Source organism: Nomascus leucogenys, chromosome 11 (assembly GCF_006542625.1).
Source record: "Nomascus leucogenys isolate Asia chromosome 11, Asia_NLE_v1, whole genome shotgun sequence".
Classification (NCBI taxonomy): domain Eukaryota; kingdom Metazoa; phylum Chordata; class Mammalia; order Primates; family Hylobatidae; genus Nomascus; species Nomascus leucogenys.
Window position 1 is genome coordinate 56014739 of NC_044391.1, and position 72089 is coordinate 56086827.

The window sequence follows — 72089 nt, forward strand, 5'->3', positions numbered from 1 at the left end:
TGAGAACTAAACAGCCACAATGAGCCAGGACTAGAATCTAGATGTGCTGATCGCATTTCAAAGCCCTGTCACAGATTACTTCACACACCTGTTTTGGACAGAGAGAATTTCTTTCTTGTTTGTAAAACTGAGCTGTCTCTCACCACCATTTGTGCTGATTTCTGTTTGTTCTTCTGGTGGAGATGGTAAATGTTTGATAAGACCATGTCTGAAAATTTTAAAATATCTCTAACCAGGATACAATTTCTGCTGTTTCCTGAATGACATGATATTCAGCAATAACATGGTTCAGAGAGAAGGAAGGAAATGTGGGTAGTTAAGGTGATCTAAAAGTTTTAAGAAAACCTAGAAATTTATATTTGTGATTTGGAAATTATGGCATGCAAACCCCTGCTTCTATGAAGGTAATTCTCCAGTTTTGCTTCAATATTCTTTCTTTCCTATTTTACCTAAAGACCAAAGAATCATTGCTAAGTTGACTTTTGTCCTTTAGTCCTGTGGCCAGGACAGCAGAAGCACAATCTAAAATATAGTGCATTCCAGCCCCGGTTTCCCCAACTACTTCTATGAGTTTTTCAGACAAGTAACCACTCTGTCTTTGTTTTCTCCAACATAAAAGCAAATTAAATACTACTGACTCTCATTGGAAAAGAATATGAATATGTGTGAGTTTTTCCATGAAAAAGCTCCTTGGAAAATGTAGTAAGTGACTTCAACCTATAAGACTGTTTTTGGTTTAGATACTCTGAAGAAGGATTTTCTGAGGAAGCAGGACAGTTTATCTACAATGGTGAGTATAGGTTCTGTCCATCTATTTTTCTTCTACCTGGAGAGTGATATACCTGTGCGTGTGTGTATGTGAGTGTTTATGCACATGTACATGCATAGGCATGCAAAAGAGTCCCTGAGTGTTCTTAAACTGGCTGCAAAACACTGTTCATGGTCACAAGGCTTCAGGAAATCCAGAAGAAAGTGCTGGCTCAGAGCTCACAGGCTTACTGACAGTCACAGGCTATCTTCTGCTAGTGATTGCTCAGATAACAACCACTGCTATAGGAAAATAACTTTATAAAATATGTGTTTATATGGGTGTGAGTGCACACCCCCGTGTGTTTGCTGTTTGGGAGGGGATTGTGTACATAACTATGTGACATAGGGGAAAGGTTATAGGTGAATGCATGTATGATTCTTTCTGAATCAAAAATGAATATGACTTCTGAGGTGATATATGTACAATTTGTGGTAATTTGACAAACGTGGGTATCTAGTATGATTATCTGGTTGTGCAAGTCTAAGGGCATGTGAAGATGTTCGTGTATGCAGGGGTGTGCGTGTGCATGTGTATATGTTCCATCCTGGTTTTCTGTGACCCTCACCTGATTATTGGACAGGCTTCTGCAGCCATGGAACCAGCTTTGAAGATGACTTGACCCTGGGAGCAGAGGGTAAGTGGCACAGTTCTCTGAGGTTGGGATGAGAAAACAGGATATACATTGGATGAATTCAGGATAGTATGGAAGTGCAAAACTTCAAAAAGAAACAGCCCATCCCTGGGGTCTTATCTACAGGGAAAGGGCAGTCTCATTATCATCTAATGTAAAATACAGAAGGCATCACATGCCCAGAGACACCTCCTCATCAGCCTGCCATGACTCCTACTGGTTCATCACTGGAACTTTCCTTTGGCCCCTGGGATGATAACATATAAAATTACTATAACATTTGCTGCCCAGGTAGCTTTAAGACTGTTTTCTGTACAGAAACTCCAAACAAGTCTGTGAATTGGGTATAAAATAGAGACTATACTGCAGGAGGAGAAGGACATCAGTAAAGAATGAAAGCACAGCAACCTACCAGCGTCTCTTGGGACCTGTAAAGATTTGTGTAGGGGGACAGGAACACTAGCCAGGAAGGCCAAATGACTCTATCCTTTTTAGGACAGAGGGGCTCTTGCCTAGACATCAGTCATGGGTCAGAAGTTCAGAGGCTTAAGGCCAGTTACTCTCTGGCATATCTGTCCCTATTCCAGAACTGTGTTAGGTAATCTTGAGGCCCCAAGAAGTGCAGAATTCATGGGGTCCAGCTAGCCTGTCATAGTCACAAAAGGAAACAGAGGGGATTGAGTTTTAAGTTCAGAGGGGCAACACAGGTGATTTTCATTTTCCCTTCTAATTTGCTCTTTGCTTCTCTGTTTCTTGTCCAGCCACACTACTGGCCGCCAATGGCAAACTCTTCTCCAGGTAAGTGTTAGGTTCAGCCAGGGTGAATGATGTCTCCTTTAAGAATCAGTGAATTGGGGTAGGTCAAAGAGATTAAAATAAAGAGCTAAAGATTCACATTAGAGAGTGAGACTTTCCAACGAACAACCATTGCATAGACTAAAAGGTACCCTTCAGGGGATGAATAAGCCCAGCAGGGATTCCTTGAAGCCAGGGTGCAGACTGGAAACAAGATTTGTATGACATCAGCTTTGATCTCTGCAGGACTTTCCTCGAGACAGCCAGGCCTTGCCAGCTACTTGATCTTGGCTGTAGTTTGGCTTCCAGCAGCATGACTGGGGGGACCAACAAGACGAGTTCAAGGTAGGTACTGAAGTTTGGCAGGGTGGAAGTGTGGAGAAGATGAGGAGCATAGGAGAATGGAACCAAGAGCCATTGCCTGTTTTTTCTGGGATATCTTACTGGAGCTTTTATGCACTTTTACTGCATACTTGAAAAATGTGACCATATTTGTTTCAAGAATTGTGAAAGATGCAGAGGAGTCTTCTCAGAGCTGAATACTATGTGTAAAATACAGGTGTCTCCTCCCACTGAAACTTGTACCCGAGGAGGTATAGTACTGGTACCATCACAGTTCCAAGACTCAGAGTAGGTGCTCAGTAAACAATGTATTGATTAATTGACTAATTTGTTGATTGAATGAAGCAATACAATATTAATTCATTCGGACAGGCAGGCCAGGCAATGACTATGGAATTTGAAAAAGATGAAGCAGTACTATTCACAATAGCAAAGACATGGAATCAACCCAAATGCCCATCAGTGATAGACTGGATAAAGAAAATGTGGTTCATATACACGAATACTAGGCAGCCATAAAAAGGAACGCGTTCGTGTCCTTTGCAGGGACATGGATAGAGCTGGAAGCCGTTATCCTCAGCAAACTAACACAGGGACAGAAAACCAAACACCACACGTTTTCACGTCTAAGTGGGAGCCGAACAGTGAGAACACATGGACACAGGGAGGGGAACGACACACACTGGGACCTGTCAGGGGATGGAGTGAGAGGAGGGAGACCATTAGGAAAAATAGCTAATGCATGCTGGGCTTAATACCTAGGTGATGGGTTGATAGGTGCAGCAAACCACCCTAGCACACGTTTACCTATGTAACAAACCTGCACTTCCTGCTCATGTACCCTAGAACTTAAAATAAAAACAAAAATAAAAACAGAAAAGATGAAGCAGACGAATAGCTTGATCCCAGGAGCTGAATGATTTAATAGGGTGGACAAAATATACACACAAATAACTCTTTAAAAAACATGAAAAGTCGGGAAAACTAGTATGGTATAATGAAAAGTATCTGAAATTTGAAGTCAAAATTTGAATTTGAGACCAGGTTCTGAGGCTTAAATTTTGTCACATGACCAAGTTTGGTAATTTATCCTCACTGAGCCTTAGTCCTAGTTCATACCCTAGTTCAATTTAATCAGAATGTCTGGAGATGGGATTCAAATATATGCATTTTTAAAGCCTGCAAAGGTGACCCTAACATGTAGCCATGGTTGAGAAACACTGATCCACTTTTATGCCCACAATTCACAGATAGGGAAACTTAGGACCATGAAGATAAAAGCTGGCAAGCACAAGAGTAGATCCAGGGATTCCGACTGTCCAGCTATTAGCTAAACAAGATGGTCCCTATTTGATCAAAAAGCCCAGCATACTTTCTGAAGAGAGTGATAGTGATTATTCAAAGCCTCAAATAATAATAGCTTCCCTTAGCCTCACTCTCTGAAACACAATTACTAAACTCTAGTGTCACCCAGGTTGGCGGAACTCCGATTTAGACATAAATCCAGGTTGATAGCTTAAAGAGAGAGCACGTGCACGCGATCTTCTGTGACACAGGACTTCTGTACTGAAAATAGTGCTAGAAAGGAGCATACTTCTCAAAATCAGGTTTTGGATGTACTTATTGATTACTTTTTGCCCTAAGATCAAGAATAAAAGTGTTTACCTTCAGGGGTTCTATGTTACATGTTCTATGTACATGTTCATTGCTTAGTTGTCCCACGCAACAACCACTGGGGCAAGTCGGATGGCAAATTTGGGAACTGAGCACTTAATGATGCAACTGTGAAATTTATTTGTATCTATACTCCTCTTATTTTTCAAAATCCTTTCATATTTACTTAAATTTTTATTCATCTGCAATAAGTTGTTCAAAGTACTGTACCAAAATTTTATTCAGTTTTTATAACTAGGGTTGGATTGTAGTTTCCATGTTTCCGACAGACAACTTAGGTTCAGAGAAGTGAAAGCTTTTCTCAAAGTCACAGTGAAAAGTAGAGAAATGGACAGAAAAGAATTTCAGTCTTCTGACACTTTTATTAGATATTCTGATATTCTGAATTACCACATGTCTCAAAGTTGTCCCTTATTTACCCAAACTCCCTCATTTCAGCATCTCAGAAATTCTGGACAAAGTGCAAGAAGATGCAGAAGATGTCCTCTTCAGTCTGGGCTTTGGCCAAGAGGATCACAAAGACACTTCTCGGATACCTGCCCGATTTTTCACCACCCCGTCCCAGGCCAAGGGCATTGATTTCCAGCTCTTCCTGAAGTCCCAGGTGCGGAGGATTGAAATGGAAGACCCCTGCCTCATGCTGGCCAGTGAGTGTCCCTCCCAGGCACCTGCTCTACTTCCCTTTTCCTTTAGATTTTCATAGCAGGGCTCAGTGGCTTCAAATCCCGCTTTCTCTTGGTTATCTTTAACCCTTTGCCTACTGTGTCTATTTCCTCTTATGTTGTCTTCAATGAAGATGGAGAACTCTGTCTGATTCTTTCTCTTAAAAAAATAGCCTTCAAGAGACTTTAGGCCACTACTGCTTCCTTTAGGCCTTCTTGCCTTTCAGTCAATCATATCAGCATGATGTCTATAAATCTTTCCCTCTTTTTTATTTCCCAGTTGGAATATCTACATGGGATGGGGTGTCAAGAAGTCACGAAATTCCAGAAAAAGAGTGTTAGAAATCTAAAAAGGAGAAACACTAGTAGGAAAATTGGAAGCTTCTCCCTGAATTTTGAGCTTTGGGGAGTCTTCTGAAGGGAGAGATTTTAGAACATTTGCTGATGAACCCCAGACTCACCATCTTTAATTCTTGTACCCAGGCAGGTTTAAGCAGGTGCAAACACTGGCTGTCACTGCTGATGCCTTCTTCTGTCTCTACTCCTATGTGTCTAAGACACCTGTCCAAAAGTTCACACCATCCCACATGTTCTGGAATTGCAACCATCCAACTGATGTGCCATCCATCAGGATTCTGTCCCGAGAGCCTGAACCCCACTCACCCAGAGACCGCCTTCGGAAAGCCATCTCCAAGATGTGTCTGTACACATGCCCCCGAGATCGGCCACCACTACCCCACAACACCCCCAAAAGGAACAGTTTGGACCAAGTTGTGTTGGAAGTGATGGACAAAGTGAAAGAAGAGAAGCAGTTCCTCCAGCAAGACTCTGATTTGGGGCAATTCTCACAGGAAGATCCTGTGCCCCCTGTTGAGGGTAAAAAGTTGCCCACTTCTCCCTATCCATGTGTCCTCTGCTGCAAAGCGGAAACACAGCAGGGGATGTCCACAGTGCTGGCACCATCACAAACTCTGGATTCAAACCCCAAGTTACCCTGTTGCACACATTCTCTGCCCATAGAAGATCCACAGTGGAGCACAGACCCAGCTCAGATAAGGAGAGAGCTGTGTAGTCTACCAGCCACCAATACCGAAACCCATCCAGCCAAGGATGAGACTTTCTGGAAAAGAAATAGCAGAGCAAGAAAGAGCCTGTTCCAGAAGAATCTCATGGGCAGAAAGGTTAAGTCCTTGGACCTGTCCATCACCCAGCAGAAATGGAAGCAGAGTGTAGACAGACCAGAACTGCGTCGGTCTTTAAGCCAGCAGCCACAGGACACTTTTGACTTGGAGGAGGTAAGTGGGTTGGAGGTGAGGGAGAGACTGGCAGAGAAAGGCTGTAGATTCTTTCCCAGAAGATGAAGGGTTAGGACCCTTGGGGGAAAAAAAATCCAGGCTTCCTGTCCTAGCCCGATATACCACTTTCTGATTTGAATTCAGGGTTAATATACAGGGAGAAAGAGAAAGAGGCCTGGTTTCCTAAGAGCAGCCGAGTTTTCAGAGCCCCTTTTGTAATACTTACCTGATCTGATTGCCATTTAATATTCTCATTAAGTACACCTGTCATTACCATTTGTTGTGGTCCTCATGAGATTACAAATGGAGAGCAGTTTTACACAAAGCTAACCACTCTTAAATAAAATAAATTATCCCTTACCTTGACAAATATCTAACCATAAAGACCTAGAAGTCCAGATTTCAATCTAGGATTCTCAGACTCTTAGGACTTCTGTGCTAGAATGTGACAGTGTGAGCAGAACCACTCCCCAGCTCCTGACCTGTTCCCTTCTCTTCCCATGCCCAGACCTGTCCTATACCATAAGGGACCTTGCATGTCCATGTTTGGTCACCCGAGCCTGCACATCCAAATGCCACAAGCTCCCACCTACACAAACAGCCATTGGTCATCATTTGGGCCTAGGCTGCATACACTACTGGAGAGGTCAGCCCTTGAGAGAACAGTCATCAGGCAAAACCAGCGCACATTCCTGCAACCGGCTTGGGGCCATTTGACCAGCAAACTTTGTGATTCTGGGTAACCAAAGAACGTTCTAGAAGGAATAGTGCAGGACTAGGTGGGCACATTCTCTAAGTCCACCAACTCTTCTGGCCCTCTAAGACTCAGAACTCCTCTTGCCTGGGTCTATGGAAGGTACTTCCATGAAGTGTTGGGATCTCTTTAAAAAGCTTTTAAATCCTTGCCACAAAAAGAAGCCGTGATTATTTGAAATATCATGTGCATGTATGTCACCTCTCCTTCAATGTAGAGCTACACTTCTGCTCCTGCCTTCCTCGTTACTGTGTCCCTGACACCACAGAAGAGGCTGTCTCTCAAGTACACTCAGCCTCCTCCCCCTACAGCTACCTGCCACCTGCACCTTTCCTTACCCCCTTTCCCCCTTGGCGCTGGCTGAGTTCTGTGGGATCTTGGTTACAGGTGCAAAGCAACAGTGAAGAGGAGCAGAGTCAGAGTCGCTGGCCCAGCAGACCCAGGCACCCCCCTCACCACCAGACTTTTGCTGGCAAAGACTCGTGAAGTAAGTGGGCCTCTCTCAGGCATTTCTCAAACCTGGCTGCACGTTGTAATCAAATGAGGAAGGTTTTTTTTTTTTAAACCCATAATAAAGGGTCCCACATCCTGTAATTCTGATTTAATTGGAAACCAATGACTAATTATTTTAAGCTTCCGGGTAATTCTATTATGGCCGGAAAATACCTCTCTAGATCAATGATGCTCAGGCTTTGGCAGGCATCACAATCACCTGGAGGGCTTGTTAAAATACAAATGACCAGATCCCAACTCCCAGAGTGTCTGATTGATTTGGCCTGGATAGAACCAAAGAATTTGCATTTCTAAGAAGTTCTCAGGTATTAGTTCTCAGCTATTGCTGCTGGTCTGGTAATCACAGTCTGAGAACTGCTGTTCCAGGAGACATTGTGTAGAATTTTAATATTCAAACCGCAGTCTACAGATACAAGGAGCATCAGCATCCCCTGGGATTTTGTTAGAAATGTGGACTGTCAGCCCCCACCCCAGACCTAATGAATCACAGTTTTACCAAGATCTTTAGGTTAGATAATTGATTGCATATTGAAGTTTGAAACTCATTGTGGCAGAAGTTTTGTAACGGGTGAGGACCAGCCATGGAAATCAATATCCCAACACCTGCTTTCAGCTATGTTCTAATCAGCCCACATCATTGGACTCAGAGCAGACTCCTCAATGTACCTCACAGCTATGCTCATTTAGGGTCTCAGCTCCCTTCTGCAACTATGGTCTGATGAAGGTAGCTCTCCCTCCCTTTCTCAAAGCAGGAAATGAATTTCACATTGTTATTTATTGCGGCTAAAATTTCTTTCCTCCAGATATGAATTTTTCAGTATTAATTTTTTCAGAGATATCTCATATACCTTTAAATAGTTTGGCCAGTAATTTATTATTTAAACTAATGAAAATTAGTCTTTCTGTAGTTTTAACCACCTATCTATTGCAACCACAAAGAAAATGGCATAAGGGATAATGGTATTTTCCCCAGATAGCATAAATTAAAATCTTTATTGAATTAAGTAAATAAATCTTGCTTAGAGATTCCTTTATTTTGGATATCTTTGTACCATTTTCTGCATTTTCTAGTCTAATTGTTTTCTTGGTTAATACTCCAAAATTTCAGCGGTACTTGCTCAGACACACAAAGATATTTACAATTCTAACTGTTTTAATTCTAATTCTCTGTGGTTTTAGGAATCTAATCACTCTTGTTTCTCTCTTACCTACTACCTACATCTCAGGGTATATGAATCATATGTATATATTTAGTCACTCACAAAAGAGGTAAATAGAAGAAGCATCAATACGTCATATGCACTTCAAGAAGTTTCAGATGGTTTCAGTTGCTGGTCTGGCACGTTAGGAGCTAGACGCGGCCACTCCACCCAAACAAGTAAAAAGCTGAACAGACTGAAAAATTAGTAACCGTTCTGGACCCATCAGAGAAGTGGGTCACAGGGCAAACCACTTCTCCTCAAATTAGAGAAACAGGCAAATGCAAAGATTTATGACTTGTTAGAGCAAAAACCCCAAAGCATAAACTCCCCCAGGAATCAGAACCACAGCAGAGAACCCGGACAATAACTGACGAATTACTGGATGCTCAGCATGGACCAGTCTGAGAAATAAAAACTCCAGGGAGACCCAGTCACTGCGAGGCCCCTGATTTCTGGGAGTCTTACTTCTAGGAGCTCAGCCAGGTTCTCACAGGAAATACTGGAGAAAAATCCCCTCGTGTTTCCCGCAGGGGACGGGAGAAAGGAACCATTTTGAAATGCAGCAGAGCATTCTATTCCTCTTAACAAAGTCTTCCCTCGGGGGAAACTAGATACCGAAAACCTAACTGGATGAGGTTTTATCAGAGACTAACCGACCTGAAGGAAGGGAAACACCCAACTCCAGCCTGCTCTAGCCATCCCATCCCATTAAAGGGGACAGAGAGGATGAGAAGCACAGGTGAGAGTCACAGTCCAGAGGCACGGGCTCACTGGAAGACTGAGACCCAACCATAAGACCATGGACACTTCCCTTCTCCCTAAACCTTACCGCCACATTACTAAAAGCCTATTTACATCAATTTCTTTTACTCAGTACATCGCGTCCAGTTATAAAAAAAAGACACAGTAAGAGGCAAAAACAGGTGGAAGAAAGAGAGAAAACATTAAAACCAGTCTCAGATATGACAGGGATGTTGGGATTATCAAACTGGAAATTTAAAACAACTAAAATGATAAGGGCTCTAATGGATTAAGTAGTCTGTGTGCAAGAACAGATGAGCAGAGAGATGGAAATCCTTAGAATAAAAATAAATGCTAGAGATAAAAAATGGTGTCACAGAAATGAAGAATGCCTTTGATGGGCTTATTGGTGGACTGGAAATGGCTGAGGAAAGAATCTCTGAGCTTGAGACCATAGCTATAAAAACCACCAAAACTTAAAAGCTAAGAGAAGACTGAAAAAAATGGAATATCCAAGAAATGTGGGACAGTTACAAAAGGTGTAACATATGCATAATGGAAATTCCAGAAGGAGAAGAAAGAGAGAAAGAAATAAAAGAAATATCTGAAACAATAATAACTGAGAATTTCCCCCAAATGAATGTCAGATACCAAACCACACATCCAGAAAGCTCAGAGAACACCGAAAAGAATAAGCGCCAAAAAAACCACAAAAATCTACACCTAAGCATATAATTTTTAAACTACAGAAAATCAAAAGTAAAGGGAAAAATCATAAAAGAAGCCAGAAGGAAAAAAACCTTACCTATAAAAGAACAAAGATAAGAATTACATGCAACTTCTTCTCAGAAAATGTGTAGTATATACTCCACAAGTAGGTTCTTGCCAAGAATTGAATTTACTCTAAAATGCAACGCATTGCTTAAGGTTGTTTGTCCAGCAGATGTCAGCCTTGTACAAGAAAAAAAATGCCAAGCTGCTCCACAAAGCAGGCTGTGTGCAGGATTTATATGGTTACACATTTCTGGGCAATCTATGCAACGCCCAGAACACAAGTTCCTCTCACAAACCTGTCCCAACTTTGTCTAAAGGTCAAATTTTAAAATATCAGAATTGAATTGCTAGGGAGAAAGTATTGCTAGGAGTCATACATTTCAAGTACCTAACTAGATTCCATTTTCTGCCAGTGATGGGGCTTCATTACAGCAGGAGAGGTAATGGTTTAAAATGCTGTATTTTATTGATTCTAAGGCACACATTTTTCCACATTTTAACATCTCTGAAATTAGGTTGTGCCTTAAAATTCATAGTGTCAGCCAATTTAGTTGTCTTTTTTTGCCTCCTTAAGTGGAATGTAAAATAATTGAGTCTTACAAAAAATGGTTTATCATAATTGATGAAATAGAATAGCTTTATAAATTAAATGCACTTTTTCTCTCAAGTAAATTAGGAAAATATTTTGTGATTTTTTTTCTATGATTACCTAGAAGAATAAGAGATCTCTTCTTTCCTGACACAGTCTTTGGCTGAGGAAGGGTTCACAGTAGTTCCCAAATTTTTCCAATGTCCTGTGCATTTGTTTAACCATCTTTTCACAAAGCTATAACCTATTTCTCTCAATCCACTCCTCTATTACCCTTTAAGAAATCTCAAGAAGCGGAGAGAGCTATAGCAACAGCTCAGTACTGCCAATATTAAAGCTTGTGTGATAAATATGGAAGGGGGAAGTTCACTCACCACGGTCGAAGGCAGAGCTAAGTGGGATAATTTTTTTCAGTTCTGCTGGGAAATAGTCCCACTTCTCCCTTTTTCAGAGTCTGTAATTATTTCCTGGAGATTAATGATCTTCCATTGTAATGTCATTTCAAGTCCCAGGTATTAACTACCACTTGTTAGTAGTGGATAGGAAGTGGTAGCAGCACTCAGCCAGCCACCGTGTAGCGTTGTGCAGCCCACGCATTGCCCAGAGACACCCAGCTGAGTAGGCAAATGGGAATTAGAATCCAGCCCTACTGAGCTTGCCATCCAAAAACTCTAGGGCTTTCATCTTCTAAGAGTGAGCTCCATTTTTTTCTAATTCATTCACATAAGGTGAGTGCCTTTCTGTAATTAGCACAAGGGCACTGCTGTGGTTTGAATGAGTCTCGCAAAGTTGGTATATTGGAACCTTAATCCCCAATGCAGTGCTGAGAGGTCAAACCTTTGAGAGGTGATTAGGTCATGAGGGCTGTGTCCTCGTAAATGGATTAATGTCACTATTGTGGGAGAGGATTCCTTACCTCAAGTGAGCTTGTTATAAAACCAAGTTTGGCTGTGTCTTGCTTTCTTGCTCTCTCACGCTGTCTTCCCCCTCCATCTTCCGCCACGGGATGATGCTACAAGGAGGCCCTCACCAGATGCGGGCTTTTGACCTTGGATTTGCCAGCCTCCAGAATTGTAAGAAATAAATTTCCTTTCTTTAAAAATTGCCGTTATCTGTGGTATTGTTATGGCAACACGAAATGAAGTCAAACAGGCACCTTTTATATTAAAAGAGGACCTTGACCCCCAGCCAACAGCTTTCTTCACTTGCCACCTTCTCATTTAGTCTCTGCTGGGAAAGAGGTTTTAATCTTCCTCCAAGTTCCTGAGAAAGGATGACCCACATCTTTCCTCATAATTTCCACCATGCTCAAAAATGTCAAATTCACAGCCCTTTCTATTGGTTTCCTGTGTTGACATTTAAACCACTTGACCTTTATCACACTTGTAAGAGGCAGAGCCAAGGAGAAAGTTTTTATTTTTTGTTGTTCTTTTTGTTTCTTTCAACAGATCTGAGGTAGCACAGGTCAATATTTATTCTCCTTGTGAAGTGACCATATCTAGAGGTGGAAGTTTTCATTTTTATGGTCAACCCTGCTGGTGGCGGCAGAAGAGACAGGAGGGACTAGGTGGGAATGCTCGCTCAGAGCACAAGACAAAGAAGAAAACTAGCTTGAGATACCCCCAAATGGTGGGTAACTCAAAGCACTATCTGTTTTATACTTGGTGGAACCTGTGTAAGTTGGGTAGCTACAGTCTTCTCTTTGATGTAAGATTGTCCTGCATGATAATATTACCAATAACAATATATATAGGGATTACTACCAGATACTACCAGACAGTATCTTTAGCACTTATGGATATTAAATCATTTCATCCTATGATATAAGGTCTTTCATTATTCCCCATTTTATAGATGATGATACTGGACACAGTTATTTTTATATCAAAATAAATTCTGAAGAGGGACTGTCAGATGTGAAGTGTAGGAAGAGATTAGACAAGGGGGAGGGATAGCAGGAGAACATCATGAAAATGTGAATATTTTTCCACCTCATTTACAATTCTTACCAAGGTTGTTTTGCCTCTGTTGGGAAAATATAATTAAAAACAAAATCTCCTCCCACCCCAGGAAATTGCTCCACAAAGGTGTAAAAGAAAGAAAGTTTTATTTTTGAATACCATTGAAGCAGACTATGATATGCATTACAGAACATCCACTAAACAGATTGCAAAGACAGAAGGAAATCTTACCCTTGTACATAGCCAAGCAGATACAACCCATTACTTGGCTGTTGTCAAATAAACAATACTTTGTCCTCAAGTAAGAAGACTTAACAGAATCATTTGTCACTCACAGTTCACCCTGGACTTACCTGGTAATTGAGTGGCCATCTGTGTCAGTCAATTGGCTTTATGCAAAGAAAAAATACACTTCTCATATTTTTAAGACAGGAAGTGGTTTTGCAAGTTAAAACAAAGTGCTTAAGTTAGATGCCCACCTGCCCATGGAGACCGGAAGAGAGAGGTGCTACCTTCCTTGATAATTACCTCTCAAAGGGATGGCTGTCAACCTTTGCCCATTTTTTTAATTGGATGATCTATTTGTTCGTTTTGTTATTAAGTTGAATAAGTTTCTTATCTATTTTGGAATTATCATTTATTGAAAGAAGACATACAAGTGCCCAACAGGTATATCAAAAGATTCTCAATATCACTAATCGTCAAGAAAATGCAAATCAAAATCACAATGAAATATTACCTTAAACCTGTTAGGATGGCTATTAGTGAAAAGAAAGATACGTGTTCGTAAGGATGTAGAGTAACTGGAACTACCGTACAGTGTTGGTAAGAATGTAACATGGTGCAACGGCTATGGAAAAGAGTACTAAGTTTTCTCAAAAAATAAAAAGTGGAACTACCATATGATGTAGCAATCCTATTTCTGGGTATTCATCCAAAAGAATTGAAATCAGGATCTTGAAGAGACATTAGCACTCCTATTTTCACTGCAGCGCTATTCCCAATCACTAAGATGTGGAAACAAACTTAATGTCCATCAGTGGATGAATGGATAAAGAAAATGTGACATATATATACGGTGAAATATTATTCAGCCTTTAAAAGAAAGGAAGCCGTGCAGTATGTGATGGCATGGATGAATCTTTTGGACATCTCTCTATATAAGACTTATATGAGACAATATTTCTGAAAATGCTATACAGTATAATTACTAGAGGCTCTTTCTACCAAAAGGACTGTGTAAAGTGGTGTAGATGAAGCCAGGACCTCCTCTTCTCTGCACATCCTCAAAAGCAATTCTTACATTGCTTTCTATGTGAGTGTTGACACATGATGTTGTGTGCCTTGGCAGCCTTGGAAGTAATCTTGGTGATCCATCTGAACTACAACTTAGAAAATGGGGATTATGCAATGCAGATAGAGATTATCTTTCTGCCTTCCACAGCCAAAGAAAGAATGGGACAGTATAGATCAAGGGAAGACTGAGGAAGAGAAAAGAAGATACAGCAGTGTTCTTTTGTCTGTGGTTTTGCATTTTGTGATTTCATTTACCTGAAATCCATTTTATACTTGAATGGGCACAAGAAAAGGACTTAGCAAGATCATGCAACTAGTTAGTATCAGAGCCAGAACTAGGGCCCAGGTCTCCTGAGATCCAAGCCAAGGCCGTTTCCATCAGAGCATATGGCCCTGATTGAGCAGAAGTTTAGGCTGTTACTGTGGATCACGGCAAGCCTCACTACCTGTACTTGGATCTGACCTTCATTTACTGTGTACCTTGACCCTTTAAGCTAAGTACCAATACTCTCATTACCTTTGTCACCACTGAAATTTACTTGCCTTCTTATAAAGTCACCAGCAAGAGGAGCATTATACAGAATAAGCAGAAATGTTCACAGGATGCTTTGAGCTCATAGTTCAGTGAAAAACATGACAAGAAAATCAGTAATTATTAATAATTTTCATTAAATGCCATAGGGACCAGAAATTAACCTTTCAGAAGATGACATTACTTTTTTTAACGATGTATGTTGGCAAAGATGTAGAGAAGGTAGGCCGGGCACGGTGGCTCACGCCTGTGATCCCAGCACTTTGGGAGGCTGAGACGGGCGGATCACGAGGTCAGGAGATCAAGACCATCCTGGCTAACACGGTGAAACCCCATCTCTACTAAAAATACAAAAAAAATTAGCCGGGCGTAGTGGCGGGCACCTGTAGTCCCAGCTACTCGGGAGGCTGAGGCAGGAGAATGGCATGAACCTGGGAGGCGGAGCTTGCAGTGAGCTGTGATCGCACCACTGCACTCCAGCCTGGGCAACAGAGCAAGACTCCGTCTCAAAACAACAACAACAACAACAAAAAAAACAGTAAATAAAAAAAAGTTGTAGAGAAGGTAAGTCTGGACAGATGTGTCCAACATTGAACAGCGAGAAGGTAGCTGAGGAGAGTAGAAAAAGGAAAAGCAGAATATTGATATTCTAGGCAGAGAGAAAGATAAGTTCAAAGACAGATGAATGGAATACCACAATATCTTATGAAACTACACCTTATGCCTAGTGGGAGAAAGGGGATGTGCTGGAGAAAGATCAAAACTGAAAATAAGAAAGACAAATAGAAAGGAAGTTATAAAACAAAGTCTCCTATGTTATTTTAAGTGTTTTAGTCTAAGATAGGAACCCACTGAAAAATTTACAAAGGAAGAGATGTGATTAGATTTGTCCTTTAGAAAGATTATTCTGGCAGAAGTATGGGAGATGGACTGGGTAGGAAGCCGGTGGAGTAAGGAAAATAAGTTAAGAATCTACTGCAGAAACCTAGGGAGAAATGTGATGATCAGAAACAAGCTGAAGGCAGTGGGAATGGAGGGGAGGACGAGTGAGATTTTGAGATATTTAGGAGGGGAAATGTCTAAGCCAGGACCGATTAGACTTGTGTTTGGGGAAGAAAAATGGAATAAGGAACAGAAAGATAGGGCATACAGGTATCCTCTTGGGCAACTAAATGGATGTAAATATCATTTTATTAAGAATGAAGTAAAATAGGAATAACAATTTGGAAAGCAAATATATTAAAGTATAATTTTCAAAAAGGTAAAAAAATGACTCTCATGCAAATGTAGATAAACATGTTCAAAGACTTTACTCATTAATTACTGAAGGCACCAGCAATATGCTTGACCTGGTCCAAAGACCATTTGAGAAGTCAATTTGTACAGAGAGATAATTTAATAGATTGCCATATTAGATACAAAACTGGTTAATATCCAATAACAGCATAAATTTTATCTCTGGGATTACTTGTTCCACTGGATGGAAATTATTTGCATCTCTACCCAACATAAATCACTAAGGTAATCTCTGCCCTTGCAAAATTATAAAATAGCAGTGTAAATAGAAAGTCAAGATTAACACTGTACTGAAAGAATATCTAGTCATCTTGTTTCACTATTTAGAAAAAGCTAAAGAGTTCATATCTGAACATGGTAAGTGTAAGGTACTTCTAAAATACTGTGATAAAGAGGTCCATGTCTTCGTTGGTTTCTGTTGCTATAACAGAACATTGCAAACTAGGTATTTTACTTTATAAAAGAAATTTATTTACTACAGTTCTGGGAGCTGGAAAGTCCAAGGTTGAGGGACCACATCTGGTGAGGGCCTTCTTCCTGCATCATAACATGGCAGAAGATATCACACGGTAAAAAAGCAAGAGCACGCCATCTCAGGTCTCCCTTCCTCTTCTTATATAGCCAAGATTCCCATCATGGGGCCTCACCCTGGTGAGTTTATCTAATCCTAATTTTTTCCCTAAGAACTCACCTCTTGATACTATCATGATGGCAATTAAATTCCAGCATGAATTTTGGAGGGCAAACTCAAACAACAGTCCATAAGGCAGTTGGATAAAGGAATCTAGGAATTGAGCTGTTTGGAGTTCAAGGCTTACTTATAGTAGGTGACAGCATGAGGAAAGATAGCTCACCCAAGAAAGTATGCAGAATCAGAATCTGAAGTAAAAAAAAAAAAGAAACTTAGAAATATTAATATTTAAAGTTTTATCAAGGAACAATGTATACAAAGGAGCAATATTGATTAGAAAAAGAAGGTTGCAAATAGAAACCAAGTGATGTTTCTCTCAAGAAGGAGGGTGTAGTCTTCAGTAACATTTACCATAAAATATCCAATAGGAAGGAAAATGCAAAGATACCATTGTATTTGTGACTGGATAACAATTACTAACCTTGATGAGAATATTTTTATTTGGGTGACAAGGCTTTAAAATATTAATATGAAAAGTGAATAAGAAATGATGAAAAGAAAGTAGGTAAATAATTTTTTTCTAGGATGCTGAAAATTTAAGCATACAGTAAATATTTCCCTGGAAGGAAAGAATCGATAGAATGGGAAAGGCTATGGTTTAGGAGGGAAGGGATTGTATTAGTCTGTTCTCACATTGCTATAAGGACCTACCTGAGAGTGGGTAAAGAAAAGAGGTTTAATTGGCTCATGGTTCCACAGGCTGTGCAGGAGGCATGGCTAGGGAGACCCCAGGAACTTTCATTCATGGCAGAAGGGGAAGGGGAAGCAAGCACATATTCATCTGGCCAGCAGGAGAGAGAGAGAGAAGGGGGAAGTGCTACACACTTTTAAACAACCAGATCTCATGATAATTCACTCGCTGTCATGAGAACAGCAAGGGGGAAATCTGCTCCTGTGATCCAATCACCTCCCATGAGGCCCCACCTCCAATACTCAGGATCACAATTCAACATGATATTTGGGTGGGGACACAGAGCCAAACCATATCAGGGATGTTGATGGTGTGAAGTCACTGAGAACTGGGATGAGATGAGATCCAAGGCACTTTTGGAGGGTGTAGCTAGCCATAAAATAGTGTGACAGATATTTCTCTGAGATTAAAGGAAAGAAAAAATGGAAAAAAATTTTAAGTGTCAATATAGTTATATTGGTCATCTGGGGAGGAAGTCAAGAAAAATTCTGCCTATTTCTTTCTCTCTTTTTCCTGTGGGGTCATTACTAAAAAGTGTGAGTCAGGAAAAGAATGGTAAAAATTTGAGAATTCTACTATGTAGAAAAAACAAGAGAAATAATTATTAATAGAAAATGCATTGCTAGTTGAATAGGTGAATAATGTTAGGCTCATTTCAAGGTGCAGAACATGAATTGATAGTGGTTTAGTGATATTCTCCAACAGTGCTCAGCAATCTATACAAAAAAAGGTAAAAATATATGCTTTTATAAGTATTAAACAGTAAGAGGTAAACTCTTGCAGGAATCTCATCTCATGATGAAAAGAGCAGAAACCCTAAGTCACATGACTCTTTGCTGCTGCTGCTGCTAATAACTTTAAATATCGCTTATAATACTGAGAAACATTTCCACAGCTGAGGTATGAAAGTTCCTACCAACCTCAGTACCCGAAGTTGTTTCAAAAATGCATGATATGTATCTTTTTTATTCCCATTGCAGGCTTTATCCACCACCACAACAGCATGTGGTCTGACAGAAGTGGCTTCATAGAAGAACCTAAAAGCCACCTCTTGCAGGAAACTGCACTGCCCTCAACATCCAGCCCCTACTCCTTGGTCCTCCAAACCCCCAAACTCTGCAGGAGAAAGGCAGCATCGTACATGGAGAGGAAGACCAGACTGAGCGATTTGGAATCCACATCCTAATGCTGCCACAAGCTGCATGCAAAAAGACCTTAGGCACATCACTTCATTTCTCTGTACACTGGTTTCTCTACTATGTGTGTATTAAAATATATAATGTGGACAATAGTAAACTGAACAAAGCCTTAATTTTCTCCCAAGCTTTGACATTGCCAAGGGCAGTTAGGAGACTTCAGGATCAAGGTTAGGGGACAAGTTTTTTTCTAATACTTTCAAAAGGCCCAAGTGAAGAGAGGAAGGACACCTCACTTTCTGGCTCTAAAAGCATGGTGCATCTCACAGTAAGATTCCCTCTGCACCTCTGTTCATCCCTGTGTTCCTAACTAAATTCCAGAAAATCTTCCACAACACCGGAGTCCTATTTTTCTTCTTGAGACCTCCTTTGAAGAAATCAACTTGGAGGCTCCTCCTTAAATCCAGTTTCTTTCTCTACCTAAAATTTTGCATCTTTACAGAAAAAGAGATAAGTGGGATTCAGAGTCTCTTCTCCTAGCCATTGTGGGGGAAAAAAACGCTATTTCTGCTGGCAGAAAACAATACAAATAATTTTTTAAAATCATGAGATGTTTTTAAAGTTAATTAAACAACTTTAATTTTTCTTTTAAAGTTAATTAACAGTTGTAGTTGGAAGTTAAATGTTTTGTCAATAAACAGGGCTTGAGCACATGCAGTGCTCTCTTAGGCAGTATGTGGTTTCAGAGCATCTTGGACACATTTCTCCCCTGAGAAAATATTAGTATTAATAGAATGGGAGAAGTAAGATACACGCATTTCCAGAAGTGTATTATTTGGCTGCCTAATAAATTGTGAGACAAAAAAAAAAAGACAGGAAGAGAGGGACTTGAGGGAATTTGAGAGAAATCATAACCAAAAGTTTAAAGGAAAAAATTACACCAGACATGATAAACAGAAGTTGATTTTGTTCTGATGCTATTGCCAGCATTAGGGGAGAAGGCACAAACTAAGTCTGATACCTAGTGAGGCAGAGACAAAGGGCTAGGGTGGAAAAAATTTTAAACCATCTGTGTTTACTAATTCACCATACCAAAAGAAAAAAATGAACTTTCTCCGTATTTCATGATAAAAGATAGTTTTACAATTTGGAAAAATCCCCCCACTCCAAGTTTCCTACCCTTCCCACCCACAGAAACCAGGAGACAGGGGAACTATCTTCCTTGATGTTTATATTTCAAAGAGGTGGTTCTCAGGTCCTAGAGAAAGATATTCCTGAGTTGTAAAACTGGGAAGAGGCTGGGAGAAGATTTACATCTCAAGAAATAGAAAGAACTACAGTAAATTTTCTAAAGCAAATATTCTTAAGGGAGGTCAGGGGCCTGAAGTCAGGAAGAAACCTATTTGGTCAAGCTGAGGGGAAAGTTAAGGCTATCTTGGTCACAAGAGAACAGAAATATCTGACAATATTTCATTTAAAGAACTGTATTAGTCCATTCTCACACTGCTATAAATAAATACCTGAGACTGGGTAATTTATACAGAAAAGAGGTTTAACTGGCTCACAGTTCTGCAGGCTGTACAGGCAGCATAGCAACATCAGCTTCTGGGGAGGCCTCAGGGAGCTGTAACTCATGGTGGAAGGCAAAGTGGAAGCAGACATCTTACATGGTGTGAGCAGGAGGAACAAAGAAAAGGAGAGGTGCCAGCACTTTTAAATGACCAGATCTTGTGAGAACTCACTATACAATACCAAGGGGAGATGGTGCTAAACCATTAATGAAAACTCTACCCAGTAATCCAATCACCACCCACCAGGCCCCACCTCCAACAATGGGGATTACAGTTTGACATGAGATTTGGGTGAGGACACAGATCCAAGCTATCAGGCCTCTGAGCCCAAGCTAAGCCATCGTATCCCCTGTGACCTGCATGTATACATCCAGATGACCTGAAGCAAGTGAAGCATCACAAAAGAAGTGAAAATGGGCAGTTCCTGCCTTAACTGATGGCATTATCTTGTGAAATTCCTTCTCCTGGCTCAGAAGCTCCCCTACTGAGCACCTTGTGACCCCCACCCATGCCCACCAGATAACAACCCCCTTTGACTGTAATTTTCCACTACCTACCCAAATCCTATAAAACAGCCCCACCCCTATCTCCCTTTGCTGACTCTCTTTTCAGACTCAGCTTGCCTGCACCCAGGTGATTGAAAAGCTTTATTGCTCACACAAAGCCTGTTTGGTTGTCTCTTCACATGGACGCCCGTGACATTTGGTGCCATGACCCAGATTGGGGGACATCCCTGGGGAGATCAATCCCCTGTCCTCCTGCTCTTTGCTCCATAAGAAAGATCCACCTACGACCTCTGGTCCTCAGACCAACCAGCCCAAGGAACATCTCACCAATTTTAAATTGGGTAAGTGGCCTCTATTTACTGTCTTCTCCAACCTCTCTCACTATCCCTCAACCTCTTTCTCCTTTCAATCTTGGCACCATCCTTCATTCTCTCCCTTCTCTTAATTTCAGTTCCTTTCCTTTTCTGGTAGAGACAGAGGAGACGCGTTTTATCCGTGAACCCAAAACTCCGGTGCTGGTCACAGACTCAGGAAGACAGTCTTCCCTTGGCGTTTAATCACTGCGGGGATGCCTGCTTGATTATTCAGCCACATTTCAGAGGTGTCTGATCACCACGGGGATGCCTGCCTTGTTCCTTTACCCTTAGTGACAAACACCACTTTCCTGGGGCACAAGCACCCCCCACCCCTTCTCTCCGTGTCTCTACCCTCTCTTTTCTCTGGCCTTGCCTCCTTCACTATAGGCAACCTTCCACCCTCCATTCCTCCTTCTTCTCCCTTAGCCTGTGTCCTCAAGAACGTAAAACCTCTTCAATTTGCACCTGACCTAAAACCTAAATGCCTTATTTTCTTCTGCAATGCTGCTTAACCCCAATACAAACTCGACAATGGTTCCAAATAGCCAGAAAAAGGCACTTTCAATTTTTCCATCCTACAAGATCTAGATAATTCTTGTCGTAAAATGGGCAAATGGTCTGAGGTGCCTGACGTCCAGGCATTCTTTTACACATGGGTCCCTCCCTAGTCTCTTTTCCCAATGTGACTCATCCCAAATCCTCCTTCTTTCCCTCCCACCTTTCCCCTCATCCCCAACCCCAAGCATCACTGAGTCTTTTCAATCTTCCTTTTCTACAGACCCATCTGACCTCTCCCCTCATCCCCAGACTTCTCCTCCTCAGGTCGCTCCCCACCAGGCTGAATCAGGCTCCAATTCTTCCTCAGGCTCTGCTCCCTGACCCTATAATCTTTCTATCACCTCCCCTCCTCATACCCAGTCTGACTTACAGTTTCATTCCGTGACTAGCCCTCCCTCACCTGCCCAGCAATTTCCTCTTAAATAGGTGGCTGGAGCTAAAGGCATAGTCAAGGTTAATGCTCCTTTTTCTTTTTCTGACCCCTCCCAAATCAGTTAGCATTTAGGCTCTTTTTCATCAAATATGAAAACCCACCCCAGTTCATGACTCATTTGGCAGCAACCCTGAGATGCTTCACAGCCCTAGACCCTGAAAGATCAGAAGGCTATCTTATTCTCAATATGCATTTTATTACCCAATCTACTCCCAACATTAAATAAAGCTCCAAAAATTAGATTTTGGCCCTCAAACCCCCCAACAGGTCTTAATTAACCTCACCTTCAAGGTGTATGATAATACAGAAGAGTTGCAATTACTTGCCTCTGCTGTGAGAGAAACTCCAGCCACATCTCCAGCACACAAGAACTTCAAAACACCTAAGCCATAGCAGTCAGGCATTCCTTCAAGACTTCCTCCCCCAGGATCTTGTTTCAAGTGCTGGAAATCTGGCCACTAGGCCAAGGAATGCCCACAGCCTGGGATTCCTCCTAAGCTGTGTCCAATCTGTGCGGGACCCCACTGGAAATCGGACTATCCAACTCACCTGGCAGCCACTCCCAGAGCCCCTGGAACTCTGGCCCTAGGCTCTCTGACTGACTCCTTCTCAGATCTTCTTGGCTCAGTGGCTGAAGACTGACACTGCCCAATCATCTCATAAGCCTCCTGGACCATCACAGATGCTTTAGGTAATTCTTACAGTGGAGGGTAAGTCCTTCCTCTTCTTAATCAATACGGAGACTACCCACTCCACATTACCTTCTTTTAAAGGGCCTGTTTCCTTTGCCTCCATAACTGTTGTGCGTATTGACAGCCAGGCTTCTAAACCTCTTAAAACTCCCCAACTCTGGTGCCAACTTGGACAATATTCTTTCATGCACTCCTTTTTAGTTATCTCCATCTGCCCAGCTCCCTTATTAGGCCAAGACATTTTAACTAGATTACCTGCTTCCCTGACTCTTCCTAGGCTACAGCCACACCTCGTTGCTGCCCTTTTCCCCAGTTCAAAGCCTCCTTCACATCCTCCCCTTGTATCTTCCCACCATAATCCACAGGCATGGGACACCTCTACTCCCTCCCTGGCAACTGGTCACATGCCCATTACTATCCCATTAAAACCTAATCACTCTTACCCCACTCAACACCAATATCCCATCCCACAGCATACTTTAAAAGGATTAAAGCCTGTTTTCACTAACCTGTTACAGCATGGCCTTTTAAAGCCTATAAACCCTCCTTACAATTCCCCCATTTTACCTGTCCCAAAACTGGACAAGCCTTACAGGTTAGGTCAGAATCTGCACCTTATCAACCAAATTGTTTTGCCTATCCATGCTGTGGTGTCAAACCCATATACTCTCCTATCCTCAATACCTCCCTCCACAACCCACTATTCTGTTCTAGGTAAACCTAGCTGACCCCATAGATCTTAAATCCTTTCCCCACTCCCCTTTCCATTCCTTAAAAAACAGCTCCCACACTAGCTCTCCCTAACTCATCACTCCCTTTCCATTACACAGAGCCGAAGTGCAGGGCTGTGCGGTCAGAGTTCTTACACAAGAGCCAGGACCACACTCTGTAGCCTTTCTGTCCAAACAACTTGACCTTACTGTTTTAGCCTAGCCCTCATGTCTGTGTGCAGCAGCTGCCACTGCTTTAATACTTTTAGAGGCCCTCAAAATCACAAACTATGTTCAACTCACTCTCTACAGTTCTCATAACTTCCAAAACCTATTTTCTCCCTCACATCTGATGCATATACTTTCTGCCCCCCTCCACTACCTCTCAGCAAGCTGAACTCATTGCCTTAACTTGAACCCTCACTCTTGCAAAAGGACTACATGTCAATATTTATACTGACTCTAAATATGCCTTCCATATCCTGCACCACCATGCTGTTATATGGGCAAAAAGAGGTTTCTTCACTACACAAGGGTCCTCCATCATTAATCCCTCTTTAGTAAATACTCTTCTCAAGGCTGCTTTACTTCCAAAGGAAGCTGGAGTCATTCACTGCAAGGGCCATCAAAAGGCATCAGATCCCATCACTCAGGGCAACACTTATGCTGATAAGGTAGCTAAAGAAGCAGCTAGCGTTCCAATTTCTGTCCCTCACTGCCAGTTTTTCTCCTTCTCATCAGTCACTCCCACCTACTCCACCACTGAAACTTCCACCTATCAATCTCTTCCCACACAAGGAAAATGGTTCTTAGACCAAGGAAAATATCTCCTTTCAGCCTCACAGGCCCATTCTATTCTTTTGTCATTTCATAGCCTCTTCCATGTAGGTTACAAACCGCTAGCCCATCTCTTAGAACCTCTCATTTCCTTTCCATCATGGAAATCTATCCTCAAGGAAATCACTTCTTTTTTTTTTGAGACGGAGTCTTGCTCTGTCGCCCAGGCTGGAGTGCAGTGGCGCAATCTCGGCTCACTGCAAGCTCCGCCTCCCAGGTTCACGCCATTCTCCTGCCTCAGCCTCTCCGAGTAGCTGGGACTACAGGTGCCCGCCACCACGCCCGGCTAATTCTTTGTATTTTTAGTAGAGACGGGGTTTCACCATGGTCTCGATCTCCTGACCTCATGATCCGCCCGCCTCGGCCTCCCTCCCAAAGTGCTGGGATTACAAGCGTGAGCCACCGCACCCGGCCAGAAATCACTTCTTAATGTTCCATCTGCTATTCTACTACTCCTCAGGGATTGTTCAGGCCCCCTCCCTTCCCTACACATCAAGCTCGGGGATTTGCCCCTGCCCAGGATTGGCAAATTAATGTTACTCACATGCCCCAAGTCAGGAAACTAAATTACCGCTTGGTCTGGGTAGACACTTTCACTGGATGGGTAGAGGCCTTTCCCACAGGGTCTGAGAAGGACACTGCAGTCATTTCTTCCCTTCTGTCAGACATAATTCCACAGTTTGGCCTTCCCACCTCTATACAGTCCAATAACGAACAGGCCTTTACTAGTCAAATCACCCAAGCAGTTTCTCAAGCTCTTGGTATTCAGTGGAAACGTCATACCCCTTAACGTCCTCGATCTTCAGGAAAAGTAAAACAGACTAATGGTCTTTTAAAGAAACACTTGACCAAGCTCAGCCTCCAACTTAAAAAGACTGGACAGTACTTTTACAACTTGCCCTTCTCAGAATTTGGGCCTGTTCTTGGAATGCTACAGGGTACAGCCCATTTGAGCTCCTGTATGAATGCTCGTTTTTATTAGGCCCCAGTCTCATTCCAGACACCAGCCCAACTTGGACTGTGCCCCAAAAACTTGTCATCCCTACTATCTTCTGTCTAGCCATTCTCCTATTCACCATTCTCAACTACTCATAAATGCCCTGCTCTTGTTTACACTGCCGGTTTACACTGTTCCTCCAAGCCATCACAGCTGATACCTCCTGGTGCTACCCCCAAACAACCACTCTTAACTCCCTCTTAAAGTGAATGAATAGTGTTTGCTGGCAGGGCTCCCTCCAATACTTTCACCCTGATGAAGTCCTATTCTTTACCTTAAACTCACTCTGATTCTCATTTTTGTTCTTATGCAACCCTCTACCTCTCCCCAGCTATCTCCACCACACTATCAATTTCACTCACTCTCTCCTAGCCATTTCTAATCCTTCTTCAACAAACAATCACTGGCTTTGCATTTCTCTTTCCTCCAAAATTGCCGAGGCCTCGACTTACTGCTAAAAAGGGGACTGTATATTTTTAAATGAAAAGCGTTGTTTTTACCTGAATCAATCTGGCCTAGTATATGACAACATAAAAACTCAAGGATAGAGCCTAAAAACTTGCCAACCAAGCAAGTAATTACGCTGGACCCCCTTGGGCACTCTCTAATTGGATGTCCTGAGTCCTCCCATTCTTAGTCCTTTAATACCTGTTTTTCTCCTTCTCTTATCTGGGCCTTGTGTCTTCTGTTTAGTTTCTCAATTCATCCAAAACCATATCCAGGCCATCACCAATCATTCTATACGACAAATGCTCCAATAACCCCACAATATCACCCCTTAACATAAAATCTTCCTTCAGCTTAATCTCTCCCACTCTAGGTTCCCATGCCACCCCTAATCCCGCTAGAAGCAGCCCTGAGAAACATCACCCATTATCTCTCCATACCACCTCCCCAAAATTTTCACTGCCCCAACACTTCAACACTATTTTATGTTATTTTTCTTATTAATATAAGAAGATAGGAATGTCAGGCCTCTGAGCCCAAGCTAAGCCATCATGTCCCCTGTGACCTGCACGTATACATCCAGATGGCCTGAAGCAAGTGAAGAATCACAAAAGAAGTGAAAATGGCCAGTTCCTGCCTTAACTGATGACGTTACCTTGTGAAATTCCTTCTCCTGGCTCAGAAGCTCCCCTACTGAGCACCTTGTGACCCCCGCCCCTACCCACCAGAGAACAACCCCCTTTGACTGTAATTTCCACTACCTACCCAAATCCTATAAAACAGCCCCACCCCTATCTCCCTTTTCTGACTCTCTTTTTGGACTCAGCCTGCCTGTACCCAGGTGATTGAAAAGTTTATTGCTCACACAAAGCCTATTTGGTGGTCTCTTCACTTGGAAGCACGTGACACAAACTATGTTAAGAACCTAAGAGACTAACAGCATCCTTGATCCCATCTCCATGAGGAAATGGGTTGGCACTGCAGAATGAGGCAATCCCCACATTCAGTTTTGCCAGACACTACTCCTCAACAACTGAAAGTGGACAACTGAAAGGCATCTAGAGTGTGTGTCTATCAGAGATCTCATTTTGGAGGTGGGGGGCTTATGGTCAAGATAATCTCCTCTGTTCCCTAGGGGCTTCCTCAGTCTCTAGTCTCAGGCCACACAGACCATGAGGGGTGACAAATGGATCTGCATGGGAAATACCAGGGAGGGAGAAAGAAACAATGCATGCTCCCCTGCTGCCCTACCCTCTCCACCCTCCTCAAAGATTCTGAAAGAATTGAGTTGGTGAGTGTGAATATTTTGCAGCAAGTTTTATTATTAGCCCTGAGAACAAAGGCTTCCCTTGCTCCCCTGCTGCCTTAGCTCTTTCCAGAATCTGCCTGGCTCCACCTTCTCCCATTGGCTACCAGGGAGGGCCAGGCTTCTCTGCCAGCCTCCACAGCCACAAACTGTCCTTAAGTGAAGGAGCAATGGGGCGATGGGACGAGGGAGTCCTCACTCCAGGGGAACTGGCTGGTTGCTGCCGAACAACTGCTCATTGTTTCTAGGCCACTCTGCAGTTCCCTCTTCTCTCCCATGTGAGTGACAGAAGCTGGGTGGATGGCAGAGCTGCTGCATTGTTTAGGAAAAATGGATTCGACACATGGCAATTCAGTGGTTTCTTAAGCAGAGCGCAGCACTGCAGTCTCGATAAGGTTTTAGGCTTGTTTACAAGCTGTAAACCAAATTGTTACACTGTGAACCTAGCAAAGCAGGGGCTAATGTTTCCATTCCCAATGGGTAAATTGAGGCTGGAAATTGCAGACTATCACAATTCAAAAGGACTAGCCCAGTTGTCTGGTAGTAAAGAAACAAAAAAGGACCAGAGAGAGCAAAGGAAGGTGATCAAGATCGCAGGCTGGCATCCAGGGCTAGAGCTCTGGTCCTATGGCCATGAGCAGAAGTGCTTTTTTTTCTGTTACGTGCATTCTCCATGTTGTCCAAGCCTTTCCCCCAATTCTTCACTGTCCCCTTTCAGTGCTGACTTTTCTCAGCCGTGACTTTCTCCTACCTCGCATTTCTATCCTGCATTATCTGAAAGCTCTGTAGAAGGAAGAGAGGCCAATCTGGGAGATAGGCTCCCTCAGGAAACAGGCTGGAGCTCATAAGTGCTGCCCAAAAAACAAAAAGTGACAAGCGTATGTATGCAAATTGGAGTTCCTAAGTGAATTCTAAGGGGAGGCCAGGGAAAGCCAAGGTCATTACAGGGAGCTGATTCCAAGGAAAGCGACATGGGTGGACAAGCCTTTAGGAGATCACTTTCCTGAGCTACAGAGAGGCCTCTGAGGCTACTGGGTGGAATACGGCAGTGGGGACTGCTGGGATGGGAAGTGAGGGAGAGGAAGCATTCATCTGGCTTGGAGAGGATACAGACCGTTAAATTTTAAATGTAGGAGGCTGTTAGCCTGAGGCTGTGACTGCACTTTGAGTTGCTTTCTAACAAACTGCAACCTAATTTAAGAGCACAGGACTACCTCATCCGAATTCTCAGATATTGCATATTCAGTTCCAGACCACTGCAATAAAGCAAATATCACAGTAAAGTGAGTCATATGAATTTTTAGTTTCCCAGTGCATATAAAAGTTATGTTTACACTACACTGCCATCTATTAAGTGTGTGATTTCATTATGTCTAAAAATAGTATACATCTTAATATTAAAATATTCTATTAATTACTAAAAAATGCCAATGATCATCTGACCCTTCAGCAAGCCGTAACCTTGTTGCTGGTAGAGGGTCTTGCTTCCATGTTGATAGCTGATGACTGATCAGGGTAGTGGTTGCTAATGGTTGGTGTGGCTGTAGCAATTTCTTAAAACAAAACAATAAAGTTTGTGCAATGATTGACTCTTTCATGAAAGATTTATCTGTAGCTTTCAATGCTGCTTGATAGCATTTTACCCACAGCAGAACTTCTTTCAAAATTTGAGTTAATCCTCTCGATCCCTACTGCCACTTTATCAATTAAGTTTATGTAATAGTCTAAATCTTTGGTTGTCATTTCTACAATGTTTACAACCTCTTCACCAGGAGTACATTGCATCCCAGGAAACCAATTTCTTTGCTAATCCATAAGAAATAACTGCTCATTTTTTTTTTTTTTTTAAGACGGGGTTTTGCTCTTGTTACCCAGGCTGGAGTGCTATGGTGCAATCTGGGCTCACTGCAGCCTCCACCTCCTGGGTTCAAGCGATTCTCCTGCCTAAGCCTCCCCAGTAGCTGGGATTACAGGTGCACTCCACCTGGCTATTTTTTATATTTCTAGCAGAGACAGTGTTTCACCATCTTGGCCAAGCTGGTCTCAAACTCCTGACCTCAGGTGACACACCTGCCTCAGCCTCCTAAAGTGCTGGTATTATAGGCGTGAGCCACCGCACTCGGCCTCATTTGTTAGTTTTATCACAAACAGCAATTCCATGACATCTTCAGGCTTCACTTCTAATTCTAGTTCTCTTGCTATTTCCACCACATCTGCAGTTACTTCCTCTACTGAAGTCTTGAACCCTTCAAAGTCATCCATGAGGGTTGGAATCAACAACTTCCAAATTCCTGTTAATGTTGATATTTTGACTTCACCCGTGAATCACAAATGTTCTTAATGACATCTAGAATGGTGAATTCTTTCCCGAAGGTTTTTTATTTACTTTGCCCAGATCCATCCATTTTGTAAAGCCTTACGAAATGTATTTCTTTAACAATACAACTTATAAGTTGAAGTTACTCCTTGATGAGCTGCAGAACAAATGTTTTGTTAGCAGACATGAAAAAAATTAATTGTCTTTTACATCTCCATCAGAGCTCTTGAGTGGCCAGGTGCATTGTCAATGAACAGTAATATTTTGAAAAATAGTTTTTTTTTCTGAGCAGTAGATTTCAACAGTGAACTTAACATATTCAGTAAACCATGCTATAAAAAGATGTGCTGTCATCTCTCCAGGCTTTTTTCCATCTATACATCATAAGCAGAATAGTTTTAGTATAAATCTCAAGGGCGCTAGGATTTTTGGAATGGTCAATGAGGATTGTCTTCAACTTAAACCTCCAACTGCATTAGACACTAACAAGAGTCAGGCTGTCCTTTGAAGCTTGAAGCCATGTATTGATGTCTCCTCTCTATTTATGAGAGTCCTAGATCGGATCTTCTTCCAATAGAAGGTTGTTTTACTTACACTGAAAATTCGTTGTTTAGTGTAGCCACCTCCATCAATTACCCTAGCTAGATTTTCTGGATAATTTGCTGGAGCTTTTACATCAGCACTTTGCTGCTTCACCTTGCACTTCTATGCAACAGAGATAATGTATTTCCTTAAGCCTCATGAACCAACTTCTGCTAGTTTCAAACTTTTTTCCTGCAGTTTCCTCACCTCTCTCAGCCTTCACAGAGCTAAGAGTTTTATGAAGTTCATAGAAGAGAGAATCTTTGTCTGGATTAGGCTTTGGCTTAAGGGAATGTTGTGTCTTATGTGATCTATCCAGATCACTGAAACTTTCTTCATATCAGCAATAAGGCTGTTTCAGTTTCTTATCAATTGTGTGTTCACTAGAGTAGCAAGTTTAATTTCTTTTAAGAATTTTTCCTCTGCATTCACCACTTGGCTGTTTGGTGCAAGAGGCCTAGCTGTTGGACTATCTCAGCTTTTGATATGGCTTCTTCACTAAGCCTAATCATTTTTAGCTTTTGATTTGAAGTGAGAGATATGCGACTCTTCCTTTGGCTTAAACACTTAGAAGCCATTGCAGGGTTGTTAATTGGCCTAATTTCAATATTGTTGTGTTTCAAGAAATAGGGAGGCTGGAGGAAAGGGAGGAAGATGAGGTGGGGGGACAGCCAATCGATGGAGCAGTCAGAAAACACACACAACCTTTATCAATTAACTTTGCCATCACGTTTGGGCAGTTTGCGATGTCCCAGAACAAGTACAATAGTAACATTAAGGATCACTGATCACAGATCACCATAGCATGAAAAAGTTTGAAGTATTACGAGAATATCAACAATGTGACACAGAGCACATTGAAGGAGCACATGTTATTGGGAAAATGGTGCTAATAGACTTGCTCCATGCAAGGTTGCCACAAATCTTTGATTTGTAATAAGTTCAATATCTGCAAAGTACAATAAAACACAACAAAATGAGTATGCCTGGAACTTTTTTTGTAACAAAAGCCAATTACAAATAGTTAAACTTCAACCAATCACAGGCAGCCAACTCATCACATCATGCCCAAAAAAGGCAAATGCTTCATCACACCATATCCAAATAAGGCAGATTCCTAGCTATCAGATGATGTCTCTACTTAGCTTCTGTGTGTAGCCTGTAAAATCTCACTGCTCACACTGCTTGGCTGAGCTTTCTGAACTTTGTCTGGTTCTGTGTAGTATTAGTCAACAGAGTTCACATTAGTCAACATTAGTTCTCCAGAGGGAAATTACTAATGGGATATATGTATATATGAAAGGAGTTGAGTAGGGAGAACTGGCTCGCACGATCTCAAGGCAGAGTCCCACAATAGGCCCCCTGTAAACTGAGGAAGAAAAGAGCCAATAGTCCAAAAGGCTCAAAAGCAGGGAAGCCGACAGTGCAGCCTTCAGTCTGTCACCAAAGGCCCGAGAGCCCCCGGCAAACACTGGTGTAAGTCCAAGTGTTCAGAGGCCAAAGAACCTGGAGGCTGATGTCCAAAGGCAGGAGGAAAGGGAGGAAACATCTGGCATGGGAGGAGGATGAAAGCCAGAAGACTCAGTAAGCCAGCTTATCCCACATTTTCCCACCTTCTTTGTTCTAGCTGAGTTAGCAACCAACTGAATGGTGCCCACACACATTGAGGGTGGGCTTTCCTCTCCCAGTCTACTAACTCAAATGTCAGTCTCCTCTGGAAACTGCCTCGCAGACACACCCAGAAACAATACTTTACCCCCATCTAAGCATCCTTCAATCCAACCAAGTTGACACCTAATGTTAACCATCACATTAATGCTGACTGATTCATGAATCATTCTTTGCTCAAATAAATTCTTTTAAATCTAATTTGTGTGAATTTTTAACAAGGTCTCCAGAGTTGCTGAAATCTAGGGATTGGGTATTTATTTCATGTTAGCTCTGCTCAGGTATTTGGCTCTAGTTAGATTCAGAGACAGCTCAAGAGCACCCTGAGAGTTTCCTCATTGTTTAAAATGGGGATAATAATATAAAGGTTGCTTTCCTCTCAAGTTATTGTTGTGAAGATCAGACAAAAGAATAAGAGAGTGCTTTCTAAACCAAGTCAAATATATACCAGGGAATTATATTTTTTTTACAAGTTGCAGTTATGGCACAGCTACTTCTTTTTCATATTCCACCGCTCCCTAAACTTACCAGTTATTGTACCAACATTTTAAGAAAAAAATACATTGTTCTGCATTTTAACCTGTTGACTTTCAACAGGGTGAGTCAGGATGCAGTGACCTGTGTAAGAGTGCCTTCTGATCTTGGCACATGCAGGAGGAATAGAGAAATCTACAGAGGACTCAGAGTAAAGAAACCTTGATTCTTGTCTCATCATGGCTCCAACCTGCTTCCTGACCCTGGACAAGTCTCTCTCCATCTTTCAGCCTCAGTGTTCTCATCCACTTCCAATTCCACCTGCAGCAACCCACATCTTCTATCTACCCCTTTCCGGCCATAATTTGTCTCCATAGAACTTACCCTATTTCACATTTTATGTTTACTTATTTAACGTGTTCATTGTCTCTTTCTCTTTAGTAGAATGTAAGCTCATGAGGGAAGGTATCTTTGTCCTTTTTATCCACTAGTATATCCTCAAGGGCTAGAATAGTGCTTTATGCCTGAGTCGCTCTGTGACTAAATACATGAACGAATGAAGACTAAAGATATTAAACTAGATTACCTCAGATTTACCAATGTTAATTGTTTGAATCTTTGATTTAATCATGAGGTATTTTTCCATGTGGTTTCTTTCTACCTTGCATTATCTTCCCCCAAATGAATTATAAGAAATACTTCCACATTCAGTGAGCTTAAAAACAGCCAGAATGATTCAAGTTAGATCTAAAGGCTTTCTTATACATTGAAATGAATTCTACGTCAGTTCCTACAACAGAAATAGATCTCAATTTTTCCATTTGAATACAACATGTTTCTCAATGTATATCACTACTAGAATGCAGGCACTGGGCCCTTCTATTCAGACATATGCCCAAAGAAACAAGGTAAGCAATTTGAAGGTAGAGCCTTAGAAGCTACCCGATGGAACAGTATGAGGGAAGCCTGGGCCCATTTCCTGTCCTTGAGGAGTCTAGTTCTTCAGAAGGAACTGATCCTGCCCAGTTGCAAAGAGATGGTTGAGATTATTTTTTTGCCAAGTTTATCTGTTACTAAAAATGCCTTTAAAATGCATTGGGCTGTGCTATAGATTTGAGTTTGTTCCCTCTGAAACTCATGTTGGAATTGTATCCCGAGTGTGGCAGTGTTGGGAGGTGGGGCCTAGTTGGAGGCTTTTGGGTTATAAGGGAAGACCCCCTCCTAAATAGATTAATGTTCTCTTGTGTGGGCGAGTTCTTCTTCTCTCTTGTTCTCATAGGAATAGATTAGTTCATGGGAGAGTGGTTTGTTAAAAAAAGCCTGGCTTCCTTGGTTTCTCTCTCTTGCTTCCTGTCTCACCATGTGATATGTTTGCACGACCTGCCTTTCTATTTTCCACCATGATTGGAAGCAGCCTGAGGCCCTCACCAGATACAGCTGCCCAATCTCAAACTTTCTAGCCATCAGCATTGTGAGGTAAAAAAACCTCTGTCCTTTATAAAAATTACTCAGCCTCACATATTCTATTATAGCAACACAAAAAAGACTAAAAGACTATTTCAGTTTGTCCAGTGGGTGTCAGGATGACTCAGCTGAAGAAAGAGCAGACTGAGTAGGAACTGAGTCATTGCTTACATGTCTAAGCCATGCTGTTACCTGCAAAGAACGCAGAACGGATGTTCTTCCTGCCAGAGAATGGGAGGAGAGAAAGAGCTAAGATTTCAGTATAACAAAGTTAAGACAGGACCCAAAAGGGAACTAACTGTCACTAATAATAAGGAAGCACATGACGATTACTGAGCAAGTGCTAAAAACTTCTGCTTTGGAAATCCTTGCAAACAAAAATTTTCCACAGAATTCAAAAGGCTGGGAGTTCAGAAAAACCTTTAAGAATTCATGGCAATTAAGAAATGTGGGCCGGGCGTGGTGGCTCATTCCTGTAATCCCAGCATTTCGGGAGGCCGAGACAGGTGGATCACCTGAGGTCAGGAGTTCCAGACCAGCCTGGCCAACATAGTGAAACCACGTCTCTACTAAAAATACAAAAAATTAGCCGGGTGTGGTGGTGGGTACCTGTAATCCCAGCTACTCGGGAGGCTGAGGCAGGAGAATCACTTGAACCTGGGAGGTGGAGGTTGCAGGGGGCTGAGATTTGTGCCATTGCACTCCAGCGTGGGCAACAAGAACAAAACTCTGTCTTAAAAAAAAAATGTGATTAAAAATCAAATATGCATGTAGAAAGTTAGAAGTATTGGGAGTAGAAAGGGATGATTAATTCCTGATGATCAATTTTTGAGGTCCTACCCAAGAGTCTATTATACTTTCTTCTTAGAAGAAAAATGGTTGAAACCTCTTCATCCTCAATGTGTCTGTACCCCTGTGAAAGGGAAATAAAATCTCAGGACCCCAACTCACTATACCAAAGGGAAAAATAAAGCTTTGAAACTGAGTCATGTAAAATGCTAACTTTACTTTTGTTCCTAAACAAATAGTTATGAGACAGGAGGACATACATCTACTCAAGGGGCCTCCCTCACCCTGACAATGTAAATTAACAGCTTATCTTTACAGGTATGGAACAAAAGGAAACTAAAAATTGTCCCCCTGTCCACCCTGAGATGAATGCATATTTGACTTCTGCTTTTTGTTTACTTTACCTTAAGCAAAGTACAGATTTATGAAGTGCAAGACAAATATATAATTGGCTATTCCTCTATCTTTTCCTTTTCACATGTAACAGGTAGATTCAGTGATGGCTAACCCAAGCCACACAAGAATGTGATCATAGTCTCCCTTTTTTTTTCCTTCCTCCTTTCCCCACCCACCCACTTTTTCCACTTTAAATATTGAAGCCCTCAAAATGCTCTTTGGAAAAATTGTGGGCCACAGATCCTACCGTGGCTTGTGTCTCTTCTTCCTAGGGACAACCTCAACCTTGACAGAATGAACCTTTAAATTAATAGAGACACTGATTTTGGTTTACAAATTGGCAACCATGATGAAATTCTGAATGGAGGTGGCCCTTGACCTGTGGCAAATCTCCTAACAGTGCCTGATACCAACTTGGGCTATTTTTATTGCTCGAACCAATAGGACAACTTGCTGAGGTCTGGGAGTTTCATCCTCTCCAGTGAAGCCTTGATCCCCCAAAACTGGAGTGAGATCTAAGGTTTATTTTCCTATTACAGTTCCATTCTGGAGTTCTGCTTGCTTCTGGAAAGGAAGGTGACTTTTCCTGCTTTTGCAATGGTAGAGAGCAGTTTTAGCCTGAGCCTCATTCCTGGATAACAGCTAAGTTGAGATTTTGTCTTAAAAATTCTCTTTAATGACTAAGTTAGTGCCAGAGGTATTCAAACCAGAGTGACTCCATCTTGAATAGGGGATGGGTAAAATTACGCTGAGACCTGCTGGGCTACATTCTTAGTCACACGATGAGAAAGAAGGTTGGCACAAGATAAAGGTCACAAAGATCCCACTGATAAAACAGGATGCAGTAAAGAAGCCAGCCAAAACCCAACAAATCCAAGATAGCAATGAAGGTGACCTCTAGTCATTCTCATTGCTCATTATACACTAATTATAATGCATTATCATGCTAAAAGACACTCCTAACAGCACCATGACAGTTTAGAATGCCATGGCAATGTCAGGAAGTTGCCCTGTATGGCCTAAAATGGGGAGGAACCATCAGTTCCAGGAATTGCCTTCCCCTTTACTGGAAAACTTATAAATAATCCACCCCTTGCCTAGCATATAATCAAGAAATAACAATAAAAATAGCCAAACAACATCCCTTAGGGCTGCTCTGTCTTTGGAGTAACCACCCTTTTATGTTTTTACTTTCTTGATAAACTTGCTTTCACTCTACTGTGTGGACTCTGTGGACTCACCCCTAATTTTTCTTTCATGAGATCTAAGAACCCTCTTTCCACTAACATAAAGATTGACAACCAGCTATTCTTAACTTCTCCTTACAATCAGAGTCCTCAGTAATCATATAAATTGTATGTGCCCTTCCATAGTTAAGTCATAACCTTATTAATAACCTTATTAATGCTTATTGGCTTCATTGGGGAGGTTACCCTTTGTAAAGGTGCTCAAAAGCCAGAAATATCAGCTATTTGCCTCAGCTAAAATCTGGTAATAATGAGACAGCCAGGTGGGAAGGGCTCCCTGGCAAAACTCCAGCTGGCCTGCACACTGGGAGGAGTGCACTCTGGGGTGGAGGCACAGAAGTTCATGCCATTTGCAGTGGGGAGGAGCCTGGCATCTCCTCTTCCTGGGTGGAATCTGGGATTCAGTCTGCAAGGCAGAAACACACTCTCTCACTTCACCAAGAGTCTCTGTTTTTCCATTTTTCCCCCCTTTTCACCCAATAAAATCTTTACTTGTCAGGCCTCTGAGATTTTGTGCCACTCCAACACTTCACTACTTCGTTTTATTTTTCTTATTAATACAAGAAGACAGGAATGTCAGGCCTCTGAGCACAAGCTAAGCCATCATGTCCCCTGTGACCTGCATGTATACACCCAGATGGCCTGAAGCAACTAAAGATCCACAAAAGAAGTGAAAATAGCCCTCATCTTTACCCACCTGAGGAAATTCTCTACTTTCTAGACAGATTTGGTGAGAACTCCCCAGACATTTCACACCAACAAGCTGCCACACTTCTCTGCATCTACTTACAGCACCTTTCTCCTTATGTCAATTGCACCCCCCCACCCCATATTTGGACCCCTAACCACAAAAACAACTATCCTATCCCTGTTGCCACTCCTTTGTGCATCTCCCAACAACAGCCTACTGGAATCCCTTTAGGCAACCTTCCACTGTCCACTTGTTCCTTTACTCTTTATCTCCAGAACCCAGCCACACACATTATCAAACAGATGGTAGCATTCCCGCTTCACATTACTGATAAGACCTCTATCATTACTGACAAACTAAAAAACATTGGCAGTGACTATTGTTTAGGAAGACACCTACCCTGCATCTCACTCCATCCTTGGGTACCCTCCGCCTGCTCATCTGAATCTCCTGCTAGTCCCTCCTCTTGCTTGCTTATACCCAGCCCCATGAATAGCAGTGAAAGGTTACTTGTAGACACTATGTGCTTTCTCATACACCATGAAAACTGAACCCCTCCCTCTACACAGTGGCACCACCAATCCCCATTACAGCCTCTAACAGCTGCTGCCTTTGCTGGATCTCTAGGATTTTGGGTGCAGGATTCCTCTTTCAGTACACCCTCTCACCTTTTCACTTTAAATTTCCAGTTCTGCCTGGCAAAAGGTCTCTACTTTTTATGTGGCTCTTTCACCTACATGTGCCTACCTGCCAACTGGACGGGCACATGTACTCTAGTCTTCCTTACCCCCAAAATCCAGTTTGCAGATGGGAACGAACAACTGCCTGTCCCCCTCATGACATCAACATGACGAAAAAGAGTCACCCCACTAATCCCTTTACTTGTGGGTCTAGGACTTTCTGCCTCCACTGTTGCACTTGGAACTGGAATAGCAGGCATCTCAACCACTGCCACGACATTCTGTACCCTCTCTAATGACTTCTCTGCTAACATTACAGATACATCACAAACTTTATCTGTTCTCCAAGCCCAGGTTGACTCTTTAGCTGCAGTTGTCCTCCAGAACTGCCAAGGCCTTGATTTACTCACTGCTGAAAAAGGAGGACTTTGTATATTTTTAAATGAAGAGTGTTGTTTTTACCTAAATCAATCTGGCCTGGTATATGACAACATAAAAAAACTCAAGCATAGAGCCCAAAAAGTCACAACCAAGCAAACAATAATGTTGAACTCCCTTGGACACTCTCTAGTTGGATGTCCTGGGTCCTCCCAATTCTTAGTCCTTTAATACCTATTTTTTTCCTTCTTTTATTTGGACCTTGTGTCTTTCATTTAGTTTCTCAATTCATACAAAACTGCATCCAGGCCATCACCGGTAATTCTATATGACAAATGCTCCTTCTAACAACCCCACGATATTAATCCCTTACCCCAAAATCTTTCTTCAGTTGAATCTCTCCCACTGTAGGTTCCCATGCTGCCCCTAATCCCACTCAAAGCAGCCCTGAGAAACATTTCCCATTATCTCTCCATACCACCCCCAAAACTTTTTGCTGCCCCAACACTTTACCACTATTTTGTTTTATTTTTCTTATTAATGGCCTGAAGCAACTGAAGATCCACAAAAGAAGTGAAAATAGCCTTAACTGATGACATTCCACAATTGTGATTTGTTTCTGCCCCACCCTAACTGATCAATGTACTTTGTAATCTCTCCCACGCTTAGGAAGGTTTTTTGTAATTCTCCCCCCCCGGAGAATGTAGTTTGTGAGATCCACCCCCTGCCTGCAAAACATTGCTCCTAACTCCACTGCCTACCCCAAAACCTGTAAGTGTAGCAGGACAAGCAGCAGACAAAACTCCTCAGACACCGGGTTAAAGAAGGAAGTGGTTTATTCGGCCAGGAGCATCAGCAAGACTCCTGTCTCAAGAGCTGAGCTCCCCGAGTGAGCAATTCCTGTCCCATTTAAGGGCTCACAACTCTAAGGGTGTGTGTGTGAGAGGATCATGATTGATTGAGCAAGCAAGGAGTATGTGACTGGGGGCTGCACACACCGGTAATCAGAATGAAACAGAACAGGACAGGGATTTTTACAATGCCTTTCCATACAATGTCTGGAATCTATAGATAACATAACCGGTTAGGTCAGGGATTGATCTTTAATTACCAGGCTTAGGTCAGGCAGGCCCAGGCCTGGTTTTGGGTCTGGTTCCTTGGTTTCAGGTCTGGTTCCTAGGCACCGGCTACCTGCCTTTAGTTTCGCTTCTTGTTCTTTTTCTGAGTATAAAACAATATGAGAGGGTCTGTCTCTCTTCTCTCATTTCCCCCCTTTGAGACTCTCACTTTTTATTAGTGGAAGTTCTCACTCTTATTTTCACTACTTATGTCTTCCTGTGCAGTAGATTGATAATGATTCATATAGTACACTTCCTTCTTAGATGAGTAGCCATTCATCTTCAGTCCGTACCCCTCTCGAATGCATCCTGAAATCCTGGGACTCCCTTTAAAAGCAGCTTTTTTCCTTGCTCCTCCATTGTTCTCTCTTCACGGATAATTGTGTCTCCATACAATGGGATACTCCCCTCAGATGCATTCTCCAAACTGGAAAGAGTTGATTTCCCAAACCCTAAACTGGTTGGCTTAGGATTGGGCTCAGGGGAAGGGAACCCAAAAGCCTGACATGCCCACCTAAGGGTAAAATTTTTACTGGTCGGGCTTTTGGCCTCGCTGTCCTCTTGCCATCTTGGATGCCCACGTGAGAGGACCCAAAATAATTTTCAACAGCCTGGGGTTCCTTTGGGAGAAACAGAAAAGTCACTACAAACTCCATTTTAGGATGAACCTCTGTTTTCCTCATGGAAACCTCAGAGTTGTAAGCAGAGAGATTCTTAAATCTAAAACTTCTCTTTATTGTCATAAGTCATGCCTCCATTTAAAGTGCTTTTCCTGGCTTTCTTAACGAAAATGTACTTACACCATTTCTTTTTTTATTTCGTTGGTTTGAGCATATAATGATCTTTTAGGCCCAACTTCTTAGCGCTGTACCTTGAGATGTAAATTCTCTGATTTCACCTAAGAGTTGTTGCTTTAGAATGTAAATTTAGAGCTGTCTAGCTGACAATTGCCTAGGGCAATGAGACAGGCTCTCAAAAAAATTGCAAGTCTACAATGGGGCAGAGAAATTTTGAAAACTGACAAAATAATAATCTTATAAATCTATAAGATCCACTTTGGTCTGCTACTATATGTCTATATATGTCAGGGGTATATAACGTTTTACTACTGAAATATATAAAAGAGCTGTAATTGGCTTAAAGATAAAAGTACTTAAATCAAATATTTTATCAGAAAAATTAAAACTTTAACTCAAATACTTTCACTTCACATGACTTTAGTAATCTTTGGTAAAGATCGTTTTTTAAATCTTTGGTAAAATAAAATAGAAACATCTTCAAATTAATTTAACAGACCAGATACTATCTCTGCTAAATGTTTTAAGATATAAAAATTTGCTTACAGATCTATTTAATGTGCATACACACCAGAGAATTTCAAGGGAATGATTATCCAATAACCCAACGACGTCCAGATGCTTATATACCCTTCTTCATAGAAGAAGGTGAGATGGGGAGTGGGTATAGGAGTAATTGATTTTCAGGGAGAATGTGCTCTAGGGGAGGTGGCAGGAAGGGGAAGAGTAGAATTTCACAGTAAACAAAAGTTGTTTCATTATGTAGATAAACTTTCCCATGTAACCCCTCTGAGTTACCCTCAGAAGAATAAATGAAAAGCCTGTCTGGATGTGATGACTCCCAGTCTTTTCTCTGGTAGTTAATATTTCCTGGTTATTTGATGAGATTACGAGGGAGAAAATCTTAAAACAATTGTATTTCTTTTGTAAAGAAGCTCCCCTACTCACAAGAGGAAATTTCTCAGTACTTGGAAAAGAAAGAAGATCAGAAAGGCAGGGGAAAGTCAGAGAGATACCTTGGTTCTGAGGGTTTTTATTTCCTTTAATTCAAGCACTCAGCATACCAAAACACCATATTTTGGAGCATATCTTCTAAGCCCCAAAATGGCATGCTACGGTACGCAAATTTTGAAATAGTTAAAACACCTAGGAATCCAACTTATAAGGCATCTGATGATCCAATCACTCGTCAAAGTCATTCTCCGATATCATGTTTGTTGTGTTAAGTGTAGAGTTGTGGCAAAATTTTGGTCAGATCAAGTCTAAGTTCTTGGTGTGTTTTTAATACTCTGATATATATATATATATATATGCAGGAGTGATTCAGAGGCATTTCTGATATACATTCTAGACATTTCTTCAAAGGGTTCCAATGGGACTGAGTGACATCACCTACATTAACATTCAGCTGAATAACTCACATCTTACTGTCTTTTTTGCGTTGCTACATTATCCCTATTCCCTCATTTCCTCACTCTCTCTTGCTCCCAAATAATCTTTTATACCCAAATCCTTGTGGTATAAAATGCACAAGCTTTTATACTTTGCTTTTAGGAAAACCCAAAACAAGAGAGAGGTTGATTTGAAGAAACGAGAAAAAACGTAATCAGTTTTTTGCACCCATGTTGTAGATTTAAACAGGATAGTCGAGTCCTTTCTTCATTAATAAATAGGTGTGTGAATACATGGGAATAAATCTAATGAAATATTTTAAGATATGTTTACTGAAAAATGCAAGCATTATGAAAAAGAAATTTTAAAAACACCTATAAAATAGAAATTCAAGGATATGCTATGTTTATGGATTGGAAAACTTAATATTTTGAAAATTGCAATCTTAGAAATTGATCTATAGATTGAATACAATCTCATTTTTAAAACTAGGAAGGTTTTCTGGTAGAAGTTGATGAGAATCTTCTAAAATTTATATGAAAATGAGAAGGGCCAAAAATAGTAATGGCACTCTTGAAGATAAAAGGCAAGGCTGAAGAACTTATCAAAAATTAGCAATTATAAAGGTACAGTAATTCTGAGGTGCAGTAATTGTTGCAAGCACAGATAAGTAGACCAAAGGGCTGATGAGAGTACAGAAGCCCACCAAGGCACATGCAATCACCTGGTTTATAACAAAAGCATCAATTGCAATACAGAGAATAAAGTTATTTGTTTTCAGTAAGTGATACTGGAACAATGAGAGTAGTATTAAACAAAAAAAAATGGATCCAACAAAAAATTCATCATGACTCTTACTTTATACAATATGCAAAACTTAATTCCAGATTGATTACATATCTCAATGTGAAAGACAAAATAATAAAGATTTTGAAAAATATTTAGGAAAATATCATCATGATTTTGGTGTATTCCTTAATACACCAAAATTAATACACCAAAGATTTCTTAAGATGCAAAAAAGTGCTAACAACAAAGAAAAGCTCTGCGGACTAGTGACCTGCAAGTATTGGGAGATCCACAGCTAAGATGTCAGGACTCCCTGGAAGCCTCGAAAGGACAGAGTCTCCAGGCTGGAGTGCAGCAGTGCAATCTCCGCTCACTGCAACCTCTGCCTCCCGGCTTCAATCGATTCTCCTGCCTCAGCATCCTGAGTAGCTGGGATTACAGACCTACGGCCAGAGCAGGGCATAAAAGATTCTTTCCAAAAAGTAATACTGAGAAGATATGGAAAATATGGACATGACAATTTACAATTAAGAAAAGGCTGTGAAAGTGTAGATGAGTGTAAGATGCACCAATGGGGTTATGATCAACTTAACCAACGTTTGACAACCACCCCGAGCACAATATTTCAGTGTGATAAATATGTGAAAGTCTTTCATAAATTTTCAAGGTCAAATAGCCATAAGATAAGACATACTGGAAATAATTCTTTCAAATGTAAAGAATGTGGCAAATTATTTAGCATGCTTTCACACCTAACTCAACACGAAAGACATCATACTAGTGTGAATTGTTACAAATGTGAAGAATGTGGCAAAGCCTGCAATTGGTCCTCAGCCCCTACTCGACATAAGAGAATTCATACCAGAGAGAAACCCTACAAATGTGAAGAATGTGGCAACGCCTTTACTGTGTCCTCAAGCCTTATTCAGCATAAGAGAATTCATACTGGAGAAAAACCCTACAAATGTAAAGAATGTGGCAAAGCCTTTAAGCAGTCCTCACACTTTGCTACACATAAGAGAGTTCATACTGGAGAGAAACCCTACAACTGTGAAGAATGTGGCAAAGCCTTCAGCCAGTCCTCACACCTCATTAGACATAAGGTAATTCACACTGGAGAGAAAACCTACAAATGTGAAGAATGTGACAAAGCTTTTAACCTCTCTGGACACCTTACTATACATAAGAGAATTCATACTGGAGAGAAACCCTACAAATGTGAAGAATGTGGCAAAGCCATTAACCAGTCCTCAGCTCTTAATACACATAAGATAATTCATACTGGAGAAAGACCTTACAAATGTAAACAATGTGGAAAGGATTTAACCAACCCTCAACCCTTACTAAACATGATAATTCATACTAAAAGGAAACCCTACAAATATGAAGAATGTGGCAAAGCTTTTAACTAGTATTCAACCCTTAGTAAACATAATTCATACTAGAGAAAAACCCTACAAATGTGAAGAATGTGGCAAAGCATTTAACAAGTCCTTAATTTTTAACGGACATAAGATAATTCATACTAAAGAGATACCATAAAGCTTAAAGATGTGACAATGCTTTTTACCAAATGTCAAACTTTTCTAAACATAATGCTGGTGAGAACTCCTAGAAATATGTTGTCTCACATGATTGTAGGTAACATACTTTATACTGGAGACAACTCCTGCAAGTGTGAAGAATGAGTCAAAACTTTTGACACATTCTTAATGCTCACACCTAAAGCGTGATAAGCAAACTCTCTGGTTTGCTAAATGCTCACACTTTTGCTCACATCCTAATGCACAGGAAATAATTTATATTTGAGACAAATTGTACAAATATAAAGAATGTGACAAAGCTATTAATATCTGCTCACATCTTAACATCGGAGTTAATACAAGCATTAAAGGTGCAACTGCTGTCAAAAGATCTTTCAGAAAATATAAGCCTTTAAAGTGTATTAAATTTATTGCTGTAAATTCTTATGGCTTACAGTTCAGAATCTCTTCATGCAAATCCTGTTTTTACTTTTCTGGTACTCAGATGCATGATTTTTCTTGATTCTTATTTCCTTTTGTTTTATAGGTTATAAAGTATTTGTTATGTTAGCTGTTCAGTTATCAGAATTATTTTTATGAAGTTTAGTAGTACACACAAAATAATTTTCAAATGTAATTCCATTAGTGTATTAAGTTTTATTTAGTTAGAACATTCCATTTTGTTCTTTTAAGTGCAGAAACTTACATAAGCCTACTTTTTTTTTTTTTTTTTGGAGGTGGAGTTTCACTATTGTCAGCCAGGCTAGAGTGCAGTGGCACGGTCGTGGCTTACTGCAACCTCCGCCTCCTGGGTTTGAGTGATTCTCCTGCTTCAGCCTCCTGAGTGGATGGGATTGCGGGCATCTGCTACCATGCCCAGCTAATTTTTGTAATTTTAGTAGAGATAAGGTTTCGCCATGTTGGCCAGGTGGGTCTCGAACCTCTGGCCTTAGGTAATCCGTCTACCTTGGCCTCCCAAAGTTCTGAGATTACAGATGTGAGTCACCGCATCCAGTGAAGCCTACTTTTATTTAGTTATTGTGTTTTTTAAAATTTTTATAATTGACATAAGTAAATTTATTTATTGAGTCATTTTGTTCCGGTAAGTGCTAGGGAAGTTTCATAAGTCATGGGGATGTTTTTATATATGAATATATCAACCATGGCAGTGCTTGCTGTGTAACAGATGCTCCATAGTAAGGCAGAAATATTTGTGCTGAAGTTAGGTCATAACTTTGAGTCAGATATACAAAATTTCAGCTGAGTGTAGTGGCTCACACCTGTGATCCCAACATTTTGGGAGGCTGAGGTGGGTGGATTGCCTGAGGTCGGGGGTTCGGGGCCAGCCCGGCCAACATGGTGAAACCCCAGCTCTGCAATAATGCAAAAGTCGGCCAGGCGTGATGGCCGGGTGCCTGTGATTCCAGCTACTTGAGAGGCTGAGACACAGGAATTGCTTGAATGCACGAGGCGGAGGTTGCAGTGAGCTGAGATGGCGCCATTGCATTGTAGCCTGGGTGACAATGAGACTCTGTCTAAAAAAAAAAAAAAAATCAATGATGAAGATATAACATTGATTTTTCATGTGGAAAGGACACTTTTTTCCAGGCTGTAAAGCTGAATCTTGCTGAATTTAAAGATAAATTCTGCTGCTTTAATTTCCTAATTATTTTCCTTTTTTCTTTCCCCACTTTTTATGTTTATTCTAACTATGTATGCATCACAGCCCTTTTTCTTCTTGTTCTGTTATGGCTACAGGTTTCTCACTGTTGTCTATATGCCATGTCATTTCACATGTTACATTGCAGGTTCTGATGAGAAAGTTGATACTTCTTAATGCACTGAAAAATTGGTTTTAACCAGAGAATTTGCTTATCAATATAACTTTTAAATAAGTTAATTAAAATAAAAGATTTACACTTTCCAGAAGTGAGAAGAATATATCAGTTAGCATGGTTTTATTTGTTTATAAAAGAAAAACCGCCCAGGCTCGTTGGCTCAAGCCTGTAATCTTGGCAATTTGGGAGGCCGAGGCAGGTGGATCACGAGGTCAGGAGAGCAAGACCATCCTGGCCGGCGTGGTGAAACCTTGTCTCTACTGAAATACAAAACATTAGCCCTGTGTGGTGGCGCATGCCTGTAGTCCCAGCTGCTTGGGAGTCTGAGGCAGGGGAATCATTTGAACCCAGGAGGCAGAGATTGCAGTGACCCCAGATCGTGCCGCTGTACTCCAGCCTAACGACAGAACAAGACTTCATCTAATAAATAAATAAATAACCTTATTAGATTCTCACACAAAGTGTGAAAAATATAGTGTGCTAAAAATATGTATCTTAGAAATTTAATTTTTAAGAGTTGATTGTAAGTGAACAATTTCAAATTTTCTTATCATATAGCACACTACTTCTGTTTCCTATGCAGAATTTTCAGTTTTTAAGTGTGAATGTTAAAGTTGGCAAAATAATAAAATGGCATCTGTGGATTTGATGTTTGAAGTAATATTTTTTGTTTTCATGTTGATATTACAATTTGGAGGAATTTCTCGTTTTTTCTAGTCTACAATTTTTATTCTTAGTCACCTAACTGTAGTCAACTTCTTGGTCATTTTCTCTGGAAAACTTTTGGAGAACACAGCTGCTTTTGGGTTAAACTATTTCCCGTTACTTTGCATAAAAACTAGTTTATTGTGTTCACAGAGTGGCCATTCATGGGACCATAAGCAACAGCTTCACCTTTTAGTGTTTTTCATACTATTACTATCAACAACAGTAACTCCAGGTACCCCATGCTCAAAGTAAAAGCCCTAATATACATTGGCTCTTCCCATACACTCTGCTGGGTCCAGAAAATGCGGTTAAATATCAGAGTTCTTAAGCCGGGCACGGTGGCTCATGCCTGTAATCCCAGCACTTTGGAAGGCTAGGGCGGGTAGATCACCTGAGGTTGGGAGTTTGAGAGACCAGCCTGGCCACCGTGGTGAAGCCCTGTCTCTACCAAGGATACCAAAATTGGCTGGGTGTGGTGGTGGGCGCCTGTGGTCCCAGCTGCTCGGGAGGTTGTAGCAGGAAGGTTGCTCGAATCCGGGAGGTGGAGGTTGTAGTGAGCCAGGATTTTGCCATTGCACTCCAGCCTGGGTGACAAGCGCAAAACTCCATCTGAAAAAAAAATGAAATAACTAAATAAGTATGAGAGTTCCTATGTTCATGGCTGACAAATTAAATGACAAAAACAGCACAAAAACTATATATTTTTGATACTATTCAGCTCTTTATGACAAAGACACAGTATTTGAAACATTGTTACTCATATGTAATATATATAATTATATATAATATGTATATTCTCTATAATATATAATTATATATATACATATAATTTTTGGACAAGAGTCTTGCTCTGTCACCCAGGCTGAAGTGCAGTGGCACAGTCTCAGCTCACTAAAACTTCTGCATTTCAGTGTCAGGCTATTCTCATGCCTCAAATTCTCGAGTAGCTGTGATTACAGGTGTGAGCCACTGCATACAGTTAATTTTGTATATATATATATATATATGTTTATTTATTTATTTTTATTTTATTTTATTTTATTTTATTTTTTCGAGACAGTCTTCCTCTGTACCCCAGGCTGGAGTGCAATGCGGCCTCCACCCTCTGGGTTTAGGTGATTCTCCTGCCTCGGGCTTCTGAGCGGCTGGGACTGCAGGCATGCACCACCACTCCTGGCTAGTTGTTGTGTTTTTGGTGGAGACATGGTTTCGCCATGTTGGCCAGGCTGCTCTTGAACTCCTGACCTCAGGTGATCTGCCCACCTTTGCCTCTCAGGGCACTGAGATTACAGGCATGAGTCACCATGCCAAGCTAAAAAGATATTTTTCAAGTTGACAGATAAAATGTGTATTCTGCAAAAACAATATTTTGAAGTATGTATACATTGTCAAGTGCTTAATTCTAGGTAATTAATGCTTTACTGCACATAGTTAACATTTTTGTTGAGAGGTCACATGGCATTATCTTAACATTTTTCAAAAATAGAAATACATTATAATGAACTATAGTCACTGTGCTGTATGACAAATCTTTTGGACATACTCCTCCTATTCAACTATAATTTTATATTCTTTTTTTTCCAACACCTCCTTCCTTCTAAATACCTTGGCATCTGGCATTCACCATTTTATTCTCTACAGCAATAAGATTGTTTTTTAGAATTTATGTGTAAGTGATTTCATAAGATGTTATTAATTATGTGCCTGGCTTATTTAAATTAATATAATGTTCTCCAAGTTAATCCATGTTATTGAAAGTAGCAGAATTTTCTTTTGTAAAAGATGAATAGTATTGTGTATGTATACCATATTGTCTTTATTTGCTCATTAGATGTCAGACTACTGACTCTGTATTTTGGCTATTGTGAGGAGTGCTGCAAACAATATGGAAGTTCAAATGTTTCTTCATCCTGATTTTATGTGTTGTGGATATATGTCCAGTATTGGAATTCTTGTATTATGTAATAGTTTCGATTTTATGGTTTTTTTTTTTGAGATCTCTTGTTTTTCATAATGGCTGTCCTCATTTACATTAAAACCAACAGTGTGGAAGCACTCCCTCTTCTTCACATCTATGCCAACGCTGTCTTTTGTTTTTAATAAAAATCATTCTAACAATTAAAAAAAAACAAAGAAAAAAAGACTAAATGGAACTAAATTAAAATCAAGAACCTCTGCTCATGAAAAAATACCAGTGTTAGTGGAAATACAAGTGACAAAAATGGAAGAAGATAATTATGCTCCATACTATATGTCTGACAAAGAACTAACATTCAGACTATATAAGCAACTTCTATAGCTCCACCAACAATGGAGACAACCCAGTAGAAAAGTTGGCAAAATATATGAGCAAGCACATCACAAGATAGGATATGCAAAGTGACAGTAAACATATGAAAGGGCATTCAACTTCAACCGTCACAAAGAACATGCAGATTAAAACTACAAGGTGAATATCATTACATACTCTGTGGCTAAAAGGATAAAGGCACAAATACTGTGTGTTGGCAGGAATGTGGAAAAAGAACTTACATATACTTCTATTGGTAGTGTAAATCAGTAAAAATATTTGCTGTCATCTAAGTATTTATTGATGTCATCTAAAACTGGACTTATGTATATGTGATGACCTAGCAGTGTAACCTCTAGGTTTATATATAGTGGCAAAAAGGGGATAATGTCTTTTCTTCCCATCATAAGCATTACAGCTGACACCCCTACAACAAAAGACAGGTTAACAAGAGAAAAAAAAACAAATTTATTTAATCATAGCTCCACATGAGACAGAAGCCTTCAGAATGAAGACACAAAGATACAGAGAAAACTATCAAATTTTGTGCTAGGTTCAATGAAGAATGGACAGCAAAAAGGGTATGATCTAACAGGAAAAGACTGAGGAAGGAAACTCAGCAAGGACTGTTGTTTTAGATTCTTCTTGGTCTCTCCGTGCAGCACTCCTTCCCCCGAGGTATGGGGCAGGACCTTTTCTGGAATGAGGGTCTTATGACCTACAATCGAACAAGGTAGATCAGAGAATTTCTTTATGGCTAGTTCTTATATAGAAAGGTGGGGGAAAGTTAGATAATATGTTTAGGTGCTATGGCTGGCTTTAAGGCAAAGGTGTTCTGGTTTCTGTGACCCATCTCGGGGAAGAAGGATCCTAGTTTCCATGGCTAGCCTTGGGGAAGAATGAGGAATGACAGACAGGAGGGTAGAAGACGGTCAGAGAGAAACTATCTGAGGCTGTTTCTGAGGCCTTCTTTTGTGGGTATCATTTTCTGAGCTTCAACATATACACAATAAAATATATACAAATGTTTATCTCGGTGTACACTCAATAAAATGCATATTTATGTTAACCAGAAAACATTTTCAAGAGTGTTCACAGCAACAGCTATTTGTAAGAGCTAAAAAACTGAAAACAACCAAAATACTCAACAGCAGGAGAATGATATAGTGGTATATTTATTCAGTATAATACTATTTAGTTGGGAAATTGTAAACATTACAACTGTACGCCAACAACAAAGACGAATGACAGAAACATTATCTTGAATGAAAGAAAATAAACACAAAATAAGTCTTACTGAATGATCCCATTTTTGTAAAGTCAATTCGATTGCTGGTTTCAAAGTTGTATTCAATTTGTTTATGCATCAAGCTGTATGCATATAATCTGTGAACATTTTCCTATGATATTATACCTCATTCAATTTTTACATTAAAAATATGTAAATCCAAGGATTATTGATTGCAAAATTTTAAAATAAAGAATCCACTGACATCTAATCAACTGAAAAAGAGATAAAAATTTTCAGAAGGAATTCAAAACCTATTTTAAAGGAAATTACTCCTGGGAAAATACAAGATTAAGAAATTTAACAAATACTTCAGTTGTCAAAGTATAGTTTATTTTTTTAAGACTTTATTTTTTAGAGCAGTTTTAGTTTCACAGCAAAATTGAGTAAAAGGTACAGAGATTTTCCATATGCCTCTGTCCCCACACATGCACAGCCTCCCCCATTATCAATATTTCCCACTAGAGTGGTACATTTGTTACAGTTGATGAACCTATATTGGTACATTATCACCTGAAGTCTTTATTTAGTTTATGTTCGGGTTCTGTCTTGATGTACATTCTATGGGTTTAGAAAAATGTATAATGCCATGTATACACCATTATAGTATCATAAAGATACTATTACTGCCCTAAAATTCTCTGTGCTCTGCCTATTCATTCCTCCTCTCTTCAGCCCTGACAACCACCGATCTTTTTACTCTCTCTACAGTTTTCCTTCTTCCAGATGTCATATAGTTGAAATTATACAATATGTAGCCTTTCCGGATAGGCTGCTTTAACTTAATAATATGAATTTAAGTTCTTCCATGTCTTTTCATAGCTTGATAGCCCATTTCTTTTTAGCAATGAATAATATTCCATTGCCTGAATACACCACAGTTTACTTTTCCATTCACCTGTTGAAGGACATCTTGGTTCCTTCAAGTTTTGACAATTATGAATAAAGCTGCTATAAACATCTCTTTGCAGATTTTTATGTAAATATAAGCTTTCAGTTCATTTGGGTAAATATCAAAGAGCATGATTGCAGGAACATATGGTAAGAGTATGATCAGTTTTGTAAGAAATGGCCAAAGTGTCTTTCAAAGTGGCTATACCATTTTGCATTCCCAACAGCAATGAGTGAGTGTTCCTGTTGCTCCACATCCTCACCACCATTAGGTGCTGTCAGGATTCTGAATTTTGTCCATTCTAATAGGTGTGCAGTGGTATCTCATTGTTGTTTTAATTTATATTTCTCTGATGACATATAATGTAGAGTATCTTTTCATACGCTTATTTGCATCTGTATATCTTCTTTGGTGAGGTGTTTGTTAAGGTCTTTAGCCTAAGTTTAGCAAATCGCCATGATGAAAAATGTCCTATAATATGAACTCTTGAAAATCACATCTTGTTTTTTGCTGCTATGAACAACCAAGAATGGCATAAAAAATAAAATAACACACACAAACCAATTTATAATCTAGCTGCATGAAAATAAAATAACAGTAAATCAATGTGAACTCTGTATTAAAATAATGCATAAAAGCACAACATGATCTATGAAATCAAGGATGGTTCAACATCAATAATACAATCAAATTAATCTGTAAATTCAATTAGATAAATGTAATTATCTTGGCTGATATAGAAAAACACTGTAAGTAACTAAAGAAACATTTTAGAATACTCAAAAACAGACTTGAAGGTGTAAAAACATTTATGCATGTTCATATGTATGCATGTTCCTTCACTTATTTAAGAGACAACAGCCTAGAGAAATAGATGCATAGTGAAAGACAAATGGTAAAGCCTATCCACATTTCCCTAATTATTTTCTGTGAGGGTGCAGAAGAAAGAACTCACTTATCTATTACAGCATACCAAAGTGTGTGTAGGCATGTGTGTGTGTGTGTATGTGTGTGCATATACCCACATATTGGGGGTGGGGTGTATTTGTTTTTGTTTATTTTCATTTGTTAAATTAATCTATTTTTAAATGAGGATTTAGGATTTTTTTCTAGGCTCACTAGGATCCCTTGGATATGTGAATCTGCTAGTTGGTTGATCCATATTTAGATACCAGGCCCAGACAACCCAAAGTTATTCTGGGGGCCTTTGAATGTCGTTCAGGAGAGAGAATAAATGGATAATCAATGAACTATTAACACACAGTTTAAAGAAGTTTGAACAGGCTGTCACAACCCAATTGATCAACTTTTGTAATGTTTCCAAGAGTCTCAGGACAGAGATGTCCTTTAACAAAATGGTAGAGTTTATGAAATATAAACATTCCTGAGGCGAATTTACAGTCACAGATTCTTCTCCTGATAAGGCTACTTTTATAAATTTATATTTTATCTACTCTTAAGATGTCATGTAATTTCCCTATAGTATCCTAATAATCTGTGGCCGTTCGAACTTCCTGAAACCCTGACGTACCTATTATAAATTACAAAAGGCATACTGACTATTCCATTTGTGTTAGAGAGATATAGAGGAATCAATTATTCATATGTAGAATGTGAGACATTTCAAAAGGGAAAAAATTGCTTGAACTCCACATTAAGCTAAACACATGGAGATAAAGGCAGGGGATGTCTGTAATATAATGGAAAAAAAAATTAGACGATATAATGATTAAATTGGAAGAACATATTTGTGTTCTAACTTGGAAAAAATGTATAAGAAAGGTATTTTGAAAATATTCAAGCCTGAGCAGCATAGTGAGACCTCATCTCCGAAAAAATAAAGAAAATTAGCCAGGCATGGTGGCGCACACCTGTGGTCCCATCTACTTAGGAAGCTGAGGTGGGAGGATCACTTGAGCTCAGGAGTTCGAGGCTGCAGTGAGCTGCAATTATGCCACGCACTCCATCCTGGGTGACAGACTAAAAAAAAATTAAGAAAAAGAAGACAGATTTCAAATAAACAATCTAATTCTAAACCTAAAGGAACTAGAAAAAGAACAAGCTAAGGCCAAAGATATTAGGAGGGAAATAAAGATTAAAGCAGGCAAACATAAAATAGAGAATTTAAAAATTAGAAAAAATAAAACTAACACACAGTTGGTATTCCAAAAACATAAACAAAATTGACAAATCCTTAGCTAAACTAAGAAATTAAAAAATCCAGAGTAAAAAATAAAAAAGTCAAAAAAGAAATAGAGGCATTACAACTGATGCCCCAGAAACAAAAAGAATTACTATGCATAATTACAGGCCAATCAATTATATAACTTGAAAGAGATGGATAAATTCCTAGAAACATACAACCTAATAAGACTGAATCATGAAGAAATAGAAAATCTGAACAGACCTTTAACTAGTAAGGAAATTGAATCAGAAATCCAGTTCTGATTAAGGCACTCTTATGACACTCTCATTGATTTTCTTTCTTTTTTTTTTTTAAGACACGGGGTCTCTGCACAATCATAGTTCACTGCAGCCTTGAACTCCTGGCCTCAAGCAGTCCGCTCACCTCAGCCTCTCAAAGTGCTGCTGGGATTACAGGCATGAGCCACCACTCCCAGCCCCATTGACTTTCAATATAGAGAATATTTCTTATGTTGCCTACCAGGCTATTTAAAATCCAACCTCAGATTAACTCACATTGTGCTGATCCAACATATTACCCTCAGCATGCCAGATCCAATATATTGTTTACATTTAACTCAAAAGGGCCTGCTTTCTCTCAGCCTTTGTATTTGCTGTTCTCCCAGGGATCTTCCCTTTGGTTCATTTCACTGAACTGCTAGAAGCGTTTATGGCCTTGTACAAATATCACTGAAATAAGAATGGTTCAATGACTCCCAACTCAAGAGAGATCGTGTTCATTTTTATAACCTTCTGTTTGACCTTCCATTTTACACTGTTACATTCATCACAAGTAATTATTTATTCAATGTATTTCTTACCTAAAGAAGGGTAGTCAGAATATGGGAGGAGAATACATTATTTTAACCAGAACTTAGCAAAGGTGGTGTTACATAGCAAGCAAGTAATAAATGCCTGTAGATGAAATAAGTTAATAAATGGCCAGAGTAATCAAGAATTAGAATTAAGAACTTGCCTGGGAAGGAGGAGCCATGTATCTGTAGCAATTCTGTATTCATGAGATTGCTCTCAGCCTTTGGGTTCATGTGAATATTAAAAAAAATCTGCTTTTCTGTTACTGAAGGAGAATCAGAATTGTACAGGTCTCTTCCAATGTCTCTCTCTTCCATCTTAGCTACAGGACAGGAGCCCACTCTTCACATGGAAGCCAATGCTTCCGACAATCACTACATATGAGTTGCACCAACATTTATTTATTTTTATTCTAATTCCCCTGAATTGTCCACCTTCCTCCTGAGTAGAGAAAAACATCTCTGGGCCTCTCCTCCTTTCTGTGTAGTGTGATTGATATAGCAGATTAGGAAGCATATAAGGGGTTTTAGTGGGAAGGAAACAGACAATGTGTCTGATGGGAATAGGGAATACTTTACTTATTGCTCTTGGCTCTGGATCTAAGTAGAGCCTCTGGGACATTTCTTCCCGGGGGAAGAAAAAAAAGCAACGTGCATATGTTCAAAACACAAGTGGATCCTTAAGTATTCTAGAAAGATGGAAAATGGTAGAGCGATTGCATACTCTATTATGAGGAAACATGGTCATTTGTAGATTTGGCCAATAACTAAGATCAGGGTTTCACACAACTGCAATCGTTTTACTGCCTCAAAAGGATATAAAGCCTCGGCATAGACCTAGTCAGAAAAGTGGAGAACTTGCAGAATTAGTAGTACACTGTATGAAGAAAGTTTCTGCCATGTTTGCACCTGCCCTGGTCTAGCAAATCCCAGGGAAAATGAGTTGTTATTCCTATTCAAAAAAGGAAGCACGAGACAAAGAAGGATTTAACTAGAGCTTGTGAGATTTGGATTACAGTGCTCCCCCTTATGTGCGGGGGATCCATTCCAAAACCTCCAGTGGATTCCTGAAACCACAGATAGTACTGAACCCTATGTATATTATAATATTTCCTAAACATACCTATGATAAATTTAATTTATGAATTAGGCACAATAAGAGATTAACAAGAACAATAATCAAATAGAACAATAATAACAATATACTCCAATGTTATGTGAATGATGTATGATATCTCTCTCTCCTTCCCAAATTATATTATTGCACTGTAGATCTTAGAAACCTCAACATATAATTTATTTGCTTTTCTTATCAAATCAATAACTTCTACCTTTTCACTTAAAGGAAGCACTTTATGGCTCTTTTTCACATATCCAAATTTCCAGCATCACTAGTCTTATGCTTTGGGGCCACTACTAGCAAAGTAAGGTTTACTTGAATACAAGCACTGCAATACAGTGACAATCAAATTCTCCAGATGGCTGTGAAGTGACTAACAGACAGGTGGTGTGTACAGCATGGCTATGCTAGACAAAGGAATGATTCATATCAACGGCAGGATGGAGATGGATGGTGTGAAATGCAATCATGCTAGTCAGAATGCTGCACAATTAAAAACCTATAAATTGTTTATTTCTGGAATTTCCCATATAATACTTTTGGACTGGGGCTGACTACAGGTAACTGAAACCTTGGAAAGCAAAACTGTGGATAAAGGGGAAATACTGTATGTATTAACAAGAACATATTAATGACCCTGGATGAGGCCCAGTGTCGTACCTAATGTTACTGTTATGGAGCATCATTTAGAGAAGAAGAGATGCATTACCTTATTTTATCAAAATATATAATATATACATGGGATTAAGATGTTAAGATGCTACCATATTACTTGAAGGAGTTTTTCAGACAGAAAAATCATAGCTACCCCATAGGGATGTAAAATTGTACAGGTGAGATAAGTTTGTTTTCAAATCATCAGCTTCATACCTGCCTATGATAATGTGATTGGTGTGTATGTGGGACATGAGTATGTCTTTCTTGGCGAAGCTGAAGTTTCCTTTTAAACAGTGACTTAAAAGGAATCTTTTTAGAGAAGGAACCACGGCTAAGTTGAATGTGTGTGTGTGTGTGCGTGTGCGTGTGCGTGTGTGTGTATGTGTGTGTAGAAAACAGGTTAGGTAGTTATCTCCACTCCAATCTCCAACTTTTCCAAAAACTCCAACTCTCCTTCGCAGGATATTTGGCTACTACTCACTGCCTCTACCCTCCGGATTCAGAACTCAGTTCCTTCACCCACTTGTTCAAGTCCGCAGACACCTGCTCTCATACCTGCCCTAATCCCCAATTTTATCCACTTACTTTACACTGTTTGTCGTACAGTTGACAACTTCTATCTTATCTTGTAGCTGCCTGCTTCATCTTTGAAAGAGCACATTAGGAACACTTCACATGAACTGACAATCTCTAAGGTTCTCAGAACTGTCCTCTTTAACTCACACTTCCTAGACAGTGCACGCTTCACCTCTACGTTTATCCTTCAAAGACTTCAGAAAAATAGCATCGGCAGTTACGTTTCAGATTATGTGTGTGTTTATGTGTGTGTGCCTTCTTTCTGTGCCTTAAAAAACCTAGAAGTATGTGCATGATTCACTACTTCACACTACGTCTTCTCATTTAATAATTCGCATTACAAAGCAAGTCCCACAGTCTCCATTTCAAACTATAGTTTTTAAAAACAGCAATTGATTGACTCAAGATCTTTATATTGCATTATCTACTTTTTACTCATTACCCTCATTAATTTTCTGATAAATTCTTCCTACAATCCCTCATATTTCATTCTTCTTGCCCTTAGTATTAAATATGTTTGGAAGAGATAATATTTTTCCATTTCTCTTTTCACTCCATATTTTCTCCCAGTCTTTCTTTCTTTCTTTTTTTACTTTTTAAATTTTATTTTATTATTATTATACTTTGTTTTAGGGTACATGTGCACAACATGCAGGTTTGTTACATACGTATCCATGTGCCATGTTGGTGTGCTGCACCCATTAACTCGTCATTTAACATTAGGTATATCTCCTAATGCTGTCCTTCCCCCCTTCCCCCACCCTGTCTGTCTGTCTGTCTTTCTTTCTATCTTTCTTTCTTTCTTTCTTCTCTTTCTTTCTTCTTTCTTTCGTCTTTCTTTCTTTTCTTCTTTGTCTCCTTCATTTTGTTTCTAGCTTCCATTCTATTCAGGCTGTTTATTTCATTTGTTTCAATAAATATTGATGACATCTATATACCATGAAGTCTTATAGGCACAAGAGATTTTTTAAAGTAAGCCAAAGGACAACAGAAGTAAAATGTCTCTCCTACTTTATGAAGCTAATAATTGAGGTCGAATGATAAAATCTAAAAAAAATGGAAAAAAATCATAACTCTGGTCATTGCTATAGAGGGGATAGATTGGAGTGTTTTAATCAGATTTAATATAAAGGTTTATTTTAGTAATAAAAATCAGAGAATTCCCTGAAAAAAGTGCACATTGAGCTTGGATATAAAGGAGGAATTAAAATCATCTTTTTGAAATGAAAGAACTTTTTAGGGAAAGGAAGCATCATTGAGCTTCTTCCTTTCCCAACACTCCAAAATTTGGTGCATAATATTTAAGAGCACATCCAGGGTGTTCCTGTGCTCTGGGGAAATAAAGTTTCATGTATAATACCATTCTTCTCCTGACTTCCTCTTTGCCACTGAACACACACATCTTCACCACCACTCTCTCCTATAGACCATCAAGACAAACATAATTTACATTTTATTCCTCTTTTTGACAGCTATCCAAAAATACTAGAATAACCAGCTTGTCTATTCTACACCACTAAGAACATATTCCCCATCATCTCTGACCAGTAAAAGCACCTCCCTTATTTACTGTCCTGTGCCTCATGCTAATTCCAATTCCTGTCTTATTTTTCTGCAAAACAGTTATCACCATATGATATATTTTATTTATTCATTTATTATTCTGTTCCTCACCACCGAATGTAACCCCTAAAAGAGTGGGATATTTGTTTTGTTCACTGCTTTCTCCTCAATGCCCTGCCTTAGAGTAAAAACTTAATAAATATAATATTTGTTATAGCATGAATATGCATATTTCCAGCATGATTCAACAACCAGATTTAGATAGAAGAATATTAAACATACTGGCATATAGATGCCACCAATATCTCCAGTCCAGATACCTTTGTAAAATTAAACTGCTGATCTCACATCCATTTGGCTTTCCAAGATTATTGTAAATTTAGTCTTAAACTTATTTTCTAATTGTGTTCTTCATCTGTCTTGTTTTACTCCTTCACTCTATTTCTGAAAACAGCACCACCTTCCATCTACTCTCCCATTTAAAAATCCAAGTCATTATTTCTCAGTCTTTACCCTATCAATTCCTCATTCTAAACACCATGTGGGTCTGTCCTCTACCCACCAGTCCACTTGTTATAATTCTCAGAAAAGCTGTTATATATGTTCTCTGTCTGCTATTTCTTCTACTTAGAATATTTCCCATCACTTGTTAATGTGTTTTGTCATTTAAAAAACTCTTTTATTCTCTATATTCAGTCAAAATTCTATAGGAAATGGTTCCCCAGACAGATCAAGGTGTATTAATCCTATGCATCCATAAACTACATTTTCATGTTCTCCAAGTCTCCTGTTGCACTTAGCTCATTGCATTACAAGACTTTTCCTAAATATTCAGGAGCTAGATTCCCAAATCCTTGTTTTCCTAGTACCCGGTGTAATCCAGCACCCAAAAGGAGCTGCAGTTTTGTTCAACTTCTTTTCACCCAATGTGCACTTTTATAACCTGACATCATCATTGATATTTTAGCTTATTCTATATTGTCTGAAGAACTATCAAATTCTTGAGGTCAGGGTACAATGTCTCTCACATTTTAGTATCTTCATCTTGGTTACTGAATATATACAATTTTCTAGGTACTTTTTGTGTTTTCCCTGGGACACTGATACAACCTCCCGTTCCATATTTATATCCATGATTTCTTCTCTTTAGACCTCAAATCATCTTTTCTCTTTTTTGGTTTTCTTATGATAGCACTGCTGCCTCTCACTCAGGTGCTCATTTTGCACAATATCTGAGGTAAACATTTACATTATGTATTTTATTCCAGATTATAAATTCTCTAAAGGTGAGAGATTTTATGTCATCTCTTATATGGAAATGTAAAATATTGCCTCTAAAGTTGTTGTGGATTCAGACAATCCTAGATTTGTCATGGGCTGGTAATAGGAACATGAAAGACTAATTTGATCAACTGTATAATTGGGCATTTCATCTGTGTATGATGGTAGTGAAGAGGGAACACCTGCAGGAAATTTTTGGGATGTGGTGATCAAGCCTGATGGATTGGTGATGCAATTACACAGCACTGTCTTCCCCTTTCTGAAAATGTTTATTTTACTTTATCATATTCAATTGTACTGAAATTGTGCTTCTTGTGCCAGAAGAATAAGACATTTCTGCTTAGGACACTATTTTACTTTGTCTTGTTAGATGTGTACATGTCTAAGAAAAAAATGGACTGAAACTGGCTTCAGATAATGCAAGTAACCATGAACTAACCATGAGTACTGCCCTACTTACTAATGGCAGAGAGAATCCTGTCATCTTAACCTTATGCTTTCTTCCCAGGAATGACAAAAGGATGTTCTAGCAAAACTACTCTGCTTCCTTTCCCTGTGGAAGATAATATGGTCAAAACAGACATTCTCACCCACAGACACAAAGTCTGAGTTGACACAGGTAATAAGTGGTGCACACAAAAGAAATGGTAGATAACAAGGAAGTACATAAATTGTCAATAAACTGCCATAAAAATGTCAATGCTCCCTAATGTCCCAACTGGCAATTTTGTAGAAATTCACAAGCTGATTTCAAAACATATGTGGAAAGGTAAGAGACCTAAAATAGAAAAAATGACTTTGACAAAGAACAACTAAGTTTACTTCAACTGAAATTATTATATTAAATTTAAAATATATAAAGCACTTAGAAGATCATGGGAAAATAAAACATAATGAAAGCATAGTCAAAGAGGAAAAACTTTTAAAGTAAATTAATTTGAGGTATCTACATTATTTAAATATTCTCTTTTATGAAATGTCTATTCAGTGCACCACTTTTAATTGGGTTATTTGTGTTCTTGATATTTTATGGAAATGGTTTTCATATTCTGTATATGAGTCATTTTAAAGTTGACTCATGTGTATATATGAATTAAAAATATGAAACTGTGCTCCTGAATGTGAATTTTCAGTCACTTAATGGTGGTTTTTGATGGACAAAGTTTCTTAATATGCTCTAATTATACATCATATCTTTATAGTTAACACACTTCTGTGCTAATGCTATGGTTTGGATGTGGTATCTCACTGCCAAAACTCATGTTGAAGTTTAATTGCCAGTGCATCAGTGTTAGGAGGTGGGGTCTAGTGGGAGGTGTTTGGGTCATTGTGGAGGATCTCTCATGAATAGATTAATGCTCTCCCATGGAGTGAATGAGTTCTCACTCTAGTGGGAATGGATTCTTTCCCACAAGAGCAGGTTGTTTTTTTTAAAGAGTCTTTCTTCCTCTCGCATCATGTGATCTCTTTGTACACATGTGCTCCCCTTCTGCTTTCCGTTATTAGTGGAAGCAGCATGAGGCCCTCACCAGATGCAGCTGTTCAATCTTGAAACTTCCGGCCACCAGAATCATGAGTCAAATAAACTTCTATTCTTTATAAATTACCCAGTATCAGGTAATCTGTTATAGCAACACAAAATGGACTAAGATACCTGATTTTTAAAAAATCTTTGCCTACTACAAAGGAAGACATTATCCTATGGTGTCTTAAAAGGAAACAATTTAATCCGTATTAAAATACCTGTTTCTGTTAATTTAAAGTACTGATATTAAGGATAAACCTAATATCTTATGAGTTATAATAGCAGCCAATGAGTATTAGAAGAATAAATATAATTACCTAGTATTGCCAATGCTCCTAAATAGAATCAAGTATCTATTAGAGTTGACGAGGATATCTATGGCTTCAGCAACGGCCCTTTGTGAAGCATTGTGTAGCTGGGCTTTGGGGCAGGACCTTGAGGCTAGCATCAAAAAACAGACTTTATATGGATTCAAAGAGACCTGCAAGTATGTGGATACTTTTACAAAAATCAATACATGTAAAGGAATAATTACAGGTAAGAATGAAGAACATTGAAGATTTTATATGTGACTTATTAAGTATGAACTAACTGTCACCGACACAGACAAAGGAAATGATCAGACTAGCAAGTCCAAGTGGGAATTACCCTTACAATTATAATTCTGCTCCAGATTTCATTCCCATTTTCAAGGCCCTCAGGCCAAAGTGCGCAAACACATCTTTCTGTATATTGTTTTACATTGATTATTTGACCACAAACCTTTATGATTCAAGTTTATGTTTGGAAGGTTACACGAGACGCCCACAAACTTCAATTCTCAAAAATAGGCTTACTGTTTGGTTTCAAATTTTTAGCAATCTAGTGAGCTACTCTGAATTTCACAGTATTCTGCTAATTAAGCTAATGACAAGAGACAATGGTCTGTTTTTAAAAATCTAAGTATCCTAAATCTGCTCCATCACTCTTAATCATAAAACTTTTGGTGATGATCATTTTTAATTAAACTCTTAAAGATAATTGCAGATTGCATGCAGCTATAAGAAATAGCATAGAGAAATCCCGTAAACCCTTAAACAGGTCCCCCAATAATATTATCTTGTAAAATTTTAGTACAATATCACGAACAGAATACTGACATTTATATAGACACGATACAGAACAATTCCAGCCCCATGCTGATCCCTCATGTTGCCCTTGTATAGCCACATCTACTTCCCTCCCATTCCCACCATGTCTTTGGCCCCAAGTAACTTCTAATTTCTTCTTTTCTATTATTTTGCCATGACAAGAATGTTATTTGTTGGAATTCTATAGTATGTACCCTTATAGGATTGCTTTTTCCATTCACCATAATACTCTACAGCATCACCTACCATGTTGCATGATCAGTAGTCCATTCCTTTTTATTGCTGAGTAGCATTCCATAGCTCTCATGTAATGCAGTTATACCTGCATTACACTATTCACTTTTGGTGCCAAATCAAAGAACTGTTTGCCTAGCCCTCAATATCAAAGATTTTCTCTGGTTTATTTTCTAAGTTGTATAGTTTTACATTTTTACATTAACTCTCTGGTCAATTTAGAGTTTTTTTTTCATCAGTTATGAAATTTAGGTAGGTCAAAAATTTTTTCTTTTTTTTCTTTGAATATGCAATTGCTACAGTACCATTTGTTGAAAAGGCTGTCTTCTTTCCCATTGAATTGTTTTGCTTCTTTGTCAAAAATTGGTTGTATATTTTTTCATGGATTATTTCTGAATTCTCTGTTTTTTTTCCATTGATCTATGTATTCATCTCTTGAGCAGAAACACACTATCTTGATCACTGTAGCTATGTAAGTCTTGAAATTGGGTAGCTGTTTTCTCCCACCGTATTCTTTTTCTAAATTGTTTTGCTATTCTAGTTCCCTTGTCTTTCTATACAAATTTTTAAATGATCTTGTCTATATCTACAAAAATCTTGCTGGAATTCTGATTATAATTACATTAAATCTTTATATCAATTTGAGAGAATTTACATATTTACTATGTTGAGTTGTTCAATCTATGAACATGTTATGTCTCTCCACTAACAAATTATTTGATATTTTTATTAGCATTATGTAGTTTTCAGATTTTTCAGATTTTTTTATGATTCAGATTTATGTTTGGAAGGATACACGAGACACCCACAAACTTCAATTCTCAATAATAGGCTTACAATTTGGTTTCAAATTTTTAGCAATCTATTGAGCTACTCTGAATTTCACAGTCTTCTGCTAATTAAGCTAATGACAAGAGACAATGGTCTGTATGTGTTTTAGTCTAGTATGTGTTTTAATGAATTTACTTCTAAGTTGGGGTATTTTAGCAATAGTAACTCCATTTTGATAATACATTTGTACAAATGATAATACATTTTGAATTTTGGTGTCTGCATATTTACTGCTGATATATCAAAATATAATTGATTTTTGTATGATTATCTTGTGTCCTGCATGCTTAGTTAACTCACTTATAGTTCTAAGAATTATTTTTGTAGAGTTCTTAGTATTTTCTATATAGACAATTATGACATCTGCAAAGTTTTCCTAGGAACCTTTACTACTTCTTCCTTTCTGCTCCTATACTTTTACATTCTTTTCCTTGCTTTATTGCAGTGGTGAGAACTTCTAGCATTATAATGAATAAAAGTAGAAAAGAGTGTACATCCTTTCCCTGTCCTGACTTTGGTGGAGAGAACAGTCATTGTCATTAAATATAATGCCAGCTATGTTTTTTGGATATGTTTCTTCTTTCTAATTTTCTGATTTTCTTTATCATGATGAGGTATTACATTTTGTCAAATTACTTTTCTGCATCATGTGATCAGGTAATTTTTATCCTGTTTATATTGTTGATTACATTTATTTTTTTTTTTCAAATATTGAACCAATCATCAATCATGGAATAAGAAATACTTGGTCATAGTGTGTAATTCTTTATATATATAGCTGAAATTTAGTTGCCAATATTTTGTTTAAAATTGTTCTGTTCATTGGTGGTGTCATATTTCCCTGCTTTTCATGTTTTTTGTGTCCTTCTGTTGGTATCTACACATCTGGTATAGCCATCACCTGTTTCAATGTTTTGAAATTGCATTTGTAGGGGAAGAGTTTTTCCTGAAGATGTACATATGTTGTTGGTTGAGTAGGATATTTTGGCTTTGATTTTGAGTGCCTGCACTGTAAAGAAAACAATTAATAACATGAAATTATAACTCACACAATAGGAGAAAATATTTACAAAGCATATATCTAATAAAGGCTTAATCTGCAAAATAACTCATACAACTCAATAGAAACAAACAGATAACTTGATTTTTTAAATGTGCAAATGAGTAGACATTTCTCCCAAGAAGACATATAATTGGCCAATGGGTCCTTGCCAATAGGCAGTGCAATGTTTGTGTGATTTCTTTGGCAGTACACAAGGCCCGTGGTATCTGTGATTTCCTTGGTGGCTTATGGTACAGTTGTTAGTCGAGGCCGTAGTAAGGTTTTATTGAGGACTTGGACCTAACTGAGCCAGACTTTGGGCCCCGGTGGTACCAGAAAATCTTATGCTGGCTCCAGTGTTTGTGGGTCCTGGAGGGCTAATTCTTGGGCCTCCAATCTGTATGTTAATATATCCCTCTATCTATTTATAGTTTTGATTTGCATTTTCTTTATGATTAGTGATGTTGAGCATCTTTTCAAATATCTATTGGCCAATTGTATGTCTTCTTTGGAGAAATACCAATTCATTTGCACATTTTTAAAATCAAGTTATTTATCTGTTTCTATAGAGTTGCATGGGCTACTTATGTATTTTGTAGATTAACCCCTTATTAGATATGTGGTTTGCAAATATTTTTTCTGATTTTGGGATTTATCTTTTCATGTTATAATTTTTTTCTTTGCAGTGCAGAAGATTTTTAGTTTCATGTACTTCCACTTTATTTTTGTTTTTGTTGCCTGTGCTTTTGGTGTCATACCCAAGAAATCATTGCCAAGACCAATATAATGAAGATTTCACCCTACATTTTCTTCTAGGAATTTTGTATTTTCAGGTCTTTCGTTTAAGTCTTTAATTTATTTTAGGATTGTTCTTCTGTCTGATGCAGGATAAGGGTCAAATTTTATTCTTTTTAAGTGGATTTCCAGTTTTCCCATGCCAATTGTTAAAGAGACTATCATTTTCCCATCATTTATCTTAGCATCCTTATTGGAGATCAACTGACCATATATGTATGGATTTATTTCTGGGCTGTCTATTCTGTTTCATTGGTCTATATGTCTGTCTTTATAGCAACACCATACTGTTTTAATTACTGTAGCTTTCTAAAATATTTTAATCAGGAAGTATGATGCTTCCAGCTTTCTTCTTTCTCAAGATTGATTTGGTTGTTCATGGTGTTTTGTGGATTTGCCTAAATCTTACAATTGTTTTTTCCATTTTAATCCAACATGCCATTGACATTTTGACAAGGATTGCACTGAATCTGTAGATCACTTTGAATGGCAAAGACTTTTTAATAACATTAAGTCTTTCAATTCATAAACACAGGATATCTTTCTATTATTTGAGGCTTTAATTCCTTTTATACATTATTATTGTTTTCAGTATAAGAGTCTTTTACCTTCTTAGTGAAGTTCAGTTCTAAGTATTTATTCTTTTTGGTGCTATTGCAAATGGGATTGTTTTCCTAATTTTTTTTTCAAAGATTTTGTTGTTAGTTTATAGAATTGCAACTGATTTTCACATGTTGTTTTTGTGTCCTACAACTTTACTGAATGTGTTTGTTAGTTCTAACAGCTTTTTGGTGGAGTCTTTAGGGTTTTCTACAAATCAGATCATATTGTCTGTAAACAGAAACAATTTAACAGCCTTTTTCTCTTCATTATTTTAGGAAGAGCTTGAGAAATATTAGGGTTAATTCTTCTTTAAATATTTGGTAGAATTCACCCATGAAATCATCTGGTCCTAAGCTTTTCTTTGTTGGGAATTTTTTAATTACTGAATCAATCTTTATACAAATTATAAGCCTGTTGCGGGAAGTCAGGGACACCAAATGGAGGGACCGGCTGAAGCCATGGCAGAAGAATGTGGATTGTGAAGATTTCATGGACATTTATTATTTCCCCAAATTAATACTTTTGTAATTTCTTATGCCTGTCTTTACTGCAGTCTCTAAACATAAATTGTAAAGATTTCATGGACACTTATCACTTCCCCAATCAATACCCTTGTGATTTCCTATGCCTGTCTTTACTTTAATCTCTTAATCCTGTCAGCTGAGGAGGATATATGTCACCTCAGGACCATGTGATAATTGCATTAACTGCACAAATTGTACAGCATGTGTGTTTGAGCAATATGAAATGTGGGCACCTTGAAAAAAGAACAGGATAACAGCAATTGTTCAGGGAATAAGAGAGATAACCTTAAACTCTGACCACCGGTGAGCCGGGCAGAACAGAGCCATATTTCTCTTCTTTCAAAAGCAAATGGGAGAAATATCGCTGAATTCTTTTTCTTAGCATGGAACATCCCTGAGAAAGAGAATGTGCACCTGGGGGTGGGTCTCTAAACTGGCCCTCCTGGGCGTGGTCGTCTCTTATGGTCAAGATTGCAGAGGTGAAATAGACTCCAGCTTCCCATAGCACTCCCAGGCTTATTAGGAAGAGGAAATTCCCGCCTAATAAATTTTGGTCAGACCGGTTGATCTCAAAACCCTGTCTCCTAATAAGATGTTATCAATGATAATGGTGCCTGAAACTTCATTAGCAATTTTAATTTCGCCTTGGTCCTGTGGTCCTGTGATCTTGCCCTGCCTCCACTTGCCTTGTGATATTCTATTACCTTGTAAAGTACTTGATGTCTGTGACCCACACCTATTCACACACTCCCTCCCCTTTTGAAACTCCCTAATAAAAGCTTGCTGGTTTTTGCAGCTTGTGGGGCATCACAGAACCTACTGACATGTGATGTCTTCCCCAGACGCCTGGCTTTAAAATTTCTCTCTTTTGTACTCTGTCCCTTTATTTCTCAAGCTGGCCAACACTTAGGGAAAATAGAAAAGAACCTACGTGAATACCAGGGCAGTATTTCTGTATTATTTAATGTTGATAGATTGTATATTTCTAGGAATTTATCCATTTATTTTAGGTTATAGTTTACTGGTGTATAATTGTTCATAGTTGTGTCTTATGATCCTTTTCATTTCTGTGGCATTAGTAGTAACATATTTTCTTTCATTTTTGATATTATTTATTTGAGCCTTTTGTCTTTTTTTCTAAGTCTAGCTAAGAGTTTGTTGATTTTGTTTACCTTTTCAGAAAACCAACTCTTAGTCTTACTGAGGTTTTTCTGATGTCATTATAATAACTTTTACACTTATTTCTTCTCTAATCTTTGTTATTTCTTTCCTCTGCTAACCTTGAGTTTAGTTTATTCTTCTTTTATAGCCCCTTTAAGTATAAATTTAGGTTCTTTAAGATTTTTCTTTTTTTAATATAGGCATTTATTGCTATGAACTTCCCTCGTAATACTATTTTGGTGCGTTCTGTAAGTTTTAGTATGTTGTACTTCATTTTTGTAATTTCTAATTTCTTTTTTATTTTTTCTTTGACCCAGTGGTTGGTCAAGAGTTTGTTGTTTAATTTCCACATATTTGTCAATTTTTTAGGTTTCTTTTTGCTGTTGCTTTCTAGTTTTATTTCATGGTGGTCAGAAAAGATTCTTAGTTAAATTTGAATCTTTTTAAATTTGTTAAGATCTGTAGCTTAACATGTGGTCTATCCTGGAGAAAGACCTACATGCTTAAGAATAATGTGTATTCTTCTACTGGTAGGTGGAATGCTCTGTATGTCTTTTAAGCCCATTTGGTCTACAGTGTTATTCAAGTCCTCTGTTTCCTTATTGGTCTTTTGTCTGGATGTGCTATCCACTATTGAAAGTAGGATATTGAAGAGTTCTACTATTACTGTATTGTTATCTACTTCTCCCCACAGTTCTGTCAATGTTTGCCTTATATATTTAGTTGTGCATATGCTGGGTGCATATATATTTACAATTTTAGTAGCCTCTTGATTAATTGGCCACCTTATCACTATACAGAGCCCTTGTCTAGTGTGTCAGATTTTAACTTCAAGTCTATTTTGTCTGATATAAGTACAGTCATCCTATTGTCTTTTGTTAGCATTTGTAAAAAAAAAAAAAAGGAATTCTCCCCTACTTCTATCCTATGTCTATTCTTCATTTCAAAGTGAGCTTCTTATAGACAGCTTATACTTTCAGTCTTATATTTTTCATCCATTCAGCCACTGGCTTTTCAGTGAGGAGATTAGATTAATTCATTTACATTTAAGGTAATAAATAAATTAGCCATGGTAGAAACATTGTAACCTAGAAACCAAAAAATGCTATAAATAAAAGACTTTATGTTTTAAAAATATGTATCAGCAAATTACTAGAAATTACTAGAAATATTTATATATGTTTGTGTTCCTGATTGTATTTTAAGTTCTTCGAGTCACACCTTTTGTTCTTCTGACTTCTTACTCTTCTGCTACCATCATCACCAGTTTTTGTGAAAATGCTTAATGTAACAGACAAAACCAATATTAATTTCATTAATAGTAATAAATTAACCTAATTAAATAAAGCAAGCTTCCTCTTGGGGCTATTGACTATCCTTCAAGAAAATGGATCAGAGTAGAGTAGGAGGTGAAAATGAGATGTAGGTTCCAGAACTCAAAGCCTTATAAAGATAAAGAAAAAAAGTTTACAGATGCTTCAGAAAATATTTGTTCTCTGTAAGTAAGTCAAGAATGTGGAATTGTATGGACAGTGTAAAGTGTTTCATGCCCTCACAACTACATGAGTACAAAGTTTTCTAAGACCAAGGAGAGCTTGAGCGTTATGCACACATACACCTTGAGAACTCATATTGCCATTTCTTAACTTTTATGGAACTTTGAAGACAGCTGAATGCAATGGTATAGCACCAAAAAAGAGTACAAGGTATCTGAATCTGATTTTTGTCTCCATGACAACTTATGTCTTTCTCTCTGAATCTTTCAATTTTCATAAATAATCAAAAGATTTCCCAAATATATTTAAATCTAAAGTAAAAATAATGTAACGGGATAAGTAGTTGAATTAAAACATAGCTTTGATTCCTAGTAGCTGTTATGATCTTGGCATGACATAACTTTATTGAGTCCTAGTGTTCTTTTCTATAAAATAAGAATGATAATACTTGTAAACCATACAGTCTTAGAGGAAAACAATGAGATAACCTATGGAAAGGATTTAGCATATGCCTACGATGTTATTAAATGTTACTATTGTTAGCATTATTAACAATTTAAGAATTGTCCTCAATATCCCCTCTTTTATGCTTAAATTTCTTTAGATAATGCAATGATGTGTTTGTCCCACTCTATTCACTTTCAACATCATTGCCACACTTTCAACAAACAGCATGTGAGAAAGCAGAGCAAAGAGACCTGCATTTACAGATAGCCAAAACTCATACAACCTGAAATCTAGTGAGGGTCAAGGTGCATATTTCCAAGTAAATAATTATAAATTTATTTTAACATTTCTAATGTAACACACTGTTTCTGCATAACAAAATTAAATCATTTGCTTAAGATCGTATAACAAAAGCTAAAATACAGGGTTCTCCATTTACTAACTGTGTAACTTTGTAAAATTTATTTAAGGATTAACCTTCCAGTTCCCCAATTGTAAAATTGGAATATTAATAAAATATCACATTTTAAATAATCTATTAAAGTTAGAGTCAATCCTCATTATTCATAGGTTGCATATCTGCACATCTGTCTACTTGCTAAAGCTTATTTCTAAGCCCAGAATCAATACTCAGTGTACTTTCATAGTCATTTATGGACATGCAGAGCTGGTGAAAAATTTGTCACTGATGTGCATGTTTCCAGCTGAGGATGAACAAGGCAATGCTCTGCCTCCTTGTTTCAGTTCTCATACTGTAAAGTTTTGTTGTGTGTGATCTACTCAGTGCTATGTTTTCACATTTTTGTGAATTTTCTTGATGATTTCACTGTTTAAAATGTTTTGCAAGCATAGTACTGAAGTGCTGTCCGGTGTTCCAAAGTACAAAAACACTGTGATGTGCCATAGGGAAAAAATATGTGGGTTAGATAAACGTCATTGAGACATGAATTATAACGCTGTTGGACATGATTTCAATATTAATAAATCAGAATATATATTAAATAGAATAACTTTAAAACAGAAACACACATTATTTTAATAAAGTTTTGCTTTGTTCAGTTGACAAAAATGTGCCAGAGGCTTGCAGAAATATAACCCTTTACTATGCTAAGAGCAATGGTTCATTATGCACAAATTCAGAGTTTGTGGAGACTTTTTAAAACATAACTCCTGCAAATATTGATAACTGACTATACATATAAACAGAACCTAAAATATTTCTGGATCTCCATAACTAATAGATGCCATCATCTTCTTAACCATCATTAAATAAATTCGAGAGTTTGGCCTAAGGTTAGAAAGACTGACTTAGAGATAAACGGAAGATATACTAAACTAGCACATAGTCAAGTATTCTAAAAAGGAAAACTGTTCAGCTTGAGTCTAAGGGAATCATCAAAGGATGAGTCACAGGACTATTGGGCCACCACCTGTTTTTGTAAAGGAAGCTTCATTGGAACATAGTCACACCCGTCTGTTTACCTATTGTCTACAGCTGCACTACAATAGCGTTGTTGAGTAGTTCTGACAGAATATATGCCCCCATAAAGCCTGTCTGCCCATTTAAAGTTTGCTGAGTCCTGGTCTAAAGGGAAAAAAATTCTCTTTATACACAAGGTAGAGCTTTAGAATTAGAAAAATCCTTAGCACTCTTTAAAATGCCAAAGCGTAGACAAAATATCTGCTGTTTTCCTCTCTTACTGGGATAAAATTCCAAAAACCAAGCACATCTATCTCAGGATGTGTGAATGTATGTTTGTATGTGTATGTATCTTTCCCACAGACTATCATGTCCATAACAGAGATGGGGGAAAGAGGACAAAGGAAATAGTGGCTCCAATTTGCAATACACACTTTGAAAATGTAGGATACATACAGTATAACTTGATTATTTTTTATTGTCCTTCATACATAAATGACTGGTTACTTTTTGGCCCGTAATGGAAATTAAGGCACTGCTTAATTTCCTGAGCAGCCTGATGTTGACTGGCACGCTGGATCAAATTCCACATGAGCACTCTTCTGTTCAAATATTTATCCTTCTGCTTTCAGGAGTTTCTGTATCAGAGACTACAAATTCTCTGATTCAAGTCAACTCCATTAAGGTTATTGGGACAGAAATTGTTAAGGAACATGAACTGACATTCACTCTCACTTTACCCACCAGATAATAAAACTTCCAAGACTTCTTCATTCCTCATTATAATTATTGACTGAATATTGTCAACTTAGCACATCCACACTCCTTCACCGCTGAGAAAGGTTTATTATAAATGGAAAAAGAATAAATGATTTGATAGATAGAGAAGGTGAATGTAGAGAAAATAATTATTTTAAGAATGGAAAAATATGAGAATACTTACATGCTCAGTGAATGGTGCAAGCGAAAGGTGTTAAAGGGCTTAATTAGTATAACAAGCTTACTGAAGACGTGAGGAGAAAGAACTCAGTGGAAAAAAAGATAGACCAAGCTCATGTAATTTCTCCACTAGAAGTCATATCATCAAAAAAAAAGGTTTAATATGACTGCTATCACACAAATATTTTAGTTGGAGGAGTCACAGCTTGGTAGTGACTAGCCACCAAAGTTGAAGTCTGACCAGCAGGTGACAAAAAGTAGGGCTCACCGCAAATCCAAACACCTGTGTTCTAGCCTTCAGCTCTCAGGTTGAGTTGTTGGTTCTTCAAATGGTTGTTTCTCTGAAAACAATTCTTATTGGGCTGAACCATCCTATTGCACAGGAGAGCTAAAGTTTCTTCCTAGTACCTGTACTTCTCTACTGTTAACAAATCTGTGAGCTGGGCCTGGAACCCAGTTTCTATCCTCTTCCTCAGCAGCAGAGCTGTCCTGTCACACATTATCATGAAGTCCTTGCCATTCCTGATATCAATGGGCATGACAATCTCCTAGTAAATAGCCATACGTTCTAATAATACCCCAAAATAGAATTTTAAAATTTTTAATCAAGCATATTTGAAGGAGACCTGATTAATTGAAGGAGGGTGGATTGATGTTAATTATGTCTTTTAGTTACTGGTCTCATTATTCTCTCTAACCACACACTTTGTGTTGTGCCCACCCTCAAGCCAAAGACAGATTTACAATTTAGATCCAAGTTTAGCCTTCTTATATTGAGTCTAAATGGAGAAGGATTGTTAGCCATCCAAATAATGTTCCTTTGTGAGGACTGAATTTAACTGGGCATTTGAATCCTTCCTGATGGCATAGGAAGGAAAGTGTAGGTCAGACACTTGTCTACAGAGCTAGAGCAGATTAGATTGAGAGAAAGTCTATACATCAGTCAGTGTCTGATGTTAAGTCCTTTATTTCTCCGTATGACTGTGCATACTGGGTAGCACAGATTCCACTGTACTCAATCTCAACATACCTTGTAAGGAAGGGAAGTAGTCATAATTTTCTTGATGTTAGTAAAACGCCTGTAACATTAAACATTTTAAGAACCAAAGTTTGGTTTGAGGTAAACCTACTCTTGCTCCACAACTACTGATACAAGTTATTTTTCAGTGAGGGGCTATTCACTGGGTAAGAGACCATATACTCCTAATGTTTCCCTTACTGTTTCCCAAATATGTTACACTGTAAAACTATAAATTTCTTCTTTTCTTCTTTAGAGGACCATCCTATCACCACCTCCAAAAAAGACATAAATCTGGTAAGTCTTTGAATCTTCCCAACTTGAAAGATTTTAGGAAGTCCTAGCCAGAACAATCAAGCAAATGAAAAAAAAAAAAAAAAAAAGGCATCCAAATAGGAAGAGAGACAGTCAAACTATCTCTGCAGATGATATGATTCTATACCTAGAAAATCCAAATGTCTCTTCCCAAAGGCTCCTAGATCTGATAAACAACTCTAGCAAAATTTCAGGATACAAAATCAATTTTTAAAAGCCGGTAGCATTTCTATACACTAACAACATCCAAGCTGACAGCCAAATCAAGAACACAATTCTATTCATAATAGCCACCA

At 38.9% G+C, this 72089-nt stretch overlaps 2 protein-coding genes across 4 annotated transcripts in view; both read left to right on the forward strand.

Moving 5' to 3' along the window:
• Positions 1 to 18839, forward strand: part of TESPA1 (thymocyte expressed, positive selection associated 1) — a 23902-nt gene extending 5063 nt beyond the window's left edge. Inside the window, exons 2-9 of one of the 3 annotated variants that reach the window (XM_030822497.1) lie at positions 741 to 790; positions 1392 to 1445; positions 2204 to 2240; positions 2484 to 2582; positions 4692 to 4900; positions 5399 to 6210; positions 7352 to 7451; positions 18231 to 18839. In XM_030822497.1, coding sequence (XP_030678357.1) covers positions 2551 to 2582; positions 4692 to 4900; positions 5399 to 6210; positions 7352 to 7450 — 1152 coding nt within the window. In that variant the 5' untranslated portion in view covers positions 741 to 790; positions 1392 to 1445; positions 2204 to 2240; positions 2484 to 2550 and the 3' untranslated portion in view covers position 7451; positions 18231 to 18839. Of the gene's footprint in view, positions 1 to 619; positions 791 to 1391; positions 1446 to 2203; positions 2241 to 2483; positions 2583 to 4691; positions 4901 to 5398; positions 6211 to 7351; positions 7452 to 18230 lie in introns of all 3 variants that reach the window. The other 2 variants (XM_030822498.1, XM_030822499.1) reach the window with 2 other exon arrangements.
• Positions 18840 to 26977: 8138 nt separating this feature from the next.
• Positions 26978 to 42993, forward strand: LOC100592346 (zinc finger protein 723-like). Its single transcript, XM_030822797.1, has 2 exons — positions 26978 to 27077; positions 42023 to 42993. The coding sequence occupies exons 1-2, from the start codon at positions 26978 to 26980 to the stop codon at positions 42991 to 42993; spliced, it is 1071 nt and encodes a 356-aa protein (XP_030678657.1).
• The last annotated feature ends 29096 nt before the right edge of the window (positions 42994 to 72089 follow it).

Coding starts and splice junctions, on each gene's coding strand:
- LOC100592346 (XM_030822797.1), top strand. CDS start 26,978: ATGGGACGAGGGAGTCCTCACTCCAGGGGAACTGGCTGGTTGCTGCCG. Junction 27,078..42,022: donor AGTTCCCTCTTCTCTCCCAT/GTGAGTGACAGA, acceptor CTGGGATTACAG/ACCTACGGCCAGAGCAGGGC.